Source organism: Phyllostomus hastatus, unplaced genomic scaffold, assembly GCF_019186645.2.
Source record: "Phyllostomus hastatus isolate PE091 unplaced genomic scaffold, TTU_PhHast_1.1 phas_scaffold_200, whole genome shotgun sequence".
NCBI lineage: Eukaryota > Metazoa > Chordata > Mammalia > Chiroptera > Phyllostomidae > Phyllostomus > Phyllostomus hastatus.
In genome coordinates, this window is record NW_025334016.1 from 11995754 (window position 1) to 12053364 (window position 57611).

Here is a 57611-nt window from a genome sequence, read left to right on the forward strand (position 1 = left end):
GAGTAAATTCTTGTGGAGAGTTTTTCTACACTCATGAATTAATAAGTTTCCTTTCCAGCTTGAGTTGTGTTATGCTGAATAAAGAATGGGTTATAATTATGACTTTTCTCACCCACAGTATAGTGATGGGGTTTCACTCTGTCCTTTTTCTCATACCTACCTTGAATTAATAATTTACCACATTCAGTACATTGACAACATTCCTGTGTTATGAAGCTCTATTAGGACTCAGTAAGGCTAAATTATCTGTAGAACTTTTCTATATGGTGTGGGTGATAAAGAAACCACCCATGTATTCTGAGGAAATGGATTTACAAATCCATGACATTCATGACCTATCTCCTAAGTTACATTCTTCTTGTTAATGGATATAGCTTGCCTCAGGTGTCTCTTTTGGTTTTCCTGGTGCCTTTCCAGCTGGTCATCAACTTGCCAGACTTATAGAAAGAAGAAGAAGCCATACCCTGTAAATACACCTTTGCCATAACCAGATCTCTGGTGGGGCTTACTTTTATTTTAAGTCTATATACTACTCAGAAGTACATGTCTATCCTACACCTTGAGTTTGAGGAGGAAAAAAACCCCAAATTTCTCTAATAAAAATTGGAACAGGAAAGTAATAAATGTGTGACTTTGATTGTTTAAGAAACTATACCTTAAAACTCAGGAGAGAAGGTGAATATAGGTTTAGGAAGCCATGAGTAGGAAGAAAGGATTTTGAAAAAGCAGTAGACCCAGGATTTGGAGGGAGGGGACTCAAATAGAATGAAAACAGACTTTCAGGAAAGCTGAAAATAACTGAGGTGACCAAGAGAATAAGCACCATGTCATTCTAAGATTACCATCAGACAGTAACTCACAAAACTAACAATTTGGAGTTAACCAAGAAAAAGTTCAAATCCTTTAGGAATATAGTTTTGAGCCTTCAAAGATATCCAGCCCTCACTGGTCCACGGGGATCTTACTCTCATCGTCTCTCACCTGTTCATTTCTTATTTACCTGTACAATTCAAAATTGAGATTTCAAGCCCTGGCTGGTGTAGCTTAGCGGACTGAGAGCAAGCTGCGAACCAAAGCATCACAGGTTCTATTCCCAGTCAGGGCACATGCCTAGGTTGCAGGCCACGGCCCCCAGCAACCGCACATTGATGTTTCTCTCTCTCTCTTTCTCCCTCCCTTCCCTCTCTAAAAATAAATAAATAAATCTAAAAAAAATAAATTGAGATTTCTTTCTCTATGATCCAAAGTCCCCTCTTCTCCAAAGAGGCAATCACATCTGGTTTGGTAACAGGATACCCTGTAATGGTATGTTATAAGTTATAAGAAAATGTTATAAGACTTTGGCACATCTGTTTGGGTTTCAGGGCCTCAAAGTAATTAGGGAAATACATTTTAATAAGTGTAAATTTCACATGGGAGGTGTAAATAGAAACATCTTGGCTTCCAGTCAAGATGGCAGTGTAGCCCTGACCAATGTGGCTTGGTTGGTTTGGTGTTGTCCTGCAAAGTGACCGATCAGGGCACATACCTAGGTTGCAGGTTCAGTCCCCAGTCAAGATGTGTATGAGAGGCAACCAATCGATGTTTCTCTCCCACATTGATGTTTCTCACCCTCTCTTTCTCCCTCCCTTCCACTCTCTCTAAAAATAAATAAATATTTTTTTAAAAAAGCTGGTAGTTTAGGTAAATGCAGTACTCCCATCCTCCTACAACCACATCAGAATTATAACTAAACTACAGAACAACCATCATTCAGAATTGCCTGAAATCTAGCTGAACATAAGTCCTACAACTAAGGAAATAAAGAAGAAGCCACATTAAGACTGGTAGGAAGGGCAGAGACACAGAACAGACTGGTCCCCCAACCATGTCTGATGGATAAAAATTGGGAGGGATATCTCTGCTTCAGCGATCCCCTTGAGGAGCAAGGGGTCCCAGCCCCACACCAGGCCCTCTCAACCCAGGGTTTCAGTGCCAGGAAGAAAAGTCCCCACAACTTCTGGCTGTAAAAAACAGCAGGGATTGTGGCTGAGTGAGACAGAGGGCTCTTGGAGTCCCAGGTATTCCTCTTAAAGGATCCATACACGCACTTAGTAGGACTTGTTCTGAGCTCCAGTGCTGGGGCAACAGCTCAAAAGGCACCAGAGGCATATAGAAGAAACTGAACTGTCTGACATCAGGGTGAGAAGCTGAGGGACAGCTTTCTACCAGACAGAGGTGCTGGTAGAGGCCATTGTTCCTTTTCTGAGCCCTCCTACCACAGAGGCAGCAGGACAGTGCCATATCTGAGTCTCCATTAACCTGGATGACACTGTTAGCACCACTCTGGTAATTCACTGAAACCCCCACCCACCCAAATTGAGAGCACACCCAAGCTGTTTCCAGTGGCTTTTCTATATGAATGGCTTGTCCTGAAAAGATACTCAAACTTATTAATAATTAAATAAATAAAACAGAAGAAAGAAATGAGATGTTTTCAACTATCAAATGGCAAAGATTAAAAATATGACAAAATTGCCCAGGTTGGTGTAGCTCAGTGGATTGAGCACGAGCCTACAAAGCAAAGCGTCCCTGGTTCGATTCCCAGACAGGGCACATACCTGGGTTATGGGCCAGGTTCCCAGTAGGGGGCATGCAAGAGGCAATCACACACTGTTATTTCTCTCCCTCTCTTTCTCCTTCCCTTCCCTTCTCTCTAAAAATAAGCATTTTTTTTAAAACATGACAAAATGATTAGAAGGGGCATTTTCATTCATTATTAGTGGGAGTGAAAACTTGTACTAACTTTTCAAAAGGCAATTGGGCAATGTCTATGAAAGTTCAAAATGTGCATGCCTTTTGAAACAGAAATTCTAGAATGCTCACTACAATGTACAAAGATAGATGACAAGAAACATCACTGCTACTGTGACAGAAATTACACAGATGTCCTTGAATATGGGGATGACTGATAAATTGTGGCACAAGAGAAAATATGCAGCTGTTAAAAATACCTCTGTGTCCTGATAGTAAATATTTTCTGTTGAGTCAAGACTATTCCATCTATGCCAGTGACCAGCTGTACAACAACCACATGCTACTTGCTTATCCACTCTGGACTCAATTTCTTCATCTGTAAGATGTAGATGATAACGATACCTGCTTCTGAGAGCAGTTGTGACAATTAAGATAGTCATGTATATAAAATGCACAGTAGAGTGCCAGGTATAATGTAGACTAATTACATGTTAGTTCCTGCTACTGCCACAAATATTATCATTCTCATCATCATCTGTATTATCATTATCATCATTACTACCATTATCAATATCATCGTGTAAAGAAAACAGAGTTGAAAAATAGTTCATGACAGTCTACCAAGAGTCACCATAGTTTCCTGCTTTAATAGTGCTTGAATGGAACCTGGCACTCAACCCCCCATCCCAGCCAGCTGCCCAGATCCATCCTGCCACCTCACTGTGACCTCAGGCAGTCCAAAGGCCCCCAGCCACTGTTCCAGTGCCGCAAAGCCATCTGTCCTCAGCCGCCCATCATGACAACCATGTCCATTTGGCAGGTACACCAGAACTACCACCAGGACTCGAAGACCACCATCAACCGCCAGGTCAACCTGGAGCTCTACACCTCCTACATCTACCCACCCATGTCTTGCTACTTTGACCTCAACGATGTGGCTTTGAAGAACTTTGCCGAGTATTTTCTTCACCAATCTCATAAGGAGAGGGAACATGCTGAGAAACTGATGAAGCTGCAGAACCAATGAGGTGACTGAATCTTCTTTTAGGATATCAAGACACCAGACTGTGATGATTGGGAGAATGGGCTGAATGCAATGGAGTGTGAATTACACTTGGAAAAAAGTGTGAATCAGTCACTACTGGACTTGCACAAATGGGACACTGAAAAAAATGACCCTCATTTGTGTGACTTCATTGAGACTCACTACTTGAATAAGCAGGTGAAATCCATCAGAGAATTGGGTGACCACATAACCAGCTTGCACAGGTTAGGGGTTCCTGAGTCTGGCATGGCAGAGGATCTCTTTGACAAGCACACCTGAGAGAGTGAAGAGAACTAAACCTCAGGCTCCCTTCCCACAGCCACAGGGGTGACTTCCCTGGTCACCGAAGCAGTATGTGCCTGTGGGAATTACCTTTACCTTTTCTATAACTTGTACCAAATCATCCACTTATGTCCTTCATTTATACTGTCCCTTCAAATAAAGTAATTTGGTACAAAAAAAAAACAAAGAAAGAAAAACAGTTTGTATATCATGAGCAAACCTTAGCAAAAGGAACACTTATGTTAACTATATGTTTATACATTTATGTAAATGTAAAAAACAAAGGAGAGAGGGGGAAGTGTGTAGAAGGAAATTAATCAGTCACTATAAAATTGGCTACTTGGAATGAGTGGTAATATGAGATCCTATTTTCTATTTTTTGCTTATACGTTCTTTTTTTTTTTTAAGGTTTTGTTTATTTAAGCCCTGGCTGGCGTAGCTCAGTGGATTGAGTGCGGGCTGGGAACCAAAGTGTCCCAGGTTCGATTCCCAGCCAAGGTACATTCCTGGGTTGCAGGCCATAACCCCCAGCAACTGCACATTGATGTTTCTCTCCTCTCTCTCTCTATCTCCCTCCCTTCCCTCTCTAAAAATAAATAAATAAAATATTTTAAAAAATAAACTACATCTACAAAAAAAAAGATTTTGTTTATTTATTTTTAGAGAGGGGGGAAGGAAAGGAGAAAGAGAGGAAGAGAAACATCAATGTGTGCTTGTCTCTTGCGCACCCTGTGCTGGGGACCTGGCCTGCACCCCAGGCATGTGCCCGGACTGGGAATTGAACCAACGACTCTTTGGTTCACAGGCCAGTGCTCAATCCACTGAGCCACACCAGCCAGGGATGGTTATACATTCTTAAAAGAGGTTGATTATCACTTTTGTAGTGAAAGGGAAAATAACGAAACAATATAGACTCTTAAAAGAGAGAAGGGGGAGACTTGAATATAGTCAGGAACATTATGAACTCTGCACCTGAAAAGAAAAAAGGCAGATGTATGGGTTGCTCAGGCTATGCTGAAATCCCAGATGAAAAAAATGTATTGGAAAATAATTTGTAGGCCATAAGGTTTACTGATTACTGATTCTTCCTGACCATCAAGATTTTATCCTTGTATTGAGCTGGAGCATAAGAGACCCACTTGTGCAGACCTACTCTGGTTTCCTGAACAGTCACTTCCCTCAAATTCTGCCCCAGCAGGCCACATTTGGCTGACATGAAGACATACTTTAAGTCACACTCAGAGCAATCCTATCCCTGTATTTATTGTAAGATTGCTGATAAGACTGATCCACCTGAGAAAGGTCTTGAAACCTCAACATCAGGAAATCTTTGCTTCTACAGAAGTGATTTACTTTATAAGAGGACATACAGATGACCAATAGACATGTGAAAAAATGTTCAAGATCACTAACCATCAGAGATACGCAAATCAAAACTACAGTGAGGTATCACTTCACACATGCCAGAATCACTACCATCAGTAAATCAACAGGTGCTAGCAAGTATGTGGAGAAAAGGGGAACCCTAGTGAACTGTTGGTGAGAATACAAAATGGTGCAGCCACTGGGGAAAACAGTATGGACTTTTATCAAAAATTAAAAATGAAACTGCCTTTGACCCAGTTATCCCACTTCTGGGAATATGACCTAAGAATCCCTAAACACCAGTCAGAAAGAATATATGCACCCCCATGTTCATAACAGTGTTATGTACTATAGCCAAGATCTGAAAGCAGCCCAAGTGCCCATCATTAGATGAGTGGACAAAAGAGCTGTGGTACATTTATACAGTGGAATACTACATGGCTGTGAAAAAGAAAGAACTCTTATCCTTTGCAACAGCATGGATGGATCTGGAGATTATTATGAAAAAGGAAATAAATCAAATACCATATGATAAGATTTATATGTGGAATCTAATGAACAAAATTAACGGACAAACCAAATAGAACCAGAAGCATGGATACATGGAACAAACTGACAACTCAGAAGGGAAGGAAGGGGGGTACTGAATAAACGAAGGTGGAGAGATTAGCCAAAGAACATACATGCACAGTCCATGGACACAGACAACAGTCCAGTGAAAGCTAGGGGAGGGGACATGGGCAGGGCTTGGATGGAGGTGGGCAAAGGGGGGGAAATGGCCGAGATATATAATGTTGTCAACATTTTTTTAAAGGATAAATAAAATGTTTTTGGTTATTGACTCTTCTAGAAAAAAACACATATAAAAAGCTGATTTTAAAACATACGGTTTAAGTTCTCTGCTTACTGGAAAGGTTGTAGGAGGTCCTAGGAAAGACTCCGTATCTGAAGAAGTTGTAGACTCAAGGGAACGATTTGAGCAGGTAGCCTGCCTCCTATAATCTATATATTAAATAAACATCAGACACTTTAGAATTTTTTAAGCTAAAAAGAAAATTAAATAATATGCATTAAAGAGTGGAGGAGGACAAAGGCTGAATGGAAAGGGAACATCTGAGCATGCGTAGTGACAAAACTACGGAACTTGGAGTAGCCAATTGCAATGAGAATGCAACCTTTGCTTGCAAGCGGGAAAATTATTGTCTCCACCCATTTTAAAACGACATTCTAGGCTTGAGAAGCTGGACCGATAGACCCCTCTCACCTCCATTTCCCACTCTATTATCCTGACCTCCGATATCCAAATTAAGTTCACTAACTGCTAAGGTTAGTCGATTGGCTGATTGATTGATCGAGTGCCACATGTTCATCTCGGCATGAATCAACCCTTCACAACTGCTTCACTTCTTCCGAGGTAGGTTCTCTCTGAGGGTCAGGCCTAAACACATTAAGCGGGGAGGGATATCATGTAGAAAAGTGGGGAATCTCTGCAGAATGTAGAGTAGTTGGGTCTTTGCTGTACCTCCCAATAATCTGCAAATTAATCTGCAAAATGGATGATTTAAAGTCTTTTGGGGAAATCCCTTTAGGGCAGAGATAAAAACTAAAACTGTCGTCTATGAGACCCCCTAATTACTCTCACTCAGGGAAGCCAAACCCCCTCAGCCTGAGAAATCCCAAAATTAGCCTAATGCCCCTAGATTTCCTCAGGCAGAAATAATAGCCTCAACCTAAAGGACTTCTTTGTTACAGCCTCTAAAATAAAGCAACAATCATTTTCTTTTGTTTGTTTTTGTTTTTTATTTTACAATCTTGTCTATTACGATTTACATTCAATATGATTTTGCATTAGTTTCAGGCGTACAGCATAGTGGTTAGACAGTCATATACTTTACAAAGTGTTCCCCCCACTATTTCCAGTACCTACCTGACACCATACAGTTAATACAATATTACTGACTATATTCCCTATGCTGTATTTTACATCTTCATGACTATTTAGTAACTACGTTTGTTTTTAATCCATTAACCTTTTTTACCTTCCCCTATAGCAACCATCAGTTTGTTCTCTGAGTCTGTTTCTATTTTCTTTGTTCATTTATATTCTTTAGATTCCACAAATCAGTGAGATAATATGGTGTTTGTATTTCTTTGACTGACTTATTTTACTGAGCATAATACACTCTAGGTCCATCCATGCTGTCTCAAATGGTAAAGATTTCCCTCTTTTTATGGCCAAGTAATATTCCATTGCATCTAGGTGCTGCTACATTTTTGTCTTTTAAATATTTTATTTTTATACTATTACAGTTGCCCCAATTTTCTCCCTTTACTCCCTTTACAGCACCCACATTCCCACCATCAATCCCCACACCATTGTCCATGTCCATGGGTCATGCAAAATGTTCTTTGACTAATCCCTTCACCTTCCTTCATCTAGTCCCTGCTTTGCTCATCCCCTTACAGCTGTCAGCCTATTCCACGTCTCTATGTCTCTGATCCTATTTTGCTCATTAATTTATTTTGTTCATTAGCTTACACTTGTTAGATCATATGGTATTTGTCTTTCACTGACTGGCCTGTTTCACTTAGCATACTATTCTCCAGTTCCATCTATGGTGTTGCAAAATAACTCCTTTTTTACTGCTGCATAGTATTCCATTGTGTAAATGTACCACCGCTTTTTTGTCCACTCATCTGCTGATGGGTACCTAGGCTGCTTCCACATCTTGGCAGTTGTAAATAACATTGCTTTGAACACGGGGGTCCATATATTCTTTCTTATTGGTGTTTCAGATTTCTTAGGGCATATTCCAAAAAGTGAAATTGCTGGGTCAAAGGGCAGTTCCATTTTTAGTTTTCTGAGGAAATTCCATAGTGTTTTCCATAGTGGTTGCACCAGCCTGCATTCCTGCCAACAGTGCACTAGGGTTCCCTTTTCTACACATCCTTACCAGCACTTGTTGTCTGTTGATTTATTAAATTTTTAAAAGATTTTATTTATTTAGTTTTAGAGAGAAGAGAAGGGAAAAAGGGAGGGAGAGAAATGTCAATGGTGGTTGTCTCCTGCATGTCTCCCAGTGGGAATCTGGCCTGCAACGTGACGACTGGGAAGCGAACCATCAGAGTGTGGTTGCCTCTCATATGCCCTGCACTGGGGAACCCAGCCCACAACCCAAGCATGTGGCCCAAATGGGAACTGAACCAGTGACCCTTTTGTTCACAGGCCAGTACTCAATCCACTGAGCCACACCAGCCAGGGCTGTTGCCATTTTGGGATGTGTGAGGTGACAACTCATTGTGGTTTTAATTTGCATCTCTCTGATGGCTAGGGATGCTGAGCATTTTTTCATGTCTCTGGGCCCTCTGTATGTCCTCCTTGGGGAAGTGTCTGTTCAGATCCACTGCCCATTTTTAAATTGGATTGTTTGTCTTTCTGGCGTTGAGTTGCATGGGTTCTTTATATATTTTATATATTAAACCCTTGTCCAATGTATCATTGGCAAATATGTTCTCCCATACAATGGAATCCCTTTTCATTTTGATGGTTTCTTTAGCTATGCAGAACCTTTTTAGTTTGATAAAGTCCTATTTGTTTACTTTTTCTTTTGTTTCCCTTGCCTTAGAAGATATATTGGTAAAATATTGCTACAAAAGAAATCCAAAATTTTACTGCCTATGTTTTTCCTCTAGAATTTTTATGGTATTGTGATTTATATTTAAATCTTATATCCATTTGAATTTATTCTGCTCTATGGTGTAAGTTTGTACTCCAGTTTCATTTTTTTGCAAGTTCTAGTCCAGTTCTTCCATCATGATTTATTGAAAAGAGTGGCTTTACTACATTGTATGCTCTTGCCTCCTTTAAGTATTAATTGATCATAAAGGTGTGGCTTTATTTCTGAGCTCTCTATTCTGTTCCACTGATCTATGTTTGTTCTTATGCCAGTACCAGACTGTTTTGATTACAGTGGCCTTGTAGTCTAGTTTGATATCAGGTATTGTGATCCCTCCAACTTTGTTCCTCTTTCTCAAGAGGCTCTGCTAAGGCTCTTCAGGGTCTTTTTTGGTTCCATATAAATCTTAGGAGTATTTGTTCTAGATCTGTGAAATATGACATTGGTATTTTTAAGTATATTTTATTGATTATGCTATTACAGTTTTCCCAGTTTTTTCTCTCCTCTATGTCCTTCAACCCCAACCCTCCAACATTCCCCCTCTTAGTTCATGTCCATGGGTTGTACATATAAATTCTTTAAATTCTGTTTCCTATACCATTCTTAACCTCCCCCTGCCTATATTGTACCTACTAATTATGCTTCTTATTCCCTGTACCTTCCCTCCCCAACCTCCCCCTCCCCACTGAAACCTTCCATGTGATCTCCATTTCTCTGGTTTTGGTCCTATTCTTGTTGATTGCTGTTTTTATTTTTGTTTTTTTAGGTTCAGTTGTTGATAGTTGTGAGTTTCTTGTCATTTTACTGTTCATATTTTTTATCTTCTTTTCTTAGATAAGTCCCTTTAACATTTCATATAATAAGGGCTTGGTGATGATGAACTCCTTTAACTTGACCTTATCTGAGAAGCACTTTATCTGCCTTTCCATTCTAAATGATAGCTTTGCTAGATAGAGTAATCTTGGATGTAGGTCCTGGCCTCTCATGACTTAGAATACTTACTTCCAGCCCCTTCTTGCCTGCAAGGTTTTTTTTAACATATTTTATTGATTATGGTATTACAGTTGTCCCATACCCCCCTTCATTTGCCTCTACCCTGCATAACCCCTCCCACCCACATTCCCCCCCTTTAGTTCATGTCCATGTGTCATAATTTCTTTAGCTTCTACATTTCCCATACTATTCTTGCCCTCCCCCTATTTTCTACTCACCATCTATGCTACTTATTCTCTGTACCTTTTACCCCTCTTTCCTCTTCCCACTCTCCTGTTGCTAACTCTCCATGTGGTCTCCATTTCTGTGGTTCTATTCCTGTTTTAGTTATTTGCTTAGTTTTTGTTTTAGGTGTGGTTGTTAGTAATTGTGAGCTTGCTGTCATTTTACTATACATGTTTTTTATCTTCTTTTCCTTAGCCCCTTTATGAGTCCCTTTAACATTTCATAAAATAAGGGCTTGGTGATGATGAACCCCTTAAACTTGACCTTAACTGGGAAGCACTTTATCTGCCCTTCCATTCTAAGTGAAAGCTGTGCTGGATAGATTAATCTTGGATGTAGGTCCTTGCCTTTCGTGACTTTGAATTCTTCTTTCCAGACCCTTCTGCCTGCAAGGTTTCTTTTGAGAAATCAGCTGCTACTCTTAGGGGCACTCCTTTGAAAGTAACTCTCTCCTTTCGTCTTGCTGCTTTTAAGATTCTCTCCTTATCTTTAATATTGGGTAACTTAATGATGATGTGCCTTGATGTGTTCCTCCTTGGGTACAATTTCTTTGGGACTCTCTGGGTTTCCTGGAAGTCTATTTCCTTTGCCAGACTGGGGAAGTTTTCCTTCATTATTTGTTCAAATAATTTTTCCATTTCTTGTTTCCTCTTCTCCTTCTGGCACCCCTATGATTCAGATGTTGGCGTGCTTAAGGTTGTCCCAGAGGTTCCTAAACCTCTCCTCATTTCTTTGAATTCTTGTTTCTTCATTCTCTTCCAGGTGGATGTTTATTTCTTCCTTTTGTTCCAGATTATTGATTTGAGTCCCAGTTTCCTTCCCTTCACTGTTGGTTCCCTGTATATTTTTCTTTATTTCACTTTGGGTAGCCTTCATTTCACAACCAAACTCAGTCAATTTTGTGAGCAACCTGATTACCAGTGATTTGAACTCTGCATCAGATAGGTTGTCTCTCTCCCTGTCCCTTAGCTCTTTTTCTGGAGTTTTGATCTATTCTTTCATTTGGGTCATATTTCTTTGTCTTGGCACACTTGTTATGTAGTAAGGGGGCCGAGCCTTAGGTATTTGCCAGGGTGATGCAACCCTCTTTTCCACATTGTGGTGCTGTCAGTCTGGGTGAATGTTTCTTTAACTCCTTGGTTGTTGGAGTTCCTTGCAGTTTGATTTTTTTGGCACTTCTGACTATTGTTTTTTAGATTGGTCGTTATCCTTTGGTTGTGCAAGAAAGTGAAGCATTTCTACATATGCCTCTATCTTGGCTGGAACTCCCCATTGATATTTTAATAGGAATTGTGTTGAGTCTACAGGTTGATTTGGGTAGAATAGATATTTTATTTATGTTAATTCTTCCAATCCATAAACACAGTATATGCTTCAACTTATTTGTATTTTCCTCAGTTTTTTTCTTCAGTGTTCTATAGTTCTCCAAGTACAGGTCTTTTACCTCCTTGGTTAAATTTATTCCTAGGTACCTTATTTTTTTGTTGTTGTCACAATAGTAAACAAGATTGTTTTCTTAGTTTCCCTTTCTAATAGTTCATTATTGGTATATAAAAATGCTATTAATTTCTGAGTATTGATTTTGTATCCTGCTACTTTGTCAAATTTATTAGGTCTAATAGTTTTTTGGTGAACCCTGTAGGGTTTTCTATGTACAATATCATGTTGTCTGTGAGTAATGACAGTTTTGCTTCTTTCTAATTTGTATGCCTTTTATTTCTTCTTGTCTGATTGGTGTAGCTACAACTTGCAGTACTATGTTTAATAAGAGTAGGAAGGCAAACATCCCTGTCTTGTTCTTGATCTTAAGGGAAATGCTTTTAGTTTTGCCCCATGAGTATGATGTTGGCAGTAGGTTTTTTATATGTGGCCCTTATATTTTAAAAAGATGTTATTTTTAGAGTGAGGGGAAGGTAGGAAGCAAGTGAGGAACAGAAACATCAATGTGTGGTTGCCTCTCGCATGCCCCTACTGGGGACCTGGCCTGCAACCCAGGCATGTCCCCTAGACTAGGAATCAAACCAGTGACTGTTTGATTTGCAGGCCAGCACTCAACCACTGAGCTACACCAGCCAGGTGCCTTTACTGCCAAATACTGCCTTTATTATGCTGAGGTATGATCCATCTATTCCCACTCTGTCAAGTTTTTATCATAAACAGGTATTGAATTTTATCAAATGCTTTTTCTGCATTTGATCATGTGACTGTGATTCTTATCTTTCATTTTGTTTATGTGATATATCACATTTATTGATTGGTGAATATTGTACCAATCTTGCATCCTTGGAACAAATCCCACTTGATCATGGTGTATGATCTTTTTAATGTATTGCTGGATTCAGTTTGCTATTTTGTTGAGGATTTTAGCATCTATGTTCATCAGGGATATTGGCCTGTACTTTTCTTTCTTTTTTGTGTCTTTACCTAGTTTTGGGATTAGGATAATACTGGCCTCATAAAAAGAGCTTGGAAGTCTTCCCTCTTCTTGAATATTTGGAATAGTTTGAGAAGGATAGGTGTTAGTTCTTTCTTGAATGATTGGTAAAATTCTGCTGTGAAGACATCTGGTCCAGAACTTTTATTTGTTGGGAGTTTTTTTTTTATTACTGCTTTCATTTCATTAGTTGTTAAAATGTCTATTCAGTCTATGCAGGTTCTCTTCTTCTTCCTGATTCAGTTTTGGAAGATTGTATGCTTCTAGAAATTTATCCATTTTGCCCAGGTTGTCCACTTTCTTAGCATAAAGTTGTTCATAGTATTTTCTTATAATCCTTTGCATTTCTCTGGTATCAGCTATTACTTCTCTTTCATTCTTGATTTTATTAATTTGGGTCCTCTTTTTTTCTGTATGAGTCTGGTTAAAGATTCTTCAGTTTCATTTATATTTTCAAAGAACCAGCTCTTAGGATCACTGGTCTTTTAAATTTTTTTTAGTCTCTTATTTATTTTGGCTCTGATCTTATTTCCTTCCTTCCACTTACCCTGGGCTTTGTTGTTTTTCTAGTTTTTAGGTATAGGGTTAGATTCTTTATTTTAGTTTTGTTTTCTATCTTCTTTAGGTAGGCCTGTATTGCTATGAACTTCCCTCTTAGGGCTGCCTTTGCTGTGTCCCATAAGTTTTGGGTTATTGTGTGTTCATTTTCATGTTTCCAGGTGCTTTTTGATTTCCTTGATCTCACTGATAGCCCATTCACTGTTTAATAACATGTTATTCAGCCTCCATGCATTTGAATGGTTTTGAGTTTTTTACTGAGGTTGATTTCTATTTTCAGGCCCTTGTAATCTGAGAAAATGCTTGATGTGATTTAAATTTTCTTGAATTTGTTAAGACTTATTTTGTGTCCTACCATGTAGTCTGTCTTTGAGAATGATCCATGTGCACTTGAGAAGAATGTATTCTGCTGCCTTGGAATGAAATGTTCTCTAAATATCAATTAAATCTATTTGATGTAGTGTGTCATTTAAGGTCACTGTTTCCTTGTTGATGTTTTTTATGTGAAAGATCTATCCATTGGTGACAGTGTGGTGTTAAATCCCCCTACCATGAGTGTATTGCTCTCGATCTTGTCTTTAAAGTCCACCAAGATTTTCTTTATGCATCTAAATGATCTGATATTGAGTGAATATATGTTTACATGCCATGTTTTATCCATTGGTCTATTGATAAGCACTTGGGTTAAAGCAACAAACTTCTTGGCCTCAGAAACCCAAAAATATCCTCCATTTGAGAGACTCTCAATGCCCTCATTTCTGCATTAAAATTCCCTACATCTCAGCCAGGTTGATGCCTAGTTCTGTCATCTCAGAAATTACAGCTCTCTTTACAGTAATAATTTCCAGATAACCTAGAATTAGTCTCCAAATCCACTCATATTAGTGGTCCTTATTTCTTTTCAGTAGAGAAAAACCCCACATCCCTCTACTTCAATATCCAAACCATATGATCTCTGAGACTTACCTTCCCTGGCCTTGTTAACACAAAACACCCTCTCAGTAACACAGCACCCTCACTTCACTGCTTCCCCAACAAGGGCCTTTTGATTTTTCCTTCAGGATAAGCCAAACTCCAGGAAAACTACTAACAACAGTAGCCAGACTTCCTTAAAGACTCAAGGCTCCTTTGGTCATGCCCACAGAAAGCCTGTCCCCCATCCTTCCTTCTCCCACAGACCTATGGCCCCTGTCATAACCTGGATTCCCCCATGGCCTTTCTCACGGACAAATGAGCCAAGGGTGGAGAAAAGTAAAACCTTGTTCCTGGTGACAGTCTGAGTATGGTTTTCCCTCAGTGCTTTCTCACCCACAGGACCTTTGGCCTTGTGACTGGTGAGACTCAGGCTGTGTCCCTTCAAGGTCAGATGATTCCCACAGCCATGAACACAGGAAGCTCCTCTGCAAAAAAAACCATGGAGGGTAAAGTCAAATCAGAAGAGAAATGCAAGGTAAGGTGATCCAGAGGGGGAAGAGTGGTAGCCTGGGGATACCATACAGTGGCTAGATTTCTGAGGACATTAGGCCAAAGGCAGTGAGGATAGAGAAGAGGGTGTCAGGGTGGTTATCCAGAGCCTTAGGAGCTTCCCACCCTCACTCAGAACTTTCCCAGCATCCCTGGAGATGAGGCCTGTAACCTTGCACTGCATTTGGTAACTGACAGTCCATTCTGGACGATGAGAGCAGAGCCCACCACCCACATGAAGCACCTGCAGCATGCCAGGGGAGAGGCTAAGGACTGTTACCCTTGTTCTCTCAGTTAGTGGTGACATCAACCAGGAAGAATTATTAGCTGCAGGTAACAGGTCCAACACACAGGTCCAGCAGTGGAGGAAGAGGCCAGGCTAAATGTCAGATATTTTTACCCGAGACACCGCCAAGATTTATTTTTCTTTCTTAGGCCTTCGTGGATATTTGCAAATACTTCTCCGAGGAACAGTGGGCAAAGCTGGGAAACTCAGAGAAAATCACCCATGTGTACATGAAGAGAAACTATGACACCATGACTCAGCTAGGTAACAGGAAGTTCTAGGTCCAAATAGACCTAGGAACACAAGACCATCCCTCTTTCCCTCTGCATGCCATGGCTTTCTCTTAGGCTACAGCCAGTGTCCCCTTCTTTCCTTTTCTGTGGGGAGAAATCCCAGGGCAGCTCCAGAACCTTCTGCTCTGTTGTATTCTGAACAGGGCTCAGGGCCAGGAGTTGCCACGGAGCTGCTCAGACCTGTGTTCCCCACGCTTCACTACCACTGGCCCCCGTTTGAATCCCCCCATAACCTTTACTGTCCCTGCTGCACCCCCAGCACCCATGCTCCTCTCAGGCTGTCTCTTAAGGAACAAATGTTTTGCTTCTCCCAGGTCTCAGGGCCCACCTCCCAGATTTTATGCGTCCTAAGAATCAGACCACAAAATCTCCTGAGCATGATTCTAATGAAGATCAGAACCCCAGGAATCAGGGTGAGTGACAGGAAGGGCCTGGAGAGTGTCTCCTAAAGCCTGACTGTTTTAGGGTTCAGCTGCTCAGGAAAGATTCTCAGGAGGTTTTTTCCTGAAAGGATCACTGCTGAGTGAAGAAAGTAAGATGCAGAAGATTATGTACAATCAGAGGCCATTCATATAAAATCCTAAAACATACAAAATAGCAATAATGTTTTGTAGATAATAAATTAACAATAAATGTATACAAAACTGAATGAGAATAAAATTCGACAAATTCAAGTGTCAAGGAGTGAATAAGGAGGGCCGACAGGGATCGGTGAGGGCTGCACAGGTGGTATCAGCTGTGACTTGTTCAGAATGTTTTGATCTATTTTGAATAAAGGAGCTCAGAGCAATCTAAAGCAGTTGTGCAATAATGTTAAGATCTGACTGGGCTCAGCCACAGATGTGCACACATTTCTAATATTATCCTCTGTATTTTTCTGGAGTTTGAAATATTTCATTTAAAGGAGTTACTGTTCCTGCTGAATAACCTCATGAACCACCCAATAATTAAAAAAAAATTTGATTAAAGTGTAAATCTTCCAGAAACATCCAGAGTCAATTTTAGAATACCAAATACATAGGTTTAGATAAGCATTGAAAGAGACAAAGTGATTAAGGTATTTTGTAATGACATTCACTTATTTTCCTGAACTTTATCAAACAGAATGATCTTCTCACTCTTAACTGAACCCAATTCTATATATTGACTTTGGGAGAGGGTTTGAGAGAACAATGCCACACACACTGAGCTCTCCTATTTGTCAGGGAGCAGGCCACATGGAGTGAAAGAAGTGACAGATTCACAAAAACTCTGTGCATGGTAACAGTGTGTTTACTCACTATAAAGAGGACGGATGTGTTCACTTGCTCTTCTGCTCTGACAGTACAGTCACAAGAGGGTCAGAATGTTCATACTGTCTCCAATTCCACAAGCTCCAAAAATCAATGTCAGGGGACTGAAAATCCAGTGAAAATTTTTTAACATTTGATGGGTGTCTTTATACTGGAAACCTCCCAGAACCAATGGGCTAAATCATCCCTACTTCATCACACACTTAACAACTTCATTGGGGTATAATAGGCATTCTATAAAATTTGTCTATTTTAAGTGTAAGTGATTTCTAATTGCCACACATCTTTAAGTGGATACAGTTCAAATTCCCAACCTATTGAGTTCTTGGAGAAAAAGAGTAACAAATGTCATGGAACGGGATGAGGCAGTAATGGGGTTTACCTTGTATCAGAAACCATCATGAACAAAGTTATGAATTTATACCATCAATAAATAATTATTAAAGATGATTCAGAAGCCAAGCTCAAAATAACCCCTTGACGGTGAGTGGATTCATACCATCTGCTTCAGAATTCCATGGTACTTCAGGAATCTCCATGGACTTTGGGAACTTTATCCACCAAAGAACTCTGCTTAATCACACTCATTTCAATGAACACCCTCAGGAGACTTCCAAAGTCCAACCAAGAAAACACATGAAGGTATCTTTCAAATCTGAAGGACCACAGAGCCTTTCTCCCTGCATGTATGTGAATATGATAAGAGTGGGAGAATATTGTGATAGCTTGTACTTCTTTTGTCTTCATAGTGATACTGGATATTATTTTAAGCAATTCAGATGAATTAATTTACATAATCCATAAGAAAACTTTTATGACAAGAGTTACTATTATATCCAAATAATTTGGTGGACATTAATAAAAATAATAGCACATAATAACTGAAATAATGAAGATGTGGTGTTGCAGAGATGCTAAATAATTTCCCTGAAACCACAGGGGCAGTGACAGTAGTCTAATCCAAATCGCTGACCCATTTCCAAGCTCATAGTCATTTTCTTATGTTTATGAAGTTCAGATTGTCTCCACAGGGGTTTACTCCCACGTGCTGCTGATCCTTCCATTGAGACACTCACTCTCACAAGAAGTACCAGTCTCCTCTGCCTTCCTGTGTTTGTGACAGTGCTGGTCTGGAAATAGCATGAAGTCAAGTGTTCTAGTCATTTAGGCCATTCCTTTTCCTTCTAACTGCCCTGGTTCCTCACAGTTGAAGTACTGGTCATATAATTTCCCCAAGAAGTGGAGAATATTCATTAAGGCACTGCACATGAAGACACTTTGTAAGTTTTAAAGCACCAGAGAAATGGCTTTGACACTGTTTACATGTGACCTTCCTATGAAATGGGTGGTGCTCATGAAAGAAACAAGGGAAGGAAATGACTTGAAGCCCACTGCCAGTAACACCAGACTCAGAGCCAGCTCAGAAACAGCCCTACCCCCTGGGAAAAGTGAGTGCCTCTGGTGAGCCCAGAAAGCAGATGCCAGGTAAGCGGGGGCCGGGAGGGAATTTGGAGGAACAATTTCTCTGGATGCACTGCCATCAGGGCTGGATCCTGAACGGGCCCAGGTCCAAGTTAGACTCAAGCTTGTGCAGCTGCAGCTGAGAGCTGAGAACAGGACTTCCAAAGTCACAGATTGAATTTTCATTGGCATAAAATCAGTGTTGCTGTGGGCTGGTCATCCATATTCTCTGAGCTCCAGATTCTTATTTTATAAAATGGAAATGAAGAATCAAAATTAATCGTTTGAAGACATTGAATGAAAGCTATGACTCAAGATATGAATGGTGCTCAAGTAATTCCATCTATGATAACCTGGAAACATCTTACTCAGAGTTGTATCCACAGCCCTCAGCTCAATGCCTGACACACAATATGCCCTAAACAATGTATACTGAAAAGTCTGAATGAATGTTCTTGTAACTAAAGAGTTTGGGAATCTAAACCTGATAGTGGGAGGCATTTGTTGTATACTTGTGTGAGTCTAACATCTCAGTTGCTCTGAGCTAGAGGATGTGGGCAACAGACCAAGTGGAAGAAGGCTCATGGACCCTTGTGAAGGAGGAGACATCTTCTTATCTGAAAACTTTATTAACCAACACATCTTTATCACAGGATTGGGGAAAGGGAAGACTAATGTATGGCTCCACAGGCTGAGAGAAAGAAGGGACCCTGTTGTGTATGAAGAGATCAGTGACCCCGAGGAAGATGACTGTGTAAGTGAGCTTTCATACCAGGTCCCACCTGTGCAAAACTGTTCTTATGGGACTGGTATGCCATCTGTCATTCCTTCCCCTAAAATTGTTCCTTTGCCAAAACCCTTGGAGTGCAGCACTGAGACAAAATAAGGCTTCCCATGTTCTTTCTATTCATTGTTTTGTATATCCAGGGATCTTTCCCACCTCTGATGCCCTGGGCTCCTAACCCATGCTCAGCTCCCAAATTATAGGCCACAGTGTCCTCTAGCTTAGGAAATCAGACCAAGGGAGAGTCTCTGTGGCAGGAGCAGAAGATTCACTCTGAATAGCAGTGGTACATGAGTGCACATCATGAGGTAGGGCAGAATTGGAGTGCTTGGGGTCCTGCCTGTCAGGATGAGGAGTTAGGTATTGATGGATCAGACAATGGGAGCTCACTGCCACTTATTTCCCTTCTCTCTTCTTGCCTCCAATTCAGGGTTGTGACAAGTGTGCATGATAGAAAACAGAACATAGCGGCCTTTCGTGAACATAAGCAAAGCTGTGAACTCCTGGTCTTCAAGTATACAAGTGAAAAGAAAATGTTCACAATAAAGTTAAGCATGTTTCTTGCTATGTGCCAAATATTGTTAGATGTTAGAGTTTCATTAATGAGTAACACATATACCTAATGCTTGTTTCTGTCTATATATTCATGCACTTACCTCATGAAACAAGCATTGTCAGTTATCTATGCACAAAAGATCCGTACCCTCCCCTCCCCAGACCTGACTGATAAGGCAATTCTGGGGGTTGGATTCTGGGTGTTATCTTCTGCACTTGTATACACACACACGGGGTGCAACTATAAACATCTCCCACATGCTCTTCTCCACTAAAGGAGTGTCCTGGCCATGTCCCTTTTAGTCTGTTTCCTGTTTGGTAGCTGCTCTGTGTTTCAAACCCCCATTATTTCTTTTCCCAGCATCAGTCACTGCCAGTTAATAAACACAAGTTTTTCCCAGTTGTTTGCCCTCTCGTTCTTGTGCACATCAGCCTATGTACATGTGTAACTGGTTCATTTGTACACATACTTAGAAGTGTAATTGCTGTGTCAAAGGTTTCATTCATTCAGCTAACACCTAATGGGCTTGTACTGAGCGCTGTCCCTGGTTCTGAAGAGACATCAGAGAACAAGACAGAGAAATGTCTCTGCCCATGTGAACTTGACATTCTACTGAAGGATATTTCCAGTTTTTACTAGACAGACTCTGTACACCACCATCTGGAGACAGGTTTCTGCAGTTGGTTGGACACCTTACCTTTTACTCTGTCAGATCATCACAGTCAGGAGCTGGAATAGTCCATTGTGGAGTGTGTGGGAAGAGACAGAATTGCTCTGTATTCTGCCTCAGATATCAGGGTAGGAGATGTGGGGTCAGTTTTCCAAGATGAAAAAGCTCCAGAGCGGAAGCTTCCAGAGAGGGAGAGGCAGGGTCCCAGTGTTGGTGGAGGCAGGGGAAGACACAGATGCACAGGGTGTGTAGAAGGGCAGGCGGGCATAGAAGTTCCAGGGCCCAGTGTGGGCTCTAATAGCCACCAAAGGGAGAAAGTGTCAGGATGGTGTGAAGGGTCACCTTACTTGGGGCCAAGGTCCCCCAGAACTAGGAGCACACCCCACATGGCAGAGCAGTGAGAGCAGAGTGCTACCCAGGTCAATGAGGATGCTGCTCTACCTGTGCCTCAGCAGAAACAAATTCTCTTTTACCCCAATATAGTTCCACATTCCTCAGATTTAATACTCTGCTAATAGACATTGTGTAGTACATTATTCTCCATGCAAATACAGAATAGAATACCCAAAAGAGATCCTGAAAAATTTCACTTTTCTTTCTCATTGGGAAGGTGGTTCCCACCAACTGGATGTCCAGCAAGGGAGACAGATGCTTAAGGGCAACTTGAAAATACTTTGTAGTCACAACAGGGAACATTTTTCCTTTAGGTTCTGTGGGTAGATAGAGCTTTCCTCCTCCCCTTCCTCCATGTGACAGATCCAAACTTTGACATGAAGGGCTAGTACAGTTTTGCCTAACTCCAGAAATAAGCCTGCACGTGGCCCCAAACATATCCCCAATTAGCTTTCTCCCCTCATCCAAGCCTGGGACCCCATTGTGGGTGCATGTGCTCTTCTGATGAGGGTCCAAAATGACTGCTGAAACCTTCTTGTCTATTTCATTTGTTTTTCAATAATTTTTTACACTGGTTCTATAGCTAATCCCACTTCCTAGCAGACAATTGGGAAATGCAGCAACATGTGAGAAAGAACAGAACGTGCATCACAGGAGGAAACTTTTTAGTATTATTCACCAAGACTCACAATAAATGACATTTTTGCAATGATTTTAAAACAAATGCTTCATGAAACCATGCTGACCCTTTGTACATATGATATACTTTTATATTTTCTATTCTGCTCTGTAATGTGCTAGATTATCCCATTCTAATTCATTAAAAACATGAAATTCTGCTCAGGTTCCATAAAACATTCCATTAACCTGTTCATGAGTTACAACCTGCAGCTTGGAAAGCCCTTCAGTCCCAGTGTGTGTCCATCAGGTGACCCCCTGCTCTCAGTCCTATGGAGAAGGGCCAAGAAGGCCTCATGATTTCTCTCTAGGCCACAGTATCCTGGGAAATGGTGAGCTGGAGACATCTTGATCTCCTGGTCCAGGCCTGACCAGGGGTGGGGTGTATGGGGAGGTATCCCAGTTGTCTGGGAAAAACACTCCTGTGTTTCTCCTTTACTCTCACACTACTACCACACTCATAACACTTCTGAGAGCAGATGTTTGGGTTTTTCTCATACCAATCTCTTCTCTACAACACCAACTGGGTGTCTTAAAATTCAGTTCAATCCTGACACCAGAGTTACCTCAGAGCCCACTGGTTAAGGGCCCAGTTCCACAACACTGCTTCTCCCACCCTAAATGTCAATTGCAAGTCCCAGGTTGTCACCTGTACTTCTGACCAACTGGCTATAAACCCAAGTTTCCCATGACCCCTCCTCAATTTCGATCATTTGCTAGAATAGCTCAAAGAATTCAGGAAAACACTTATGTTTACTGAGCATTATATAATAAAGAATGTGATAAAGGATACAGATGAACAGCCAGATGAAGAGATATGTAGGATGAAGTCTGGAAAGGTCCCAAGCACAGGAGCTTCTGTCCCATGGAATTCTGTCACTCTCCCAGCACATGGATGTGTTCGCCAATCTGGAAGTTCCCTGAGCCCTATACTATTAAGATTTCATCAAGGTTTCATCATGTAGGCATGATCCATCATTAACTCCATATCCAGCTCCTGTTCCTTCTCCAGAAAATGGAGGGGGAAGCTGAAAGTTCTAAGCTCGTAATCATGCTTTGGTCTTTCTGGTGAACAGCACCCACCCAGGAGCCATTCATGAGCCACCCAGAGTTGCCTCATTAGAACAAAAGATGCTCCTAGTGTTCTTTCCATGTAGGAAGTTACAAGGGTTTTAGGTGCTCTGTGCCAGCAACAGAAGAGGCCAAAATATGTATTTTCTATTATTTCACATCAGGCTTCATTCTCCTGGTGAGGAGGGATATGGGCTCAGAGCCAACTGAGTTATGCTGAAATGACAGACAACCACCATTTATTTCTTACTCATGCTACTTGTCCATCTCAGCTGAACTAGGGCTCTTCACATTATCAACACCCTCATGCCAGGACCCAGGGACACAGAGCAGCTAAACAGGTGCCATGGCAGAGAGAAAAAAGTGTATGGCTAAGCATGAACTGGCTCATCAAATGACAAAGTCTGACCACAGGAATGAGATTGTGCAGTTGTCTGATGAGAAGAGAGAACTAGGTTATTTGTGAACATTCTGACATCAGCCAAAAGGGCAATAAAAAATAAAATAAAATAAAATCAGCCAAAGGGAGGTTTTAGCATCATAAAAGAGAACATGAGTTCTAGCCAAGATGGAGGCATAGATAGAAATGCTTCACTTCCTCACACAACCAAAAGAAGGATAACAACCAATTTAAAAACAATAAACCACCACTACTGCCAGAATAGCAAACTGCATGGAACTCTGACAATGAAGGAGTTAAAGAAACATTCATCCACACTGGTAGGAGGGGTGGAGAAGGGCAGCAGGACGAGCGGAGAGGACCCAGGCAAGGCCATGGACGTTATAGGCAAGTAGGGGCTGGCTCAAGGGGAAACTAAGTACTCAAACATCTAGCTGTAAAATACTATGGGGGCTGCAAAGGCAGAAGAAACTCCCAGTCTCACAGAACAGTTTTTTGGAAATGGGATAAAACAGAGGGAGTGAGTGGTATTGTTCCCTTTTTGACCCCTCTCCCACAGACAGCACAGCAAAGCAGCAAAGAGGGTTGCCCCACCCTGGCAAAAACTAAGGCTCCACCCCCTTACAACTTAACAGGTGCACCAAGACAAAGAAATATGGCCCAAGTGAAAGAACAGATCAAAACTCCAGAAAAAGACCTAAGTTACAGGGAGAGAGACAACCCATCTGATGCAGAGTTCAAATCACTGGTAAGCAGGATGCTCACAAAATTGAGCTCAGCCGCAAAATGAAGGAAGAAATGAAGGCTACCCAAAGTGAAATAAAGAAAAATATACAGGGAACCAACAGTGAAGGGAAGGAAACTCAAATCAATGATCTTGAACAAAAGGAAGAAATAAACATCCACCTGGAAGAGAATGAAGAAACAAGAATTCAAAAAAATGAGGAGAGGTTTAGGAACCTCTGGGACAACCTTAAGCACGCCAACATCTGAATCATAGGGGTGCCAGAAGGAGAAGAGGAAACAAGAAATGGAAAAATTATTTGAACAAATAATGAAGGAAAACTTCCCCAGTCTGGCAAAGGAAATAGACTTCCAGGAAACCCAGAGAGTCCCAAAGAAATTGTACCCAAGGAGGAACACATCAAGGCACATCATCATTAAGTTACCCAATATTAAAGATAAGGAGAGAATCTTAAAAGCAGCAAGACGAAAGGAGAGAGTTACTTTCAAAGGAGTGCCCCTAAGAGTAGCAGCTGATTTCTCAAAAGAAACCTTGCAGGCAGAAGGGTCTGGAAAGAAGAATTCAAAGTCACGAAAGGCAAGGACCTACATCCAAGATTAATCTATCCAGCACAGCTTTCACTTAGAATGAAAGGGCAGATAAAGTGCTTCCCAGATAAGGACAAATTTAAGGGATGCATCATCACCAAGCCCTTATTATATGAAATGTTGAAGGGGCTTATCTAAGAAATAGAAGAAGATCAAAAACTACAAGCAGTAAAATAACAACAAACTCACAACTATCAACAACTGATTCTAAAAAACAAAAATAAAAACTAAGCAATCAACAAGAATAGGACCAAAACCAGAGAAATGGAGATCACATGGAAGGTTTCAGGGGGGAGGAGGAGGATGGGGAGGGAAAGTACAGGGAATAAGAAGCATAATTAGTAGGTACAATATAGGCAGGGGGGAGTTAAGAATGGTATAGGAAATAGAGAAGCCAAAGAACCTATATGTACAACCCATGGACATGAAATAAGGGGGAGGGGAATGCTGGAGGGTGGGGGATGCAGAGCAGAGGGGGTATAAAGGGGAGAAAAAATTGGGACAAGTGTAATAGCATAATCAATAAAATATGCTTAAAAAAAAGAGAAGAAACTTGGAAGCCCCCCATACCCAATACTTGTCTCCAACTCAGAGAAAAGCACACTGTGTGACAGGACCAGAGGGCCTGAGTGTGGTACAAGCCCTATCAGCCTGTCCACCCACCTAGTGAGTCCATTGTGAACCACTGGACCTCACAGCTTCTGTTGAGCTCCTGGATGGGAAGGCTCAGGGTGCTCTTACTGTCCACTGCTGTCTCATTATGACCCACAACACAGCCAAGCTGGAACTTCTTATAAATGACCTGAGGGATGGAGGGAGGGTGGGGAAGTGAGGTCACAGGGAAGACTGTGTCCCAATGTCCCAAACTTTCTCTACTTTTTCCAGTCCTTCTCTCTCAGACTCACCAAAATGAGGAAAAACAGCATACAGGTCAGGGAAAGACCACTGGTATATCCCAGGTAGCCTGCAAGGGTCAATAACACAGATATTAAAAAATCCAGGGGGCCCCCCTACAGCAAATGTTAAACCCCCAGTCTGGCCTTCAAGACCCCTTACCCTAATTATGCCACACCTTTGCATAAGTTTTTACTTCTACCTGGACCAGCCTCCCCTCCATAGCAAACTCCTAGTTATCTGTTAAAACCCACATCAACCCTGGCTGGTATAGCTCAGTGGACTGAGTGCCAGCCTGAAAATCAAGGCATCACCAGTTCAATTCCTGGTCAGGGCACATGCTTGGGTTGCAGGACAGGTCCCCAGTGGAAGATGCCCAGGAGGCAGCCACACATTGATGTTTCTCTCCTCTTTCTCCCTCTTCCCCCCTCTCTAAGGATGAATAAATAAAATCTTTTTTAAAAAACCCACATCAAACAAGCTCTCCCCTGCTGTGGAACAGCAGTTGAAAACGGGTATTCTCTCAATCTGTCTCCCATTCTCTAACCCCACTATCCAATGATCAACTCAGGAAACTTCTTACCCAAGTATCTCATGAGGGCCAGTGGCAGGATGATTAACACTCTGACAATGATGATGAGGAGGAAGTTTCTCGTCAAGAACAAGGTGTGGTTACAGTGATGGCACAACAAGAGTTACAGAAGTAGCCAACTGATTATCAGACTATAAGTCAGATACTGTCAGAGGAATACATTTGAGAACACATGCAGAGCTAGACAAAACTGTGATGTCAGACTCACAAATGGATGTACAACCTGATGGAAAAACAATACCCCAAGTCAGTCAGACTCAAATAATCCAATACAAGGTGCCAGGCACAGAGTGAGCCATGACCCTGGTGTCTGACAGGTAGAACAACAGTCTGATGATCTGGCAGGCAGGCAATGATGGGGAGTCAGACAAAAAGTCAGAAATGCACATGTGTGGTTGTTTAAACAGCTCAAGGTTTGTTGAACACCTGGGCCCATTTGGCCACATGGCCAAAGACAGAAGTAGAGACCATGTGAATCAGCCAGCTGGCCACAATATTGAAACCAAGCTGAAAGAAAGAGTGAGATCTATACAGATATTGGAGGGAGGTACGCAGGCAAGCTATTTAATACAGATTCAGCTGAACAACTGCTCATTTGTTCAAAAGAATTTTATTGAGTGCCTACTATGTTCCAGGCATTCACACACTCTCTTTCTGTCTCACACATACAGTTACACAGGAATAAATCAACAAAGCATCATTGGCCATATATAGAGTGGGAGCTAATTATAATTAGACACTGCTGGGCACATAGACTGTCACCTGCTTGGATGGTTTCAGAATCAAACCACAAATCCAACAAGACACACAGAGTCAACCATCACATACAAATTTCTGAACAAATTCAGCCAGCACATGGATCCAGAATCAAAAATAGTCATGTAGATGCATAATCAGAACAATAATCCAACATACATGGTTGGAACAATACAGAGGACATGTACAATCATAGTTGACGATCACACACACAGCCAGAGAGAATTTGCCAGAACAATGGTCACTAAATTTCTATCATCACATAGATGGGAGTCTACTGGCACATACAGTTTGAACAAATCACATATACATAGCTAGCATGACAGTACACAGCACGCACACACACACACACCCCATTGGAGACAGTGACCACACACTTATAGTGAGACAGATTCAGCCAGCCTGATAGACCCAGAATCAAACAGAATCTTCCAGACAGAAAAAGTAAACAAATGTCAAACACACATGGTTAGAATCATAGTATACAGGCACAGTTGTAGTTGGCTCTCATATAGCTGATCAGAGAACCTGACAGTACAACAGTCACAAAGGCAAACCCACAGACAGAGTTTAGAGCTACTGGAGAGTAGTCACATGCTCAGCATCAGAGCACACTGGACATATCAGCCACCAGATGGAATCAGCCAGAATAACAGTCACAGAAATCAACACACATGGTCTACTGGACTCCTATAGTCAGAGCAACAGTCACACAGGAATCACAGCCTGACCAAACTGGACTGCCCAACAGTCTCAAAATAGAACATTTGAGAGACAGAGTTGAAGACAGCAGCCAGACCTGACAGGTAGTCAATGGCCTGTGAACTAGAGCCAAGGGGTGTGAACCAGCCACATGGCCGGTGCGGGAGGAGGGAAGTGCAAGCAAAAGGATTCCCCTTGTCTCCCTACCCCATTTTCCCCAGCCCAGCCAGGGAAGCCCACCTCATCCCACTCCCTTCCCCCAAGGTGACCCTCACCTCCCAGAGTCCCCACCCCCAACATTGGGCAGACAGACAACTATAGTCACCACTACCTTCCCCATAGGCCCCAGTGCTTTCTGTCCCAGCTGCTCCTAGGATCAGACACTTGTAGAGAGGCAGGGGACAGGAAGGAACAGGTTGTGGGTCCAGGAAGCCAGACTAGGATTGAGGTCAGGGTCAGAGGGTCTGGGGACTGGGGAGTTGGGACTTGTAATTAGGTCTGATTGATGGGGGCTAAGGGTGAGGGTTAAGCAGTTAGGATTTTGCTTGGGGGTAGAATCTGTGAGGTGGGATCCGTGGCCAGGAACTGTGGCCAGGGAGAAGGTTAGAGGTGGACTGGAGGTGGGTAGTGGGGGTCTTGGGAGCAAGTCACATATACATAGTCTGAGACCATGGTGGGAGTGAAGTCTAAGATCTGAAGCACTGGGAACTTGGAAGCTGGGCTCTGAGAACTGGGTCTCGGGGTTGTACAGCTAGCTTCCATAGTTGGGGGTGGCTAGAGACTAAGTGGTGGGGGTTAGAGCTCAAATGTAGTGGTCTGGAGGTGGAGAGGGTCTGAACAACAGAATTTATGACCAGAATAATGGGTGAGGGTTGGGGACTGGGAATTGAGGGTCTGGGAGCCCAAAATAGGTCTGAGATCCAGGGTGCAGTCTCAGGTCTAGACCACAAGGATTTAAGTGTCGGGTCTGGGGTCCTAGGTCCAGAATCTGGAGTGAGGGTATGTCCAGAGTCTGGAGTTTAGGTTGGAATCTGGGGTCTCAGATCAGGGGAGTGAGTCTGGAGTCTGAGTTGAGCTCTGGGACTCACAACACCAACACAGGACAGCAGGAGATGGAGTATGAAGACAGAAGAGCAATGCACAGTAACAGGGTTCTGAGGCAGATGTCACAATTCGAACTTGACCCCCCAGACCTCCTGCCTGCCCCCAAATACCCCTGCCCCCCAGGCCACCCAGGACTCACAAGAAGAGGACCCCTATGTGGGCCATGGCATAGGCCAGCCCCAGGAAGCCGCTGCCCATGGTGGCATTGCTGAAGTTGAACACTGTGTCTTCTCTGGGTAAGGAACAAGGCCCATGCACTTATGGGGTGGGAGACCAGGTATGGAGACCAATTCTGGGGCCTTGGAAAGGCTGGGGCAGGAAGAAGCCCAAGAAGGACCAGAGGAGAAACCAAGAAATTAGCAAAGAAAAGGAGTTGAAGATGGGAAGAAACTGGGAGAGGGAGAGCCAGGAAGGGAAAATCTAGGAGACATTTTGGAGGGGAGCATCTATAAGTAGAGAGGAAGAGAAGAGGGTAGAGCAAAAAGGAAAACAACTGGGGAGGGGAGTAGCTAGAGATGAGGAACAGCTGGGGAGAAGTAGTAGCCAGGAAGAGGGAAGGGTAGGGAAGGAGATGAGCTAGACAAGGTGCAGCTGGGACAGATCCTGTGCACTCACATCCATGAACTGGGTTGGCTCCCTCCCAGGAGCAGGACAATGGCTGGGCAGAAAGCCCTGGCGTTCCTGCGTGTAGCTGGAGAGGGCAGAGAAATTGGGGCTGATGAGAGGGTAGTCCTGATCCCCTGACCTCAACCCCTTGGGCTCTGACTCACCCCACAGCACCCGTAGGTAGGGCTCCCTCCATCTTTGGACCTTGCAGTTCCATTCTGTGGGCAGAGAAATGGGGCAGGGGTCAGAGATGGAGCAGGGGGCCTACGAAGTGGAAGAGCTGGATGAAGGGGTAGGGGTTCATATAAAGACAGGTAGAGAAACACAAACAGATGAGGTGAGGGGAACAGGAACAGAGGGATGACAGAGAGATAAATGGAAAGAATCAAAGATGAGTGAGAGGCTGAGAGGAAGAGATGGAAGAGAGAAAAGGGCATCAGAAGGATAAAGACACCAACAGTTACTCAGAGAGACATGAAGAGATAAATAGAAAGGAGAGACAGAAATAGAGAGACCAGCCCCACAGCAGATGTGATGGCCATTTGGAGCTGCAATTGCCTCTTCTCCCAGACACTAGACTCTCTCTTTTTGTTGCCTCTTTCCTTCCCAGGTCTTCCAGGTCGGCACACTACCCCCCACACACACATTCCCTCCACCCTCACCATGTTGCCAGGCCTCCCACCTTGCTGGGACACCTGTCCGCAGACTGCTCCACCTCTCATAATGCCCCCTACCCGCCCTCCTTCCCTCCTAGGCCCGAAGTCAAGACCAGAGCTGATGCAACCTGTCGATCAATAGACTGGGCAAGGGGTGGAGACATGCCTGGAGACCCCAGCCCTGACACTGCAAACTCTATCTGCCATAACCATGAATATCCTTTCTGCAAGTCAGAGACAATTCCCCAACTAAGCCCCCTTCCAGGGACAGAAGTGACCCAGGAATGCTCCCCATAATCCCCCTTTTAGGGACCAAGGGTATTTTCTAGGCCACCTGTCAAGTCTTAAACTCCTTTTGGCAGAAGTAGCTGTGGACACTTCCAGACTTGAAATCCTTCCTGGACTTGGGGTGTCTCAGGAATCTGGCCTGAGCTCTAATTTCCCCTCCTGAGGATAAGCTGTCTCTGAGACTTTCATCAGAAGCCCCCTCCAGAACTTGATGCATTTCCGGGATGAGAGGGGTGTCTGTTTGATCCCCAGGCCAGCCTACAGTCTCTGTCTTCTGGGTGGAATGTCTGAAGAAAAAAAAAAAAAACCATCCCAGAGCTCACTTCCTACAAATGCGGTAGCCCAGAAACCCCCATTCCAGGCCCCCATCATTGCTAAAACTGCCTCCAGGAGACCCCCTCCCCAAGCCCTTAATTCCCTTCCTGGGACGGGGAGGACTCCCATGGAGCCCCATCCTCAGCCGTGAGCACCCTCTGAGGACTCTTACCCACTCCTAAATTCACTCCCTGGGTGCAAGGTACCAAAGGACTCCCCCTCCCATTCAGTTCTCCACTAGTGCTAAAAAAATCTCCAGAAATCCCTCAACCCTCACTCCCAGGACTCCCACTCATGCCTTGGCGTCTCCAAGCTACCCCCCTCCCCCAATGGCCAGTACCCTCTCCTCACCTCCTTGCTTCCCTTAGCTCCTTAAGTGGCAGAATTCGGACTAGGGCTGGGGGACCCCAGAGCCGAGAGCGGCTCTGGCTCACTGGCACCTGGCCCCGCCCCACCCCACCCAGCGGCCAATTGGCGGCTGAGGTGCTTGCTCAGGGACTAATCAGAGCAGCCTGGGCCCCATTTGGCCTGCGGGCTTGTGTGTTTGTTTTCTGGGAATTATAATTCAGTTTCCCTCCTTCTGCTTCTGGCATTGGATGGGGCCTGTTCACACTATAACTGAGGAGCTCCACTGTCTGTCTGTCTTAGATGGAGGGCGGGGGCGGCGCGGGGCGGGGAGGGAAATCCTGTCCACTTCCAACCAGGTTTGTAACAGCCCGTCTTTCTGAGGCAATTTGGTATGCGTCTCCTGCAGGGAATCAGGTGAGATGGACTTGGGGTTCTGGCCCAAATCTAATGGGCTGCTTGAGGCCCAAGTGGACAAGAGGCCTCTGTGTGGGCCCCTCCACCCACCCACCGCCATCCCCCACAGGAAACACAGAATTCCCAGAAAGGCCAAGGGCTGGCTGGGATTCAAAGTTAACTTAGATGCCTCCACCCCGCCTGCAGTTGGAGGAAGGCAAGGGATAGGGCATTTACTTCAACACTGCAGGAGAGAGACTCCCCCACACGCAGGGATGACAGTTCCATCCAGGGGCTCAGCGATGGAGGCAGACACCCATCACCCACAGAGATACAAACTTTTAAAAAATGTTTAAAATTTACCTGAGAGAGAGAGAGAAAGAGAATCGATTTCTTTTTTGTTCTACCCATCCATGCATTCGTGGTTGCTTCTTGTATGTGCCCTAACCAGGGGCTGAACCCACAGCCCTGGAGGATCGAGACAGTGCTCCAACCCACTTAGCTACCCTGCCAGGACCAGAGAAACAAAATTGCATGCAGACTCACAGTCACATACACAGAATACACGCTGACAGATATGAATACACATAGACTGCACACGGAGAGCCCAGGCCCACAGTAGTAACATACAGCCACATGGAATGACTTAGTCTTACAGGCATCATCACCCACAGCCTTAGACCACACCCAGAGAGCATACAGTGGCACAAGGAAAGGCTCACATGGAGCCACTTTAGATTCATGGACATCATTGCCCCTGGACTCACAGCCACACTCAAGAGAACCAAAAGGCAAATCACACACAGGCTCACAGCTTCACACAAAGTACACAAATAAATCTGACTTTGAAACTGGAAAAGACACCAGCATTCGGGCTGCCTGTCACTACTAAACCCAATAAGCAATGACAGTGATTGAATCTTCATGGGCGCTTTATTCAAATGGCTGGCAATCTGAGAAGATGGTGGGTTCATACCCTAACAAAGCATCTTCCCTTCTCTTTCCAGGCCAGATCTTTTATAAGGGGGTGGGGGAGGACAAACAAAGTGCAGTGAGGGCTTTAAGATTCAGAAGCTGCAACATTCCTGTCCTAGGCAGTTAGCTGTTCCCAGGGGCCAGTGGCCTTCTGTCTCTGCCTGGAACACAAAGGCCAGGATGCATCCACTTGTCCCCAGGTGGTAATCTTTAGCAGGTGCCCCAGGAGGTCAGCTGTTTTCCCAGGAGCCTAGACCAGCCCTATCTGTACTTTCCTAAACAAAAGCTTTAAGATACACATTACTTGCTAGGCTTATAACTTTTTACCTTAAACTAAAATTTTCCAACTCTTGAGTCCCCTATCAATTTCACACAGCTGACAACACCATGCACAGATTCAGTGTCTGCCACACAAACTTCAGGGTTCAGAGGGCCCCAGAGGCCAAAGTCCACATTCAGGCTCTATAATGATCTGTGTGGATATGAACTCATGTGTGAACTTGTAAGCATATGTGACCACATCCAGCTCTAGCCACAGAGAGAAATACAGCAGACAGGATTATAAAGATAGAGAAGCCACAGCCACAGACACACAACTGCCTTCAAGCAGATGGCTGCACGCAGCCATGTACACAAACAACTATTTACGAATCCAGTTGATAGGGGACTCAAGACTTGGAAAATTTTAGCTTAAGGTAAAAAGCTGTAAATCTGGCAAGTAATGTGTATGTTAAGCTTTTGTTTCAGAAACTATAGATAAGGTCCATCCTGGCTCCTGGGAAAAGCAGCCGACCTCCTGGGGCACTGATAGAGGATTACCTCCTGGGGACAACCAAACCTTTGTTCCAGGGAGAGCTGACGACCACCCCTCCCCCTTGGAAACAGCTAACTGCCTAGGACAGGAATGTTGCAGCTTCTGAATATCAAAGTCCTCACTGCACCTTGTTTGTCCTCCCCCACCCCCTTATAAAAGATCTGGCCTGGAAAGAGAAGAGAAGATGGTTTGTTAGGGAATGAACCTGCCATCTTCTCAGATCACCAGCCATCTGAATAAAACGCCCATAAAAGATTCAATCTCTGTCATTGTTTGTTGGATTTGGTAGTGACAGGCAGCCTGAACACCGGTGTCTTTTCTGGTTACACAGTCAGAGAAAAAACAGGTGGGGAGCACATAGATGGGTGCACAACCAGGTAAACCAGAAAACAGAGAATACTCTTCCTATTGTTAAAGGAAATCCAGAAAATACACCTAAAGCTGCATGAAGAAGAAAAGGGAAACAGATAATATACATACAATGACACCAAAAGAAACACCCAGAGGACACATATACCTACAGCCACTCACCAAGGGCAGAAGCACAGTGGCAGAGAAGAAAGACATACATAGTGACACACACAGAAGAGACGGATAAACACACTAATTACCCACAAGCATTACAAAGCAGACACATAAACATTTGAAGAACACGCACACACAGAGCCCAGTGTAGATGAGTAGCCCAAGCAGATAGTACCAACACACAGATACAAAAAAGGAAACACGAATTGGACAGACAGCCATAGACACAAGACACAACTGGGTAAGTTACATAGGAAATACATGTGGAGCTCCCATATGCATGTTCATGGCCAAGAACATGTATAGTCAGATGAGATGCATTTGGGGTATTCTCTCTCTCTCTCACACACACACACACACACACACACACTCCCCTGTTTATCCTGACCTACTCTGGTATCTCTCTCCTATGATACTCCTCCTCCCCCCACAGCCATTACACATCTGTGCTACAGGCAGGCCAGGGAAAGAGACACCTGTCAGCAGAGGCCTTGGCCCAGATGGCTAAGGGGGCAGGGAGCTAGGCAGCTATCTAGATTTCAAGAAAAATCTGAAGTGCCCTGTCCAAAGAACTAGTGTACTTGGACAATGAAACACATACCCCCATCCATCACCTCTGGGTAACAGCTTTCTGCTTTGATCACTCTCTTCCTCTCCCTACCCTCCCCTTCTCTCCAAGGGCCTTCCCTACCCTCCAACATTGTCCAGCATAGGGCCACCAGGCATACAGCATGTGCTCCATAAATGCAACTTATCAAGTATCATATTATCATCATTTTGTTTATTTCTGCCAAGTGAACTCTTCTAGGGCATGCACTAACCCTCATCCAGCTCTGCACCCCATAGCTCAGCTAAATTGCAAGGCACCGAAAATAGCAGGTGCTCAACATATGCTGGTAGGAGGAAAAATAAAAGGAAAGTAAAATCTGGTGTGAGGGGGCGGGAAACTTGCTTTAGAAGTAACAGATATCTTTAAGCTTGACCTAGATACTGAGGCTGTGTCAGGGATAATAATACTTTATTAGTTCATCACAGTAGGGCCCTTTCTGGCTTTTGATGGTTCAGGAAAGCAGACCCTTGGGTGACATTTGGAATTCCTATTGAGTCTCTTAAAAGTCAGTTTGGGTTGTCAGTTCTTCCAAGCAGAACCCTGCTTTTCATTAAAACTCGGCAGCCTTCAGGAGAGGGAGCCACAGAGCAAAGCGGTTAACAGCCAGAGCTTTCCCAGTTCTGCCCCTTTCTAGCTGTGTGGCCAGGAGCAAATTCTGAAACCTGACAGTTTCAGCTTCCCTCAGGGCGTGATAATGCCTAGGGCCATTGATAATGTTACAGAACGGGGGGGGCGCTGAACAATATAAAAGACATCCCCCTTTTCTCCCGGGGTTCCTCCCCACCTACTGGGTTTGTTTTGCCCCCTGCCTGAGGAAAGACATCTCTTAATACCAGAGATCAGTGAAAAGGAAAGGAATTTATTATTTATTTGAAATAATACAAACTAAAGTTCTCCACAAATGCACACAGTCCTCCTGGCACCCTCCAACATGGCAAAAGGGAACATTTCCAAAGCCTCGTGGAACTGACTCTCACCCAAGCTGAGTGGTCCCAACCAAGACACCAAAGCCACGTGACCCCCGAAAGAGACGCAGGGTCCTAAAAAGAGAGACCCCAAATGGCTGCCACACTTCCGTTTAAATCCCAGCGCCAATCTTCTTCTGCAGCCTCATTTCTTGCTCTTCCCACAATTGGCCACAGCTGCCAGCATTCTGGGCAGGTGTGGTCTTGTGGTGTGGGGCCAATTATCTCCAGGCTCTTCTGGACCCTATTACAAATCCCTATTTGGGGCCCCCCTCTTGGCTGCACCCTGTTGCAGTAAGATTGAATGAATACAGATAAATCACTCAGAACAATTCTTGACACACAGTAATTGTTCAATAACATATTGGGTTGGCCAAAAAGTGTGTTGTGTTCTCTGTAAAATAAAAAGCACATTTTTCATTTTCACCAATAACTTTATTGATTTGGATATTTTGAGTCTGTCAGCTATTTCCCACAGACTCAATCTCTATTGAGATTGTTCTCAATGTCTCAATTTGATCACTATCAACTTCAACTGACCATGGAGCATCATCAATCGAGAAATCTCCAGCACAAAACTTCGCAAACCATTTCTGACACATTCAATCAGCCACAGCACATTCTCCATACACTGCACAAATCTTTTTGTTGCATTTCAGTTGCATTGTTACCTTTCTTGAAATAATAAAACATGATATGCTGAAAATGTTGCATATTTTCTTCCATCTTCAATATTAAAATGGCTACACAAAATTTCACCAATTTTGATAAGTTTTTTTAAATGCACACTGAACCCTAGCTGGTGTGGCTCAGTGGATTGAGAGCTGGCCTGTGAATCAAACAGTCACTGGTTCCGTTCCCAGTCAGGGCACGTGCCTGGGTTGCTGGGTCAGGTCCCCAGTAGGGTATACACTAGAGGCAACCACACATTGATGTTTCTCTCCCTCTCTTTCTCCCTCCCCTCCCCTCTAAAAATAAATAAATAAAATCTTTCAAAAAATACCATTTATTTAGTAGCTAGAAACTGGTGGTTCAGTGGTAGAAAAAGTTACCACTTATTTAAAAATAAATAAATGCACGCTGATATGACAGCTGTCACAATTCAGTCTAACAAAATTATTTCAAATGAAGTCGAAGACAACTAAGCACTACTAGAGCCATCTTATGGAAAAAGCCAAACAAACTTTTTGGCCAGTACAATATTTGTGAAAGAAATTAGTGAATTCTACTCTGCTGTGAAAAGCAGCCCCTCACTGGCTACATTTAGGATTCTAATCTCCCGTTTTATGCAAGCCCCCCACTGAGTAATTTTGGTCTCTCAAACCAGGCCCTGACTCAAAGCAAACCTAGTCTCCTGCACCTGGACCACCCATGTCTTTCCCTCAAGCGGTAAGATGCTCTCCCATACAGAGCTGGCCTGGCAGCTTCCTCTTCCTTCACATCTTCAGGACACCAAGGAGAGGACACCTTTATACTCAGTGGGGCGTTGGGTGGGAGCTGCAGCCTGACACCGTACTTCAGGAAGAGCATGGGGAGCTCAGAGTCTGGTTCCTTCCTTCAACCCCCTGGCCCTGCTGGAGGAAGCAAGTTTCTTTGCAAAAAATTAAATATCCCCTTTGTGAGAGGCAAGAAAACAGGATGCAGCAAGCGTCCCACAGGGTGAACATGGGTCCCCAATGCCTGGCACTCCCTCTTCTCAGTAGAGCAGTGGCTAGTGGCTGGAGCCCTTGCTTTCTCACGCTGGCCCACTTTCTCAGACAGTTGTGTTCCCACCCCCACCCCCCACGAGGCCCTTGAGTTCCCCTGACAAACTCTTGCTTCCTCCCTGGCTCTCAGGAAGACCAGGGAGTGTCTCTCTATGTCTGTGTATGCCTATCATCTTTCTACACCTCCCAGGGCCCCACATAAAAGCAGAATGCACCCCTGAGAAAAGAAAGAAGGAAAGGAGCAAGAAAAGGGTGGATCTGTGGATTGGTCCTGAGCGGATCTGCCCAGTGCCAGCCAATAGTGTGTGGGTTCTTGACTTTGTGTAGGAAAGATTTCACATGAGTCCAGGTGACTATGAGGGAATAATTATTAAAGCTGGAGACAGTAAAACAAGGAAGGGTTCAGCGTACGAGAAGCAAGAGGAGAGGCTAGGCTGGGCTGCATTAGCTCACTGGCAAGTCAGAGAAAAGGGGTCTTTGGGGACAGGTTTAAGGGGTTAGCCTGGGAATAGCTGCTGCTCCTCATTGCTCCCCTGGTTGCAAGTCTTGTGGGGTTCCTTACAGTTTAGTAGATGTGTGCCTGTGGGGGAAGGAGTGCGGGAAGTAGGGGGAAGGGAATGGTGCAGGCTGCTGGGGAAGGGACTGGATCCTCATCTTGAGACTTTTCTCTCTTGCAGGTAGGAATCTTTAGGGGAGCTCTCAGGGGAGGATCTCAGGAGAATATTCATCAGTTTTCCAGGTGTGATCTTTCAGGGTTGTGGTCTCTGCTGATTGGTCAGTGTCAGGCAGTCAGTAATTGCAGCTAGTTTGGGCAGCACCCACCTGATTTTGCTGCTTTTCTGGGCCTGGGACTGAAATACAACGGAAGCCTAGATGTTATCCCCTAGAAGGTGACATTCTGCACCTGGCTGTAAACCATTCAGCCATTTTGTTCAGTTGTCTGTCTCAGTTTTCCTATTTCACTTGCCAAGGAATTTTCCTAGCCTCTTACTATCCTGCCTCAGATTCAATAAACATCTATCTAACACCTACTGTGTGCCAGGCCCTATTCTAGGTGCCTGGCAGGTAGCCGTGAGCAAGACAGAACACAAATCCCTGTCTAGTGAAGCTTACATTTCTAAGGAATGATGTATCAATTGTTCAGTTCTTTGAATATTTCAGGGTCTTCGCACTTGGTGTGTCCTCTGCCTGGAATGCTCTTCCTCCAAATATTGGTAGGGTGCACTCCTCTTCAGGTCTCAGGTCTCAGCTCAAATGTCACCTCCTCAGAGAAGACTTCCCTGACACATAACTGAATTAGCAATTCGATCCTTCCCTTCCTCTCCATACCTGTCATCCTACCTTATTATTCCTCATAGCTTTTACACCACCTGATGTAACATTATATATTTACATATTTAATATTATAGTGCCCTGGCCGGTGTGGCTCAGTTGATTGGGCATTGTCATGCAAACCAAAAGGTCTTGGGTTCGATTCCCTGTCAGGACACTTGCCTGGGTTGCAGGTTTGGTCCCCAGTTGGGTGGCACACAAAAGGCAATCGATCAAAGTTTCTCTCTCACATAGATGTTTCTCTCCATCTTTCTCCTTCCCATCCCCTCTCCAGAATCAATAAAAGAAAAACAATTTTAATATATTTATATTTAGTACAGTTACTTTAGTAAGTAAATGTATATAGGTACTAACATGTTTATATATCAGCATATGCACTTATATAACATATTTTATATACATACTATACAAAGTGCATAAATATATATACTATTATATATTTTCTTATGTTTAAATATAATAGCACATTTATGTTTATTATATTTGATTAATAGTATGTAACTTACATACTAGTAAATATTATATATCATTATATCTCTATATAATCATACATATTAAATAGAATATATGTTTATATACCATATATATATTTTTTGAGGACAGATGGTCCTCAGATAACATCCTTTTTTTCCTCTTTCTTAATTTTTAGAGAGAGGAGAACAGGGGGAGAAAGAAAGGGAGAGAAACATTAATGTAAGATAGAAACATCCATTGGTTGCCTCTTATATGTGTCCTGACTGGGGGCTGAACCCACAACCCAGGCATGTGTCCTGACCAGAAATCGAACTGGTGACGTTTCACTTTGTGGGACTACAACCAACCAACTGAGCCACACCAGTAAGGGCTCAAATAGCATCGTTTTGTTCAAAGTTGTTTGTTGTACCATTAATGAGGGAAAAAAATCAATTCTCAGCCAGGGCCATTGTGTGGAGTTTGCACGTTCTCCCCACATCTGCATGGGTTTTCTCCAGTCACTCCAGTGTCCTCCTATATTCTAAGATATGAACATTCGGTGAATTAGCACGTCTACATTGTCCTGATCTGAATGAGTGTGGGTGTGTATGTGAGTGCCTCCTGTCTTGGAAGGGCATCCTGTGCAGGGTTCCCACCTTCTACCCTGAGCCGTTGGGACAGGCTCGGCCACCTGTGACCCTGAACAGGAATAAGCAGGTTAGAAAAGAATTATCTTACTTGTCTTTATTAATCTTTCTTAAATGTATGCATAACTCACATTTATTTCAATGTTTAATATTAGAAGTGTTTTGGGTCTCCATTTAGAAATTTGGTAACATTTTTATGACCAGAAATATGCTGTAGGAACTTAATTCTTTGTTGCATCAGTTAGTCTTTGGTAAAATTGACTTCCTTCATTATATGTCATGTCACTTAAAGCCCCAGTTTCCAAAAACATATCTATGATGTTAAGTAAGATAGTGTATAACTTCCCTTGTCTGTTCCCTCATCTGTAAACTGGGGATAATTACAGTAACTACCTCATATGGTTGTTGTAAGGACTAAAATGAGTTCAAGGACAGGATTCAGGAGTCTGCTGGAGCCTACCTGTACAGGTGTGCAGACTGCTTGTTCAGTTATCAGGAATTTTGTAAACTGGTTGTTAAACACACCTATTACTATAAATAAAATGACATAAACTTACAATTACATAAATTAGATTTTTAAAAGATGATATTCAAAACTCATCACTTCCTTATTTTATTACATTTCACTATTTTCTATGCTCCTGAGTTCATTCACCCCTATTTTAAAAGTATGGTAGAAATAGGACATAATGCTGCAGTACTGCTTCTAGATTCTGTGTTCCATGACTACATATTGGTAACTTGAAATCTAACAAGATGATAGTGTGTAAACCATGGACATTGCCAAAAGTTTGAAATCAGACATTCAAACATTTTCCCTCCCCCATTCCCCTCAATGAGCTGGTTGTTAACCATTTACCAGCACACCATTGAGAGCACTTAGAACAGTGCCCCGCACATGGTAAACTCTATAATAAATGTTTCCATTATTATATTTGCTTTTGCACTGGGTGGGGATACATAGGGATTTTTTGTGGGTTGGAGTTAAAAATGTTTGAAGAACATGGAACTACACAGGGCCAGTTGGTAGTCACGCCCCAGACCTTTAACTTTTTTAAAAAGATTTTATTTATTTACTTTTAGAGAGAAGGGAAAGGAGAAAGAGAGGGAGAGAAACATCAATGTGTGAGAGACACATTGATCCTTTGCTTCTTACACACGTCCAACCAGAGACCTGGCCCACAACCCAGGCATGTGCCCTGACTGGGAATCCAACCAGCAATCAAACTCTCAGACCGGCGCTACATCTGCTGAGCTATACTAGCCAGGGCCTGACCTTTAACTTTTTTAATGAAAGGTTTTAAGCCAGCCCTGTCCATTGTTCTTGTGCATTTAATTTAACACACCTTTGAAATATCAGAGGTAATACCCTTCAAAAGGGATATTAAGCCTCAAGAGAGCACATAATCTTAACTATCCTGTACCAATCCCTGCCTTGCTTTCTCCAATCTTCCATGTACATTTTCTCCTTAATATCAAATGCATAAAAGAAGCTGCAAAACTGTTATCCTCAGGAGCATCTGAGATCCTCCTCCCCAGCATGTTGTCAGTTTGACTCGAACTCATAAAATCTTCTACCGGTTTGGATGTTTCTTACGTGAACACATATTTATTCCTCCAAATAACTCTTAAATCTGTAGTACTTATCATCCCCATTTCGTAGATGGAGAAACTGAAGTTCTAAAGTGGTACAGTTTGGGCAGCAATGTCACTTTGCGGAAGTTAAATTCAAAATTGCAGCCTAGCGTGGAATGCACATTAACCCACATTCCTTCCTCTCAGCGTTCCAGACTCCAGCGGTAATTTCACTTCGTTGCCCGCCTAAAACAGGTGCTGTCGTTCTCATTGCATTTTGGGAAATGTAGTCTATAAGCTCAAGGAACCCGCAGTACCAGAACGGAGGAGCGGAGAAGGGGAAATACCTATAAACAACCATAACCTTAGAACCGAGGAGCGGAGCCGGTTTTTGCGCCACGCGACGTTTCAACTACGCATGCGCGAGTCCAGCGGCCTTTGGTCGTGCCCGTTGCATGCTGGGAAGCGCAGTTCTCCAGCCTAGCGAGGTCGACACTAGGGGGTCTGGACTCAAGCTCTAAGTTACGGTCGGGTCCAGACCTCGCGCCACCCTGGTATTCCACGAGGATAGACTTGCCACACTGCAGTAGCCGTTAGGCATGCGCGATAAGGCATTTGGATCAGCTAAGAACAGCAACTGAAGCCCTAAGATTTCTCACCAGTTTGCGCTCTCTACACGGCTTGGGCTGCTGGCAGACTGGCCTCCTTCGTTCCGCTTCTCGCCATTCCGAAAACTAAGGTAGGCCCAGGTGCTCGGAGGGCGTGGGTCCAGGCCAAGACCGTGGAGGCACGACTGCACTGTCCCGCTGGCGAGGGAAGGAGGATAGAGCTACGTAGTCTGGGCGGCTGACACCAGGGAGGCTGCAGACCCAAGGTTTGGATGTAGAACGGGATTACTATTGCGGGGTTGGCTGAGGCGGGGAGGCTGGGGGTGGCAGGGGTCCAGATATCAGAGGATATGCATTGAGGGGGCTCTGAAGGCCCCACTAGAGACATGATCTTTGAATAAAGGTCGAGGAGGGAGCGTGGGTATGGCTGGAGGGCTGTTAATGGAAGGGGAGGCGGCATGAGTGTAAGGAGGTCTGCTAGGGCTTTATAGAGGAATCAATAGGGGCTGATGGTCAACATGATCATGGGGACTAGTGGGGGTGTGTTCATTGATTAATGAGGGGGTGGTAGAGTGGGCAACTAAAAAGTAATGGGAGGCAGATGGGGATGTGATTCCTGAGGGACTGATGGAGGTATGATTTCAATAGGTTAATGAAGAGTGGTGGGCATAGTAATGGAAAGCATAATGATGAGGTTATGGAGGGAATAGCAGAGGCCAGTGGGGGTCATGATCAAGGACTAATGGAAACAGTGATCAAAGAAGTGAGAGTGAGAGGTGGAAAACATGTAGTCAAAGGCTTTTAATGTGTGATCATGGCACAGTCATCAAGGAATTAATGCTAACAGTGAGCAAAGAAAGGATAATAGTAAGGTGTTGGGGTGTAATCATCAAGTAATTGTTGGGGTTCCAGGTGGGCAATGAGGGGAGAATGGGAAACTGATCACTCAGGATTAACCTGAGTGTGTGATAATGAAGGAATTTCAGGGCACTAATGGTGTGATCTATGAGGGATTAACTGGAGGGCTGAGTTCATGGGGGGCTGATAAATCATTGTAATTGAGAGCTTAATGGGAAGCTAATAGGCCACGATCCTCCAGACATTAAGGCATTAATGGGCATTGATAATGTTGTAGTAATAAAGGAATTACTGGGGACCCAATCATTGGAGGGATTAATGGGGAATGGGGTAGGGAGAGAGAGATTAAGGGGGTGGGGAGTACAATGAGGTAGTAGTGAGATAATGAGGATGAAAGCAAGGGATTAATGGGGGAGCTAATAGGGATATATGAATCTAGGGGCAATGAGGACAGCTGGGGAAACAGTGAGATGTTAATGGGAATAAGATGGGCAGAGAAGAGTTGATAGAGTCACAGGGTGTAATAGACAGAGTGTGGCTGACAGCAGTCGAGTTTGATAGAGTCAGTAATGTGTCATCTCTGAGATAAGTGTTGGGTTGGGGGGTCTGTGAGGTGAATAATGGGCTCTGTGGGGGTTCCAGTGGTGTGAGTGGTAGAGCCTGAGAGTTCAGTGCTGGGGTTCTTTAGGCTATGTGAATGGGGTCAGTGACTGGGCTCCAGCCTTCCAATCTGCTGAGGGAACTCTCATGTGGGTCAGGTGAGCCCAGCTTGGTTTGTGTGTTTTTGGCTGCCCTGCAGAGGTAGGTTGTAGCCCACTCACCCAGTTACTGATACAGGGTGGCATCAGCTTACTGTTGGCAGGTCCCTGGGCAAACAGTGTGTGAGATGGGACGGACATCAAAGGACAAGCGGGATGTCTACTACCGCTTGGCCAAGGAGAATGGCTGGCGTGCCCGCAGTGCCTTCAAGCTGCTACAACTCAATGAGGAATTCCAACTCTTCCAAGGTCCCTACCTGGCTGGCGAGTCCCTGGGGGATGGGGCAGGCACAGGGAACAGACAAGTGAGCTAGGTCTGCAAAGCAACCTGTAGTGGGTGGGCTGACTTGCGGGGACAGGGGGGGGTTCTGTGGGGCAGAGGGCCAGGCAGGAAGATGTGTAGACACTCAAGAGGAGTTGGGCCTCTGGGCAGCAGATAGATGTGGGTGACCCCCCAGGGTGAGCAATGAATTTTGCAGGGTTCCCAGGTTGGAGAGGTGAGTGCAACTGACACTACACCTTTCTGTGTGTGCTCAGGAGTGACACGGGCAGTTGACCTCTGTGCAGCCCCAGGCAGTTGGAGCCAAGTCCTGAGCCAGAAGATTGGGTGAGTGTGGAGTCCCAAATGGGGGCACCCAGGAGGGCAGGTTAAGTGGAGGGCAGGCCAGGAGTAAAAACTGGACTGACATGGGCCGTGTTGTCTACAGGAGCCAGGGGTCCGGCCATGTGGTGGCTGTGGACCTTCAGGCTATGGCTCCACTACCAGGTGTGTTACAGATCCAGGGTGACATCACCCAGGTAAGAGCATGACTGGGGATGTTGAAGTGTTTCCTGGGCAAAGATCCCCCAACCTGGGGGCTACAGACAGTGCAAGAGACAGAGAAACAGATTGAGAAAGATTCAGAGACAGATAGAGTGACTGAGAGAACCCAAGAGTATAACAGAGAGGCAGAGAAACAGAGCCAGCAGAATGTAATCCCAGAGAGATGGCAACAAATTATGGGACTGGGTCCCCACAGATGGAGTGTGGTTTTAGGCAAATCCTGAGCATTTGAGTGACCCAGGGCCTGCAGCAGGGCCATGGGCAGGTGTGGTTAGAAGGCCACAGTATGGGAGGACCTTGGGGCCACTCATCCACCCTCTCTTCCATAGCTGTCCACTGCCAAGGAGATCGTCCGGCATTTTGAGGGCTGCCCCGCGGACCTAGTGGTGTGCGACGGGGCTCCCGATGGTAAACATGGGTTGGGAGGTCAGGCGGGGGACCCTGCGTATGTCCTTTCTGTATTTCCTGTTTTGTTGGCAGCTTCTTTCCCACTTTGGCCTCCTCCTCTGTCAGCTGTTTCCTACATCTGGCAACTTCTCCCTGCCCTGCTGCCTGCTCTCTGCCTCTGTCTTCTCCCTCCTCACTCTCTACCACTTCGATTTTGTCTGTGGCCCACCTTCCCTCTTCTCTTATCTCCTCTCTCTATGCTCTCTGCAGCTCTCAAGTCCCTCTCACTGCCCATTCATTTTAGTCAGTCAGTCATCCATTCAACACACATTTACTGAGCACCTATCACATGTCAGGCACTGTCGTAGATGTTGGGAAAACATTTGTGAATAAAATTCCACTAATCTCTGCCCTTATAGAGCTAGTGTTCTAGTGGGAACAGATAGAAAAAAGAAGCATGATTGAGCTGTGTAGCATATCAAAAGGTGATAGCTACCATGGGGAAATTAATGAAGGCGGGGAGGGGGTCCTGTTGGAATGTTAAATACAGTGAATGCAGAAGGCCTCATGGGTGTTAGCACAAAGACCTAAAGTGAGAGAGTAAGCCAGAGGAATGCCTGGAAGAAGAACAATCCAGGCAAAGGGACAAGCCTGTGCAAAGGCCCTGAGGTGGGAGGGTGCTTGGCATGTGCAAACATGAGCAAGGAGATCAGTATGGTAAGATAAGAGTGAGGGGGAGAGTGATAAGAGGTAAGATCAGTGAGGTCACAGGACACAGATCCTTGTGTGGATCCTTACGGGCCACAGTGAGGACTTGGGCTTTTTCACTGAGATGAGAACTCAAGAGAAAACTGTGAGAGGGTTATGAGCAGCCGAGGACCATCCCTATCTCTGAGTTGTGACAGGATCCCTCTGGCTGCTGTGAGAGGCAAGGGTGGAAGCCAGGGGCCTGGGGAAGAGGAGGCCACTGCAGTAGTCCAGGTGAGTGATGACAGTAGTGATGAGTAGGGTCGGTTCAGGAGGTCTTTTGAAACTAGAGCCAAGAGGATTTGCTAATGGCTTGAATGTAGGTGTGAGGAGAGAATGGAACTTGTCAAAGGTAACTAAGGTTTTTGGCCTGAACAACTGGAGGGATCAGACGAGATGAGAAAAGTGGTAGGAAGAGCATGTTTGAGCAGGAAGCTCAGGAGTTTGGTTTTGGACAGGTCAAGTTTGAGGTGTCAAGTGGGATCTGAGCCTGGAGTTAAGAGTCTGTACTGGAGGTAGAAATGTTGATAAAGAAACTGGCAGATAAAGTTGCTATGAGCATTAAAATGAGCTCCTAGGAATTAGGAGCTCAAAATATGCATCTGGTTGACAGATAGTCATTCACATGCAGAACCTTAGCAGTAAGAGAGCTGGGAAATGTTTTTAGCCTTCTAACCTCTCTGGGACAAGAAGATAGCTAGAACTGGATGGCTCCCCTAATGCCGTTCCTCTTGCTGCAGTAACTGGCCTCCATGATGTTGATGAGTATATGCAGGCCCAGCTCCTCCTAGCTGTGAGTAACCTTGGTTGCCCCTGCCTCAATTTATCGCCCTCCAGCTACCTCCACCTCAGCCTTAGCTATCTGTCCTGCCCACAGGCTTTGAACATTGCTACACATGTCTTGAAGCCCGGGGGCTGCTTTGTAGCCAAGGTAAGCCTTGGGAAACCTGATGGGGGACAAAGACAAGTCCCTAAGGGTAGAGCTCATGCCTTTTATCTCTGCCTCCCCACCCTGCAGATCTTTCGAGGCCGGGATGTGACACTGATCTACAGCCAGTTGCGTGTGTTCTTCTCCAGTGTGCTCTGTGCCAAGCCTAGGAGCAGCCGGAACTCCAGTATTGGTCAGTGGGGAGTAGGGTCAGGCAGGCAGTGGGAAACTCAGGGACCTGTCCGGTCCCTTGGGTGGAGGTGACAGTCTGCCTTCACTCCACCTTTCACCCACAGAGGCCTTCGCTGTCTGTCAGGGTTATGACCCTCCTGAGGGCTTTCTGCCGGACCTGACCAAACCCTTACTGGACCACTCATACGGTGAGAGCCAGAGCCCTGGGCCCTGTCCCTAGGGAGACTCTTCCCCCTTGTGGGATTTATGTCTCAGGAGGGCTCTCAGCCCCACCCCCTGGTAAAGACTGTACCTTGTGGGAATTCTGTCCCCAGAGGTTCCTCAACCCCACCCTCTGGTGGAAATTCACCCCGCCCCCCACTCCATATGGATATTATATCCCAGGAGAATCTTCAACCCAGTCCCCTCATAGTAACTACACTTGGACCTGGTGAAATTCTGTGCCAGGAGGGTCCTAAGTTCTGCACCAAGCAGAGATACTCACCTAGGGAGATTATAACCTAGGAAGATTCAGTCACTCCCCCAGGTGAAAACCTTATCCATGTGGGAATGTTGCCCCATGAGATTCTTTCACCTGGCTCTTAGTGGGAAAAGGCACAGTGCCTGCTTATGCAGCGAGCGGGATTGAGACAAGGTCTAGGCCATATAGAAAGGCAGGTAGACATAAAAGTGCAGTGTGATGCCCTGGTCAGGTGGCTCAGTCAATTGGAATGTCATCCCATACACCAAAAGGTTATGGGTTCAATCCCCAGTCAGGGCACATACCTAGGTCACGGGTTCAATTCCTGGGGTGGTCACATATAGAAGACAACTGATCAATGTTTCTCTTTTTGTCTCTCTCTAAAATCAATAAACATATCCTCTGGTGAGAATTTTTTAAAGTGTGGTGGGAAAAAAGTTGGGGATGGGAGCAGTGTTCTAGAAGAGGTGATTTGAACCGAGTATAGAATTTCTGGTGGAGGAGCATGAGAGTAGCTGGTGGGTGTGTGGGGAGGCCTTGGTACCCATGCTTCAGCCTGCGTTACGCCTGGTCCCAGGCATCCCAGCCCTGTCCTGTCTTATTTCTCCCTGCTTGTCAGATCCAGATTTCAACCAATTAGATGGTCCCTCCCGCATCATTGTGCCATTCGTGACCTGTGGGGACCTGAGCTCCTATGATTCAGACCGCAGTTACCCACTGGATGTGAGTGCCCAGCCAACAGTAGGCAGACTGGGGGGGGAGGCTATCCTAGATTCCCAGGTCCTTACCATCTTCCTACTGTGTGTCCTTGCAGCTGGAGGATGGCTCAGAGTACAAATACACTCCACCCACGCAGCCCCCCATCTCGCCACCATACCAGGAGGCATGTTCATTGAAGAAGAAGGGGCGGCTGGCCAAGGAGATCTGCCCCCAGGACTGCCCCATCAGCACAATGGACACATTGCCCAAGCCCCTGGCTGCCCCACAGTGCCACACCCTGCTGGCCTCTGAGGTCTGGAAACATGTGGCCCAGGGCCTACAGTGCCCTTCCTATGTGCCCACAGTGACTCCTCCCCATACTTCTCTTCTGTCCCCAAATCACATAGTTTTGGGGGTCAAAATTCTCTTCCCTGCCTCCCAATAGCTATAAAAATCAATGGGTAAAACTAAGAATAATGAATGGGAATACCTTAGCCAAGTATCTGAGTCCCTTTTCTTTTTCTTGAGTAGGTGGAAGACAGTGAAATGAATTGTTCACCTTAACACATTAAGGTAAATCTGCCTTTTTATCAAAGAGTTTGAGTAAAGGACACCTTTAAGAAAAAGATTAGCAAAATTTTCACCTTTGATTTACATCAACTGATAAGATTTCAGTCAGCAAACTTTGACTGAGCATGTGACATTGTATGTCAGGAACTGCTTTAAGCATTTTACATATATATTGAGGCATTCTATAAGCATTTATTAAGTCCATACAGTGTGCTGGGCATTGTTCTAGGTTTAGAGGTAGAGTGGAGAAAACAGACAGACACCACAGCTTTCGTAGAGCTTCTAGATTGGAAAAGGGGCAATAAACAATAACACAGTCTGAATGCAGGTGTTCCCAACACACATACACACGTATGTACTCACACCTAGAGCTTGCACTTCACTATGTATTTATATATGTTATACTTAATATGTAAAGTAATATTGGACATGAAAATTTTTAAATCAGGGTAATTACAGAAATTCTGGGGGTAGCAGCATACACATTTTAAAGGGGTTGTCATAGAAGGCTTCACTGAGGTAATGTTTGAGCAGAGACTGGAAGGAGATGAGGGAGGGAATTCATATATTTACCTAGGGGAGAGCATTCTAGGGAGAAGAAATAGCAAATGCAAAGGCCCTGAGGTGGAACTGGGCCTGGTGTGTGAGGGAGCAGTGGGGGGCCAGTTTACCTGTAGCAGAGTAGGCCAAACCCGGCAGTGCCGGAGGGCTTCTCATCCTCAGGACCTTGTGTTAGAGGACATCCCTTTCTGACAATGGCTTATAAATGAGTACTAGGAGTTTCCTAGCTGGCACTATTTGTAGTACCCCCCAGACCAGAGACAGCCCAAAGACCCATCACCTGTAAAATGGATCACTAAATTGTGGTATATTCATGGTGGAGAATTATTGGTAATGAGAATGAACATTGTACAATTACATGAAATGATACCCTATATTATTACTCATTAAATGGAACATATATATGTTCTATGCATTTTTTTTCTGTATGTCACTGTTTACAATAAAAGTAGGAGAAAAACTTCACAAAAACATTAGTGGCCAAGTGAACAATGATTAAGTAGCAAAAAGTGGGAAAATACATTTCTGTTTAAAACTTTTTCTTTGACCTTTTAATAGCTGGTAATGTGAGACAACTCAGAAGCTGTTTGCTGTCAGGAGAGCCAGAAGTTGCACTGATGAACTTGTTTTTCAAATACGATCATATTGATGGGTCCGGCACACAAGCTCCAAGTGGGAACCTGCAACGACCACCGTGGACACAGCCAGGAAGGAAACATCAAGGAATGTTCGTTTCCACTGGAGAAGGGGTTCTTGCGTGAGATCTTGCCTCTTTTCCAGCTCTTTCAAGGGCTGTCCTATGTCCAGAATTTACCCAAAAGCCTGGGGTTCTTAACCTGGACAGAAGTCAGGGGTATCCATGAACTTGATGGAAGAAAAAATTATATCTTTATTTTCACTAATATCACTGAATTTTAGCTGTATTCCCAAATACAAATTCTAGCAGTAAATCATGATGGTAAAACCAGTGCCTGTGACTTTTCCACCAATACAGATCAGTTCATTTTTATGGTAGGGTTTTTGCAGGCATCTTGAAATATTCACATCTGTCACTACTTGAAATCATAGAAGATCTTACAATTTGATCTGGTAATAAAAAAATTCATATATTACTGCATCCAAATGTTTCATTTTACTACAGGTGGTCATATTTTTTCCAGTTTTATTAAAATATAATTGATATATGAGTGTAAAGTACACAGCACATTGATTTGACATGTGTGTATATTGTGAAGTGATCACCACAATAAGTTTAGTTAACATCCATCAGCTCACATAGTTATATATGTTTTCATCTGATGGGAATTTTTAAAATCTCTCTTGGCAACTTTCAAATACACAATATAATATTATTAACTATAGTCACCATGCTATAGGTTACGTCCCCATGACTTTTTTATAACTGGAACTTTGTCCCTTTTGACTGTTCGCCCATTTCTCCCATCCCACCCTCACCTGTGGCAACCACCAATCTGGTCTCTGTTTCCTTGAGTTCATTTTCTTTAGATTCCATGTATAAGTGAAGTCAAACCGTATTTGTGTTTCTCTATCTGACTTATCTCCCTAACCTTCGAGTCCATCCATATTGTCACAAATGGCAGCAGTTCATTTTTTGTGGCTGTACATTCTCGCAATCTGTTCTTAAGAGTAGGATTGGCAGATGTGCAGCTTTCGCATTTCACATTGCGCCGCATTTTCTGTGTCCATCTATTGACAGACACAGGTTGTTTCCATATCTTGTCTGTTTTGAGTAATGTTGCAGTGAACACGGGTGCAGATATCTCTTTGAGATAGTGATTTCATCTCCTTTGGGTAAATACCCAGAAGGAGATACTGTTGGATCATGTGGTAGTTATTTAACCTTTTGAGGAACCTCTGTACTGTATAATTGATTTTTGTAGTCATCCTGTGTATTTGGGTGTGTTTTTGCATGTGCATGCTTTTTAAAATATTCTGTTAAGAGGTCCACAGATTTAACTAAATGCCAAAGGGTCCAACAGAACAATTTTTTATGTTAAAAGCTCTTCTCTTAAATGTTAGGAAGTGTGTCTTGACTGCAGTCTTGAATTTCTCCAGTTCAGCAAATGAGCTGACAAACGCAGCAACTACTCTGGCAGAACTGGTTTCTGCAGCTCCCTCCCATATGTTTAGAAACTCAGCATTCTTTGTCCACATCCCAGTCTGTGACTCTAGGTGTTTCTCCACCTGACCGTGTGAACCTAGGAGTGTCCATACCAAGTCTCTGTAACCCTGAGGTTTGGAGGGCACACCACAGCATATTAACCCAGGATCCGTTCCACCCAGGTCACTGACTACAGGAACGCAAGACAAAAAAGGCTCTGACCATGGGAGCACCCACGCCCAATACCATACGAATTCATCAGTATCAACACTACAGTCTATGAGGCCCCAGTAGTGTGCACACTCCAGTCTCTGTCTTCATAGGAGTGTTCACATCTAAATTTGCATGAATATAAACAGCCTTTGCAACCCCGCAAGTATACTCACATTAAGCTGTGTGTCTCTAGTTGTTCCATCCCCATCTGTACACATCTTGAATCTATATACATGCAAGTGGCTATTACAGAAACAATGTCTAATCTCCAATCTGTGTGGCCCAGTGGTGTCTACACCCCTGCATGTGTGGTCCCTGAGGGACCAGCTGGTCCAGGCCATCTCTGACCTCAATAGTGCCCCTTTCCATCTGTGTGGCCCTTACTGTGCACGCCCTAGTCTTGTGACTCCAGGAGTGTCCACACCTCTCTGCATGACTCCAGAACTTTCCATGCCAAAGTCAGTCTGTCCACAGAAGTACTTATACCTCAGGCCACGTGTCCTCAGTGGACTTACTTTAGTCTGAATGACTCCTAGAGTGTTTCCACTCTAATCTGGGATGACAGAAATGTTTATTCACCAGTGTGTGTGACCCAACACTTTCCATAACCTAGTCTGTGTCATCCCAAAAATGTACATGCCCCAGTTAATTTGACCATAGGTTTGTCAATTCTTTATATAATAACAGTGGGTGTCCATCTCCTAGTCTTTGTGACTTGAGGGGTTACTACATCCCAATCATTATCACCCCAGGGCTATCTACAACATGGTCTCTGTCACCACAGGAGCTGTGATGTCTGTGTGACACCTGAACTATTCAAAACACAATCTGGTGGCCCCATAAGTGTCCATATCCCAAAGTTTATGACCATACAGTTGTGAAAACTCCAGTCTACGTGACCCCAGGGATGCCCACTGTCAAATATGTAAGTGTGTAGTAGTACCCACATCTTAGTCTGGGTGACTTCACTAATGGCCATATGTCAACCTTTGTTACCAGAGGAGTGCCCACCCTGTCTGTGTGACCTCAAGAGTTTCCAGGCCCCAATGCATGTCCTCAGGGGAACACATCTGCAGTCTGTGTAACTGCAGAATTGTTCACACCCGTCTGTCACCGTGGGCTTTCCACCTCCCCCCACTCAGTATCTCCTAAGAGTAAGCATTCCTCAGACCATGAAATGCCAGGTGTGGCCACACCCCAGTTATGTAACCCCAGGAGGGCCCACAGCCAACCTTTGTTCTCAGAAGTGTCCACACAATAGTCTGTCTGCATAACTCCAGGATGATCAACTTTCTGTGTGATCACAAGAGAGGTCACCACCCAGTCTGTGCTACAGTTTTGGCTGTGTAACTTCCAGGGATTTACACCACAGGCTGTGTGATCAAAGAAGTCTCCATGCCCCAGGCTCTGTGACCACCAGGATATCACGTCCCTGTCTGCAACTCCAGAATCTTCCACCTGGTGTGGGACCAAGGAGTGGCCGCACTAGTCTCAGTGGCCCCACATTCATTCACTATGTCATCTGTGTGGCCAAAGGAAAGTAGCCAAACTTCGTTCTGTATGTTGCCAGGAGTGTCCACATCCCAACAATGTTTCTACACTGCAGTACATGGAACCACAAATGTGTCCTCCCACATGTCCCTATGGCCCCAGATGAGTCCAGCAAGTTTTACCTTGGCTGTGTCCACATCCCAAAGTTTGACCACAGAAACATCCACAGCTCAGCCTGTGTGACCCTAGGGGTGCCTGCCCCATGTTTGGTGACAGTTCAGAAGTGGCAACAACTTGGTGTGTGTGATTGCAGGAGTTTCCCACCACAGTCTCAGTGGCACCACGAGTGTGTGCATCTCTAACTGTGTGATCACAGAGGTGTCCACACTCCTGCAGGTGACCCCTGCAGGTGTCCACTGCTCAGTCTGTGATTTTCCAATGGTGGTTTTACCCCAGTCCAGCCATCTTGAGAGTGTCCACTCCATGAGCTCAGTTGGTTAGAGCATCATCCTGATATGCTAGGGTTGAGGGTTTGATCCCAGTCAGGGCACATATAAGAATCAACCAATGAATATATAAATAAGTGAAAAAACAACTTGCTGTTTCTCTCTCTGTTTCTCTGTCTCTGTCTCTGTCTCTCTCTCTCTCTTTCTCTCACTCTCTAAAGTCAATAAATAAAAAATATATTTAAAACTACAAAGAAAGAAAATTGTAGGCCAATATCACTGATGAACATAGATGCTAAAATCCTCAACAAAATATTAGCAAACTGAATACAGCAATGCATCAAAAAGATCATACACCACTATCAAGTGGGGTTTATTCCAGGAATGCAGTGATGGTACAATATTTGCAAATCAATAAATGTGACTCACCACATAAACAAGATGAAGGATAAAAACCACGTGATCATATCAATAGATGGAGAAGAAACTTTGATAAAAATCCAGCACCGATTTATGATAAAAACTCTCAGCAAAGTGGGAATAGAGGGAACTTACCCAAACATAATAAAGACCATATATGACACCGACTGCCAACATCATACTCATGGGCAAAAAGTACAAGTGTTCCCCATAAGATCAGGAACAAGACAGGGATGTCCACTTCCACCTCTCTTATTCAACATAGTACTGGAAGTCCTAGCCACAGCAATCAGACAAAAAGAAATAAAAAGCATCCAAATTGTGAAGGAAGAAGTAAAACTTTTTGTTTGCTGATGACATGATACTTTACATACAGAACCCCAAAGATTCCACCAAGAAACTACTAGAACATAAATGCATTCAGCAAAGTAGCAGGATACAAAGTTAATAGAAATCAGTTACATTTTTATATGCCAATAATGAATTAACAGAAAGGGAAATTAATAAAACAATCCCATTCACAATTGCTTCAAAAAGAATAAAATACCTTGGAATAAACATAACCAAGGATGTAAAAGACCTGTATTCGGAAAATATAAGACACTGAAGAAAGAAATTGATGAAGACACAAAAAAGTGGCAGCACATACTGTGTTCAAGGATAGGAAGAATTAACATCATTAAAATGTCCATACTACCCAAAGCAATGTATAGATTCAATGCAATTGCTTTCAAGATTCTAATGACATATTCCATAGAACTAGAACAAATATTTCAAAAATTTATATGGAACCACAAAAGGCCCCACATAGCAATAGCAATCCTGTAAAAGAACAAAGTTAGAAGAATCATGCTACCTACAAGGCCATAATAATCAAAACAATCTGGTACTGGCATAAAAACAGACACATGAATCAATGGAACAAAATAGAGAGCCCAGAAATAAACCCACACTGTCTTGGCTCAGTGGATTAAGTGCCAGCCTATGAAACAAAGGGTCACCAGTTCGATACCCAGTCAGGGCACATGCGTGGCTTGCAAGCCAGATCCCTGGTGGGAAGCATGCAAGTGGCAAACCCACATTGATGTTTCTCTCCCTCTCTTTCTCCTTCCCTTTCCTTCTCTCTAAAAATAAATAAATAAAATATTTTCAAAAATAAACCCATACCTTTATAGTCAATTAATATTTGACAGAGGAAACAATGGGCTAAAGATAGTTTATTCAATAAATGGTGGTGGAAAAATTGGACATATACATGCAGAAAAATGAAACTAGACCACTTTCTTACACCACATAGAAGAATAAATTCAAAATGGATCAAATATTTAAATTTTAGACCTGAATCTATAAAAATCCTAGAAGAAAATATAGGCAGAAAAATCTCAGACATTGCTCATAAAAATTTTTTATGGGATATATCTCCCCAGGCAAGGGAAACAAAAGACAAAATAAACAAATGGGATTTCATCAAACTAAAAAGTTTTTGCACAGCAAAAGAAATCATCTACAAAATAAAAAGACAACCTATGGAATGGGAGAACATAATAGCCAATAGATCTGATAAGGGGTTAATATCCAAAATTTATAAAGTACTTACAAAACACACAAAAAAATCAAACAACCCAATTAAAAAATGGGCAAAAGACCTGAGTAGACAATTCTCCAAGGAGGCCATATAGATGGCCAGTAGACATATGAAAAGATTCTCAATATCACTAATCATCAGAGAAATGCAAATAGAAACCACAATGAGATACCATCTCACACCTGTTAGAATGGCTATCATCAGTAAAGCAAAAAAAATAAATAAGTGTGGGCAAAGATGTGGAGAAAGGGGCACCCTTTTGCACTGTTGGTGGGAATTCAGATTGATGCAGCCACCGTGGAAAGCAGTATGGAGGCCCCAGATGGTGTAGCTTAGTGGCTTGAGTGCGGGCCTGTGAACCAGAGGGTCACTGGTTCAATTACCAGCCCAGGGTACACACCTGGGTTGCAGGCCATGTCCCCAGTGGGGGTATGTGTGAAAGGCAACCACCCTTTGATGTTTCTCTCCCTCTTTTATTCCTTCCATTCCCCTCGCTCTAAAAATAAATAAATAAAGTAATCTTTTTTAAAAAAAGAAAGCAGTATGGAGATACCTCAAAAAATTAAATATGGATCTGCCTTTTGACCCAACAATCCCACTTTTGGGAATATATCTGAAGGAACCTGAAACACTAATTCAAAAGAACATAAGCACCCGTATGTTCATTGCAGCATTATTTACAATCCTCAGCATATGGAAGCAGCTCCAGTGTGCATCGGTAGATGAGTGGATAAAACAACTATGGGACATTTACACAATAGAATTCTACTCAGCTGTAAAAAAAAAAAGAAGAAAATTTTACTCTTTGGAGAACATTATGCTAAGTGAAATAAGCCAGTCAGAGAAAGACAAATACCACATGATCTCACTCATATGTGGAATGTAATGAACAAACTAAACTAACAAGCAAAACAGGGACAGACTCATAGATGGAGAACAGATGACAGGTAGTAGAGGGGAGGTTAAGCTGTGGAGGGATTGATGAAACAAGAAAAAGGACGCATGGACATGGACAACAGTATGGTGATTGCTGGGGGGCGGGAGGTATAAGGGGACTAAATGGTAGTGGAAAAAATATAACAAAGATTATACATTTAAGAAAAAAGAATGTTAGCCCTGACCAGTGAGGTTCAGTTGGTTTGGCATCTTCTCGCAAAGTGAAAGATCCTTGCTTGGATTCCTGGTTGGGGCACATGCCTGGGTTGCAGGTTCAGTCTCCAGCAGGGGCACATGAGAGGCAATCGAACAATGTTTCTCACATTGATGTTTCTCTCCCTCTCTTTCTCTTCTCCCTCCCCTCCCCTCTCTCTAAAATGAAATTTGGAAAAAAATAGTAACAGACCTTGCTGGTGTGGCTCAGTGGATTGAGCGCAGGCCTGTGGACCAAAGGGTTACTGGTTCGATTCCCAGTCAAGGCACATGCCTGGGTTGCAGACCAGGTCCCCAGTGGGGGCCACATGAAAAGTAACCACGCGTTGATGTTTCTCTCCCTCTCTTTCTCCCTCTCTTTCCCTCTCTCTAAAAATAAAAATAAATAAAATCTTTTAAAAAATAAATAACAATGTTAGGCAGGAGTATCTGAGACCCCATTATTTTGCCCTGGCCAGGTAGCTCATTTGGTTAGAGCATCGTCCCAATATGCCAAGGCTGTGGGTTCAATCCATAGTCAGGGCACATACAAGAATCAAACCAATGAGTATATAAATGAGTGGAACAACATATCAATGTTTCTCTCTCCGTCTCCCTCCCTTTCTCTCTCTCTCTCTAAAAATAAAATAAAGAAAAGAAAATACATTTAAAAAATGAGTTTCCATTCCCCCATCTCTATGGCCCCAGGGATGTCCAAACCTAAGTTTTTGTGATGGAAGCAAGGTCCAATCCCAAACGTATGTGACCCCAGTGGTGTCCAAACCCACATTCTCTGGCACAGTGTATCTACATCCCAGTTTCTGTGGCTCCAAGACAGTATACCCTCTCAGTGTGACTACAGCAGTAAGAAACTCCCATGCCTGTGACTACTGGCAGGTTCACAGTTCAGCCCAGGTGGTCCAGGAGAGGATACCACCCACCATCCCTGTGATCAAAGAAATCTTCATACACCAGTGTCTGTGACCACAGAGGTACTAACCCTCCATTCAGTGTGACCGAAGGAGTCCCCACTCCAAATCCTTCATGACCACAGGAGTAACCACCCCTGTCTGTGTGTCCTGAGAGGTGTCTCTGCTCCAGTTTGCGTGACCCCAACAGAGCCCATCCCATAAGCAGTGTGACTATAGGGTTATCCATAGTGGAACCTATGATAATCCAGGAGCATCTACACCACAGTCATTTGACTGTAGTAGTGTCTATTCCCCTTTTCACATGTCCTCAGTCATGTCCTTGTTCCTGTCTGTATTACCCCAGGAGTGTGCAGACCCCAAGTTTGTGACTCTGAGGGTGTCCAAAGTTGAGCCTGAAACCTAGGGGAAGTCGGAGCCAGGCCCAGCGATAAATCCATTGCTGAAGCAGCAGGGATGTGATCAGTGAACACACAGCTCTCTCTGTCCAGTCACCTGCCGGGGCTTTTCATTGGCCAACCCACTGGAATCCACTTGGGGCAGAACCTGGCTTTTGAAGTCCATCAATCTTCTGGGACACAGAGCAGATCAGGGAAGGAGGAAGAATGGATTAGAGGGACAAATAGAATATCCAACAGGTTAACTTAGTGTTCTCCAGTGTCTATTGAATAATATCAAGTATAGGAGATCCCAAAAGACAGGAGGACCTGTCTGTTATGTTCCTTTCTGTGTTTCTAGTGCCTAAAGCAGGGTCTGGCACATAGCAGGTTCTTTATAAATATTTGTTGAAAGAATAAATGAAGCAAAATAATAGATATAAAAGTATAACATAAAAGTGAAAGGATAAGCCACAGATTAGGAGAAAATACATTATGTGGCAAAGAACCCATATCCAGAATATATAAAGAATTCCTGACTTCCAGCCAAGATGGAGGCATAGGTGGACGCACCGTACCTCCACGCACAACCAAGATAGGGACAGCAACAATTTAGAAACAGAATAACATCCAGAAATGACAGAAAATTGATCGGAATGGAAGTCGGACAACCAAGGAATTGAATTAGACCCGTGCATCCAGACTGGTAGGAGGGGCAGAGACAAGCAGCCAGGCGTGGGTTGGGTAGCGGCACAGAGAGCAGAGAGCAGTGGGATCGGTGCATAAGACATCCGGGGACGCGTAAGGCGTCCGGGGCATGCAGGACCCCAGCGGGTGGACACTGAGTGCACAGGCGGCAGCTGGCAGACACGGGCCCAGGGGTGGCAACCAGCAACCGGCAGACCCAGTGAGGCGGCGATTGTAAAGCAAGGCAGTGCACGCAACCCAGGATCACAGCACTGGGAAATAGAGTCTTGGGACACTGATTGAGGACACCTGTGGGAATTGAGGCGCACGGAGAGACACCCATCCTCACGGGGGAGGTCCTTGGAGGGTCC

At 44.0% G+C, this 57611-nt stretch overlaps 3 protein-coding genes across 7 annotated transcripts; all 3 read left to right on the forward strand.

The window, feature by feature from the left end:
• The first annotated feature begins 3523 nt into the window (after nt 1-3523).
• LOC123832793 (ferritin heavy chain-like) lies at nt 3524-4060 on the forward strand. The gene is given in 1 exon segment (XM_045860612.1): nt 3524-4060. A coding segment is annotated over 1 exon segment (528 nt). The 5' UTR covers nt 3524-3532.
• A 2744-nt stretch (nt 4061-6804) lies between these two features.
• LOC123832710 (putative protein SSX6) lies at nt 6805-29427 on the forward strand. Its single transcript, XM_045860441.1, has 9 exons — nt 6805-6842; nt 14630-14765; nt 15215-15329; nt 15673-15775; nt 18038-18135; nt 18660-18865; nt 28167-28279; nt 28878-28941; nt 29404-29427. The coding sequence occupies exons 1-9, from the start codon at nt 6805-6807 to the stop codon at nt 29425-29427; spliced, it is 897 nt and encodes a 298-aa protein (XP_045716397.1).
• Nucleotides 29428-40707: 11280 nt separating this feature from the next.
• On the forward strand, nt 40708-48959 carry FTSJ1 (FtsJ RNA 2'-O-methyltransferase 1). 5 transcript variants are annotated; one of them, XM_045860670.1, is made up of 13 exons: nt 40709-40990; nt 42566-42724; nt 43013-43082; nt 43183-43273; nt 43628-43706; nt 45173-45225; nt 45310-45363; nt 45451-45553; nt 45657-45740; nt 46638-46735; nt 46827-47024; nt 47243-47284; nt 48401-48959. In XM_045860670.1, the coding sequence occupies exons 2-12, from the start codon at nt 42604-42606 to the stop codon at nt 47273-47275; spliced, it is 984 nt and encodes a 327-aa protein (XP_045716626.1). In that variant the 5' UTR covers nt 40709-40990; nt 42566-42603; the 3' UTR covers nt 47276-47284; nt 48401-48959. The 5 variants fall into 5 exon arrangements, with proteins under 5 accessions (XP_045716621.1, XP_045716623.1, XP_045716626.1 ...); XM_045860669.1 differs by having other exon boundaries at nt 40711-40990; nt 46632-46735; XM_045860665.1 differs by having other exon boundaries at nt 40708-40990; nt 45173-45363; nt 46632-46735.
• Nucleotides 48960-57611: the final 8652 nt, after the last annotated feature.

Coding starts and splice junctions, on each gene's coding strand:
- FTSJ1 (XM_045860665.1), top strand. CDS start 42,604: ATGGGACGGACATCAAAGGACAAGCGGGATGTCTACTACCGCTTGGCC. Junction 43,707..45,172: donor GTGCGACGGGGCTCCCGATG/GTAAACATGGGT, acceptor CTCTTGCTGCAG/TAACTGGCCTCCATGATGTT. Junction 45,741..46,631: donor CTTACTGGACCACTCATACG/GTGAGAGCCAGA, acceptor CCTGCTTGTCAG/ATCCAGATTTCAACCAATTA.
- LOC123832710 (XM_045860441.1), top strand. CDS start 6,805: ATGAATCAACCCTTCACAACTGCTTCACTTCTTCCGAG. Junction 6,843..14,629: donor ACTGCTTCACTTCTTCCGAG/GTAGGTTCTCTC, acceptor TCTCACCCACAG/GACCTTTGGCCTTGTGACTG. Junction 15,776..18,037: donor AACCCCAGGAATCAGGGTGA/GTGACAGGAAGG, acceptor AATGACTTGAAG/CCCACTGCCAGTAACACCAG.